Source organism: Pristiophorus japonicus, chromosome 6 (genome assembly GCF_044704955.1).
Source record: "Pristiophorus japonicus isolate sPriJap1 chromosome 6, sPriJap1.hap1, whole genome shotgun sequence".
In the NCBI taxonomy this organism is placed as follows: Eukaryota; Metazoa; Chordata; class Chondrichthyes; family Pristiophoridae; genus Pristiophorus; species Pristiophorus japonicus.
In genome coordinates this window covers 249,728,208-249,800,296 of record NC_091982.1, presented here as the reverse complement: position 1 = coordinate 249,800,296, position 72,089 = coordinate 249,728,208, and the positions used below count along the sequence as shown (strand labels likewise).

At 42.5% G+C, this 72,089-nt stretch overlaps 1 pseudogene; it reads left to right on the top strand.

Moving 5' to 3' along the window:
• Positions 1-39,694: 39,694 nt before the first annotated feature.
• On the top strand, positions 39,695-52,679 carry LOC139266292 (extracellular calcium-sensing receptor-like; annotated as a pseudogene).
• The last annotated feature ends 19,410 nt before the right edge of the window (positions 52,680-72,089 follow it).

The window sequence follows — 72,089 nt, the reverse complement described above, 5'->3', positions numbered from 1 at the left end:
TCTTGAATTTGTTTTGTTTGAGTATCTATTTCTTTATTGTATCAGGCAAGTATTATTACATAGGCTAGTTCTACTTTATTTTTATCCTGACTATCCCACCATTTCCTCTATCTGTCAGGTGAATCTTTATTCTATTAAGAAATCCAAATTAATAATGTCCAGTATAAAACAGCTGTCAATGGAAAGGGTTAACTCCTTTACAGGTTTGTAAGAAGGCCTGATGTCATTACGTGACTTCCTCATAATCAGCTGAAATTTTTTGGAGTCTTTGTGCCTTCAAAACTTGCTTAGAAATTAGGAATCCGTTAAAACTGCAGAAATTATTAGTAAAGCCGTCATAATAAAAATCTTCTCATCAGGAAAGACAGCATTTTAGATTAAACTCCAATCTTTCCTAAACTTCTAATTCAAGTACTTGCCAAAGATTTAAAAAAAATTGATTTAAAACGAGACCACACATTTTTAATAGCTATTTTGTTTACTGAAATCCAATTTTCACACAAGCTGTATACATTCCAACATTTCGGGTTTTTTTACGGTCCCATTCACTGGGCAAATCTTGTGTTTTATTTCTCTCTCAGCACGAAATCTAAACTTCCGTGCCAGTTCCATTTTCTATAAGAATTTTAAAATTCAGTAAGATTTTCTAATTCCCAGTTTTTTTCTTTCTGTGCTGAGTTTGCATAGCTTAGATCTTTTCTCCTCGTTATTTTCAAAACTCTCCTGCTTGTTTAGACTGTTCGGGACTTTTCTTGATAAACAACGTCCATTTTAGAAATCTTTTCAAACTGCAGTGAAACTTTCTCGTAATTTAAAATCATTGTCAATGGAGAATGTCTTTTACCTCTTCCAAAAAATTTTTTTTCCAATTAAACCAATATCTTTTTCACAACCAATATCAACTAGTATTTAGTAAGTTATGCCTTTCTCCATCGCAAACACTCTTTTTTTTCAGCACCGTTCTTTTTCAGATCTCCTTTCTTCAAATTAGGCTTTGTATTTTACACAGACGGCTGGTGTCTCAGTAAATTTGTTAATATAAAATCATCAGACAATCGAAGACACTTTTTCTTTCAAATTCGTTCAATTTGTTTTCTTTCAAGGTTGTGTCTTTATATTTTTTTCGTCTTTTCCATGACTAGAACGGAGTCTAGCACATAAGCTTTGAGAGCTGCTTTTCGTTATCTCAAATGTTCCAGTTTCAAGGCCGTTACAATGTCCTTTTTTCTAAACTGTTAAAGCGTGCCGTTTTAACTTCCTTTTTTCAAAAGTCCCTTTTACACCTTCGCAGATAGCTCACCACTCGCCCAGGAATTTGACCTGATCCCTGAAGGTATTTCTAGATTGTTTCCAAACCTTTTAGTTTTATTTCTCTTTTTTTAAAAAAGAGATCAGATTTAATTTAATTGTTTTTTAGTTTGAATCTATCTTAGTATTTTGCTGTGTCTTCTCTTAATATCTCAAAGTCCCAATTCAAATTTTGTAATGCCAATCTTTTATTTAAAACTCTTTTTACTGAGCTAGAAGCATTTGCATCAAGGTTTTACACAAAGAAAAATGGAGCAACCTCGAGAGACCCACACAGGCTTCTTTTTTAAAGGCATTCTTTATCTCATTCCCAGACTAGATTTATGTGTTTCAACCCAATGTAATCAATGATTGTGGGTGTTCTTTCCAAAGTAAGGGAGCGTGTCAAGTAAATTTCTTTTTTAAAACCACCGGGACCATATATTTTTTATCTTTTGCTCAACAAACCTATATCCTTTGTGCATTTCCTAGCTCTGTAACTTATCATCCGAATAAATCCGCACCTGCGTTTCTAACTTAAAACTTCCTACATACAGGACAACACTACAAAGGGTTAAAACAACTTTCACTCTGTCTGAAAAAGTGGGTGGAGCTAAAACAAATAGACAGCTCCACCATTTTTCCAAGCAGGTTTTCAGACACATGAAAAATTCATTCCGCAGTCAAATAATCACACAAGCACTCTCACTCAAAGACAGACATTCACAAAAGTCTCTCTTCATTCAACAAAGCTTATTGTTTGGCCGGCTCTATTTTTTTTGATCAATACATCAATTAAGATAGTTACTATCAGGGTTTTTAAAAATAAATTAATAAATGATGATAGATTAATACATGATTGATTTACTTTTTCTGTTAATTTTACCTGGGCACGAAGAATCAGAACCCAGGCCTTTTCTATTACAATCTTTTGTTTCTCCGCCAGGTGGTGGTTAAGGGACCTTCCTGGCCCCCACTCGAGTTTTGTTGTTATACTGGCCATATTTGGTATTTAGCATTGGGGATGGTTAGAGATGTAACTCTCAGAGGTCCGCCTCCACCAGTGTGACTTGGAGTAGACCACCTCACTCTCAGCGGTCTGCCTTCAGCAACGTGACTTGTAGTAGGCTGTTTCTAACTTGCAGATATTGAGTTTGCGTAGCTCGTTAAAGATCAAACTCTCCGAGGTCTGCCATCACCAGCGTGACTTGTAGTAGAACACCTAACTCTCAGCGGTCCGCCTTCACCAGCGTGACTTGTAGTAGGCCGTTTCTAGCTACTGTCAGGTTACAAATCTGTTTTTACACAAACTCGTACAATTCTTAAAACACGTTTAAGCAATTCCTGCAATGCTCTACGCCTCCTTAATGACTATCTACCACCAGTTTGCCTGCTGGTCCGCCCCTTCCTACAGGTTGGATATTGCGTCAGCCTCTGGACACCACTTGGTCCCTTACCCCCTGGGATCTATTGCCAATACTCACCCAGATTCTCTAAGGTTGTCCCAATGGCCTCTGCAATATCCTGTTCGTGACGCCATTGTTAGCGTGAATGTACCCTCCAAGAATCACTCGTCACTCAGAGTTGGTCCATACATCAAAATGGTTTATTACGTCAGTGGGTAGATGATGCCACTGGTGCATCCAGGTACCTCCCTCCGCTGAACAAAGCGTTTTTTATTTGTTTTACAACAGTTTACCACAGTTACATCAGCCCATTTCGGCAGGACACCATCCAATCATATTGATTATAGATTACATATAGATTCAAATAGAGCAATAGAAGTGGTCTCTAAACATTAGGTGGCTTCGTGATTGTCTCATGTGTTGCTTAGAGTTATTCATGGTCTTGTGATATGGTCCAGCCCCCCCATCCCCTTATCTTACTGTCCTTGGGTGCTGTCTTTGGGCAATCTCCTTATCTTAATCCTGCTAAAGATTCTTATTGTTCCAGCATGAATCTGGACATCTTGTCTGAGGTCCGAAAGCCAGTTGATTAGGGACATCTGCAGAAACTCGTTCTTTTCATGTGTATTCCTGTGTGAGAAACAGCAGTTATCAGTAACCAGGAATGTAGTCTCTTTCGTCTAGCTGAAATCCCTTGAGGTTTTGCTAAATCACGGGCAGCCATCTTCATACATTTTACACACACATTTAATTCTAACATTATGCATATTTAGTTGTAACTATATGCTACAGGTGCCTTTGCTCTATTGAAAAATCTCTCGCTATAACATCTAGCATGCAGGTATACCAATCAATAAGTCAGTCAAATGGCATGTTCCCATTTATTATAAGGGGATTGGAGTAGAAGGGTAAGGACGTCTTGCTACCATTGTGCAGGGCCTTTTTGAGACCACACCTTGGGAATTGTGCACAATTTGTTACCCTTATTTAAGGCAGGATCTACTTGCCTTGGAGGCATTGCAACCAATGTTCATTAGATTGATTCCTGTGATGAGAGGGATTTCGTATGAAGAGAGATTGTGTAGAATGGACCTAAACCCTCTGGAGTTTAATGAGCGGTGGTCTCATTGAAACTTGCAAGCTTCTGAAGAGGATTGAGAGTGTAGATGCTTTTTCCATTGGCTGGAGTATTTAGTACTAGGGGGCACAAACTCAGGAAAATGTGTAGGCCATTTAAGACTGAGATGAGGATTAATCTCTTCATTTAGAGGGTTGCGAATCTTTGGAATACTGTGACACAGAAGGCTGTGGATGTTGAGTCTCTGAGTATATTCAAAGCTGAGATAGATAAAGATAGATAAAGATTTTTGAACTCTAGGCGATATGGGATATGGAGAACAGGCAGGAAAGTGGAGTTGAGGTCGATGATCAGCCATGATAGTATTGAATGGCAGATCAGGCTCGAGGGGCCGTATGGCCTACCCCTTATGTTCTTATGTTTTTAAACTTTAAAAATGTTTTTAATTAAAAACAATGATGTATTTTTTATCATAATGGAGAAATTTGATATTTCACCAATATAAAATTAGTTTTTCGGGACTAAAACGTTTCTTTATAGGAACGTAGGAAGATTGGAATAGGGGCTATTCAGCCCCTCGAGCCTGTGATCCCATTCAATGACTGAACTGTGACCGAGCTCCATATTCTTGGCCCATATCCTTTAATAACATTGGTTAACAAAAATGTATAAATCTAAGATTTAAAATTAACAATTGATCTAGCATCAATTGCAATGTGTGGGAGAGTTCCAAACTTCTATTATCCTTTGTGTGTAGTAGTGTTTCCTAATTTCACTCTTGAAAGGGCGGACTCTAATTTTTAGAATACGCCCCTTAATCCTAGACTCCAGATCCAGTGGAAATAGTTCTTCTCTACCTTCCCAACTCTTGTTATCAAACAATATACTATTACAACCACAGTGCCACCTATTCCAACAAGGCTCAACATTAAACGGGGAAGTTAACAGCGATATTAGCTTAATTTTAGTCAGATCAAGCAAAGTCACTGATTACCGGCTCTAGGGGTGCCCAAGCGCAGCCTTTGGTGGAACAAGGAATGACTGACCAGGGCTTAAGGATTTCCTCGATAAGCTACACATGTGCTAAATCCTGAAGTTATTCAGTTTCGGAGGGGTTATCACCCAGACGCTGCAAAGTCCGCTCCAGAAAATCAGGACCCTCCAAAGTGCTTCACAGCCATTGAATTACTTTTGAATTACTGTTATTATTGTTAAGTAGGAAAATGCGGCAGCTTATTACAGCGGGATATGTGGATTTCTTCCCTCCCCGTGGAAGTTCTACTCTAAAGAATTATTATTCAAAAGGAGAGGCATTGTGCCCCATCGTTGAGAATAAAGACGTAAAAGATGCCATATAAATTCAAATCGCTCTTTCTTTCTTTCTTTCTTTCTTTCCTTCTTTCCTTCTTTCAAATTCTGATATGGGGAACTTTTCCACGACGAGCCCATTAATTATCCCCTGTAACTTCCTTGGGAAAGCTGCAGAAGCCCTGGAAACATGGCGTAAACGCTGTTTACCTGGCTTTTCTGGATTTCCGTGGTTCTTTCGCCGAATTTACGTGGACTAGTCGGGGAATCTCCATGACAATGCATTTCCATGATCTTGGTATCAATCACTAGCTCTAGTAGTGTACTCCAAAGCCACACATAACCCCTCTTCTCAGACACACGATTCTAATGCACGCCACCACAACCTACACACTCGACTGGTGATGTCCACAACAGTCCACAACGAATAGAAATATTCTCCTCAAAAATGGACATCAAAAATGGACATCTCCTCTGGGCTGGACAGGAACTTAGAATGGTAGGGGGAAGACCCAGTTGTCGTGGTCCACGTTGGTACCAACGACATAGTTAGGACAAATAAAGAGATTCTGCTGAGGGATTATGGGCAGCTAGGGGCCAAATTGAAAAAGCAGAACCACAAAGGTAATAATCTCTGGATTACTAACCGAGCAATAAGTAAGTTTGCACAGGGTAAATACGATCAGTGAGTTAAACACATGGCTCAAACACTGTTGTAGGAGAAATGGGTTTTGTTTCGTGGGACACTGGCACCAGTACTGTGGTGAGAAGAAGCTGTTCCATTCAGATGAGCGGCACTTAGACCATGCTGGGACTAGAGTCCTGGTGAATCAATTAACTAGGGGAGGGTTCAGGTGAGCAAAAATGTAAAAAGTCAAAGAATAAGGAGAAGGCAATAGAGCAGGATAATACCGGGGTAATGAAAAGCAGATCGTGCCAGGAAAGGACAGCATGTACAAACATAAACGTGAATGAGAAAGTGGGCCAAAGCAGGAAAAAGTGGTTCAAACAATTAAAAGCTCTTTATCTGAATGCACGCAGCATTTGAAACGAAATAGATGAGTTGACAGCACAAATCAATACAAATAGGTACGCTCTAATAGCCATTATGGAGACGTGGTTGCAAGGTGACTCGGAGAGGGAACTAAATATTCAGGGATATTTGACAATTTGGAAGGACAGAATGACAGGAAGGGAGGTGGGGTAGCCCTGTTAATAATGGATGAGATCAGTGCATTAGTGAGAAACCATATTGGCTCAGAAGATCAGGATGTTGAATCATGTTGGGTGGAGATAAGGAATAATAAGGGGAAAAGTCGCTGGTGGGCATAGTCCATAGGCCCCCTAATAGTAGTTGCATTCTTGGACTTGAGGTCCTGGTCTTCAAACACTCTCTTCCTCAGGCAACTGAAGGCTGCACTGTCACACTGGAGGCAGTGTTAGATCTTGTCATCGATGTCTGCCCTTATTTATGGTAGACTCCCGAGGTATGGAAAAAGGTCTACGTTGTCCATGACCGAGCCATGGATTTTAATGACCGGAGGGCAGTGTTATGTCGTGCTGTCAGGTTGGTGGAGGACCTTTGTCTTATGGATGTTTAGCGTAAGGCTCATGCTTTCGTATGCCTCAGTGAAGGTGTTGACGGTGGCTTAGATTTCAGCCTCGCTGAGTGTGCGCAGATGCAAGCCTCATCCGCCTGCTATAGTTTGATGACAGGATGGGATGAGCTTGGATCTAGCCTGGAGGCGACGTAGGTTGAACAGGTTCCTATTGGTTGTAAAGTTTATTTCCACTCGGGCATGCAGCCGATGTGGCCCGCCCAATGGAGCTGCTCCAGTGTAGTCAATGCATCGAAGCTGGGGATGTTGGCATGAGGGAGAACAATGACGTTGGGCGTTTATCCTCCAAGTAGATTTTCAGAATCTGTGAATGTGGTCGTCGTGCTTTATCCCTTTTCATCCTTCACAGTGTTCGATATGATCGATTACCCCGTGCTTGCAGAATATCACCGAGGGGAAGCATGTAGGTGAGGAATAGGAGGGGTCCAAGGATACAAAATTGAGCGACTCTGGAGATAACAAACGGAGAGTGGAAGAGAAGGTATTACCTGAGATGCTTAGGCTAGAATTGTATATGGTTGATTGGAGGGGCAATTTCATGCAGCTGCATAATAGAGGAGAGGCATTGGAGGAGGGTGGCATTATAGATCATATCGAACACTGTGGAGGGTGAAAAGGGATAAAGCACGACGACCACATTCAAAGAGGTTGTTGCTGATGAATTTGGTTAGGGCTGTTTCAGATCTCTGCCAGCAAGCTCAACTGAATGATGCAAATAGGGAATTACAGAAGGATGATCTGACCACCAATCACATCATCCCCTCCCCTCCGCTCAAAGCATTCTGAAGGGACTGCGCCCTCCATGACACCTGGTCCATTCCGAGGTCACCCCCAGCACCCCCTCCCCTTCCCACGGCATCTTCCCATGCAAGCGCAGGAGATGCAACACATGCCCTTTTACCATCTCCCTTCCCTCTATCCAGGACCCCAAATAATGCTTCCAGGTGAAACAACGATTTACTTGTACTTCTTTCAATTTAGTATACTGTATTCGTTGCTCATGATGTGGCCTCTCTACATTGGGGAGATCAAGCATAGATTGGGTGATCACTTTACGGAACACCTCCATTCCGTCTGTAAGTGCAACCCTGAGCTTCCAGTCGCCTGTCACTTTAACTCTCCACTCCATGTGCACTCTGATATCTCTGTCCTCAGACTCGAGCATTGTTCTAATGAAGCTCAATGTAAGCTCGAGGAACAGCACCTCATCTTTAGTTTAATCACTTTACAGTCTTCTGGACTCAACATCGAGTTCAACAATTTCAGAGAATAACCTCTGGCCCTCTTTGGCTCTCTTCCACCTCATCATGCTTTTTTTCTCTTTCTCTCCAAATGGCAGCTGGTCATTATTTCGCCATTCACATCCTATCCCGATTAACCCTTTTCTAGCTTCTGTTATTACTATTGCAAGTCGCAGCATCTCTCTAATTTCTCCTGCTTTCCATCCTATCACAGACCTTCCCTTTTCTTCGTTTTTCTCCTCCCCCTTTCAGTGCTTATTAAGAATGTGCTCTTTTCAAACATTCGCCAGTTCTGATGAAGGGTCATCGACGCAAAACGTTAACTCTGTTTTTCTCTCCACAGTTGCTGCCTGACCCACTGAGATATCCAACATTTTCTATTTCAGATTCCAGCATCCGCAGTATTTTGCTTTTGAATTACAGAAGAGATTGTCATAGAATTGGGAAGCAATGTGCCCAATCGCACAACAGTTGTAGAACCCGGCCGAACTTCATTCCATTGATCCATGGATGGAAATCAGGCCAGTTCTATAAAGTGCAGGTGATCGGCTCCATCAGAATACTGGCCAAATGGCAAAGTTGATTATTACATACTATGCAAGCAGTCTTTCTTCTCTCTGTAAGGTACATTATTTTATGTATTTCTAACCACTTTCAGATTTAGTACCTTTGCCACTGTCGTGAATTATAATATAAAGTACGTTGCTATTCAGAGCGATGTACTCCTCTCAAACGATTATGGAATTAATGGCCCAGGTTTCTGCTTCCCACGTGTGTTCGACTGGGAGTGCACGTCGGAGCGCGTGCATCTCGGGACATGCGCAGGCCTGGAGCTGGAGTGACATGGCTCTGGGCAGCCAATCAGGTATAGTATATTCTCCTTCATAATAATGGGAACTCAGTAAGTTGGAGTTCCCATTATTATGAACGAGAAACAGCCCTCAAAACACACATAACCAAAAATAAAAGATATAAAAAATTCACCACATATTTTTATTAATTTAAATTAAAGTTATTTATATATTTAAAAAATATATATTTTTCCGATTTTTAAAAAAGTTTTAAAAATTATTGGCCCTGAAATTCCAGTCTGAGGCTTCCTCCGACAGGAGAAATTTTCTGAAAATACCTGGTGGTCCCAGAGGAGTGTGGAATTCTGTTGGGGAGGCCTTCTCTTCCCGCGCTGCAAAGTGCGCTCCCGTCCTCCAGGTTCCTACACAGAAGATGCAGTCATGTGTGACTGCTCAACCAATCAGGTAAAGTATTCTCAATTAATAGCAATGGGAACTCTGTATCTACGAGTTCTCATTGCTATTAATTGAGCAAAAAAACAAACACAATAGCACCAATTAAAAAATAAAAACTACACTTGACATAATTAAAATTAATTGAAATTAACCTTAATCAATATCTTAGAGAAAAAAAATTCCGTGTTTGAAAAAAGTTTTTTACTTACAGTTTAAAATATATTTAACGTAATGAGCAAGGTTTTTAAAAATAAAATGTGTATTTTTAATTTTATTTTTTTATGTTTTAAGTGTGTTTTAAGAAGCTTACACCTCTAAAAGTAGGCTATGCGCCTGCTTTTATCAGCAGATGAGTTTCGAGGACATGTGTAAATACCGCAATCTTGCCCTTGCAAATGTTCTCGCTCCAGAGATGCGGATGATCTGTCAAGCTGGAGCTTGACAGATCGGAAAAGCCGTTTTTCAGCGCATGCTCATTGTGCGTTGAATACCAGCTTTACCGATGCCTTCCTGGGTCTGCAGCAACTCCGTACGGACCCAGGGAGGCTGGAATTTCTGGGCCATTGTTTGGCACTGAGCCACATAAGGACACATGAGCAAAAGCTTGTTTAAAGAGGTAGCTTTTAATGAGCGCTGGTGGAGAGGTTTATGTAGGGAATTGCAGTGTTCTGGGCCCAGGCAGCTGAAGGCACGGTCACCAATAGCACAGCGATTAAAATCGGGAATGCTCAAGTGGCCACAATGGGAGGAACGTTTTTCTAGGGCTGGAGGACGTAACTGAGATAGGGAGGGACGAGGCAATGGAGGGATTTGAAAACAAAGTCTGAAACTCAACAGTTTCTCTGCTTTCTATGCCTTAGCCAATTTTGTATCCATACTGCCACTGTTCCTTTAATTGCATGTGCTTTATTTTTGCTAACAGTTCTATAATGTGAGTCTTTGTCAAACGCCTTTCGAAAGTCCAGATACACAAACTCAACTGCATTACCCTGATAAACTCTGTCCATTACTTCATTAAAGAACTCGAACAAGTTAGTCAAAGAATATTTGTCTTTAACAATTTTGTGCTGACTTTCAGTTATTCGACCATATTATCTGGTCACTATCACATTGCTGTTTGTGGGAGCTTGCTGTGCGCAAATTGGCTGCCGCATTTCCTACATTTCCACAGTGACTACACTCCTAAAGTGCTTCAATAGCTGTAAAGCTCTTTGAGAAGGCCGGTAGTCATGAACGGCGCTATGTAAATGCAAGTCTTTATTTCATTTTCTATTTGTCTTTTTCTATCTTTGTCACTTTTATTCCCCTTTTTAGATTTCTTCTGTATTTTCTATATTCAGCTTGGTTCTCTATGGTATTATTCACCTTACAATTGTTATCGGCCTTCTATTTACGTCTTATTTTAATCTGTATGAGGCCGAATTTGGTCAAGGTCTCCGTCCACCCAAGAGCCGCTCAAAGTGCTGCCAATGGCCGCCGAGGTACCTGACGGTAATTTCGGCAGAATAATCATGAAGAATGTCCCTCGAAGGTCGGCGGGTGGCAAATGAGGGACTTACGTTGCCAAACTGTGCAGCAGCCAGTGAGAGCTCCCATTGTCGGCAGCAGAAGCACTTGCCTCCCAAATGCCGCCGAGGATGGAGTCAGGCCCATGGAGGGTCGAACACCTAAAAATAAAAATCAATAACAAAAAAGAAAAAAGCTATCGTAATACCTTCAGGGGGCCCCATCAAGGTAAGTCGCTGTGGAAAAAACAATTAAAAAATGTTCACTAATCTTTTTTCAACGATCTTCATACTTACCATCAGAGACAGACCAGCCTCCTTGCAGTGGTCGATCCCTGTTTTGGCGCCGACTCCCGTCCGCACCAATCTGGGAGCTCAGCGGGCGGGAGCACAGTTGCGTCACTCGGCCGTCCGCTGATGTGAGCGGGAGGTTCCCATTACTCACCCCTCCCATCTGCTCCAGGCGATCTCGAAAGTGGCACTGGTTGGATCTGCAAGAGCAATGTCGGTGGCAGTCAGTGGCAGTGGGCAGTGAGTTGATGAATATTGGACCCTATATCTTTAGTCTTCCAGGGAGCTACAACTTTGGATACCCTTACTTTTTCCCTCATAGGAACGTGCCTACTTGTAACTGAACCATTTCCTGTTTCAAGGCTTCCCATTGTTCAAATGCTGTTTTGCCTACCAACTATTATTCGAAAAATAATTGACTTAAGAAAGGAATACTCTGGGCAGCCAATCACGTATAGTGTAATGGGAAGTTGGAGTTCCCATTATTGTGAACGAGAAACAGCCTTCAAAACACACATAACCAATAATAAAAGATAGAAAAAATGCACAACATATTTTTATTAATTTAAATTAAAGTTATTGATATATTTAAAAAATATATATATTTCCGATTTTTAAAAAAGTTAAAAAAATTATTGGCCCTGAAATTCAGGTCAGAGGCTTCCGGCGGGCAATTGCTTCAGACCGGAGAATTTTTCCAAAAATACCTGGTGGTCCCGGAGGAGCATGGAATTCCATTGGGGAGGCCTTCTCTTCCCACACTGCAAGCACTCTCCCGTCCTCCAGGTTCCCAAGCAGAAGATGCAGTCACGTGTGATTGCTCAACCAATCAGGTAACGTATTCTCAATTAATAGCAATGGGAACTCTGTATCTACAAGTTCTCATTGCTATTAATTGAGATAAAAAATCAAACACAATAACACCAATTAAAAAATAAAAAACACACCTGACATAATTAAAATTAATTGAAATTACAGTTAATAAATATCTTAAAGAAAAAAAATTTCCGAGTTTTCAAAAAGTTCTTTAAATTATGGTTTAACATATATTTACCGCAATGAGCAGGGTTTTAAAAAATAAAATGTATATTGTAATTTTATTTTTTTAATGTTTTAAGTGTGTCTTAAGACTCTTACACCTGTAAAAGTAGGCTATGCACCTCCTTTTATCAGGCACAAGAGTTTAGAGGACATGTGTAAATACCGCAATCTTGCCTTTGCAAATGTCCTCACTCCTGAGATGCGCATGCTTATTGTACATTGAAAAATGGCTTTTCTGATGCCTTCCTGGGTCTGGAGAAATTCCGTACGCACCCAGGGAGGCCGGAATCTCTGGGACATTGCTTGACACTGAGCCATATAAGGACATATTAGGGCACATGACCAAAAGCTTGTTTAAAGAGGTAGATTTTAATGAGCGCTGGTGGAGAGGTTTATGGAGGGAATTCCAGAGCTCTGGGCCCAGGCAGCTGAAGGCTCGGTCACCAATAGTGCAGCGATTAAAATCGGGGATGCTCAAGTGGCTACAATTGGAGGAACACTGATATTTCGGTGGACTCTAGGGCTGGAAGAGGTAACTGAGATAGGGAGGGACGAGGCAATGGAGGGATTTGAAAACAGAGACACCAGTCTGAAACACAACAGTTTCTCTGCTTTCTATGCCTTAGCAAATTTTGTATCCATAATGCCACTGTTCCTTTAATTCCATGTGCCTTAATTTTGCTAACAGGCCTATAATGTCAGACTTTGTAAAACGCCTTTCGAAAGTCCATTTCACAAACTCAACTACAATACCCTGATTACTTCATCAAAGAACTCGAACAAGTTAGTCGAAGAATATTTGTCTTTAACAATTCCTTGCTGACTTTCACATTTGGCCATATTTTTTCAAATTCCAATTAACCTTGTCCCAGAATATTATCTCTTAATATTTCCCCACCACCAACATTAGGTTGACTGGCCAGGATTTGCCAGTATTATACACCCCCCCTTTTGAACAGGGATGTAACATTTGCAATCTTCCAATTCTCTGGTACCTCCCATGCGTAGAAAGTGAATTGGAAGGTTGTGGCCAGAACGCCAGCAATTTCCACCTTAGTTCACTCAGCATCTCATCCGGCCGAGTGTCCTTTCTATTTTTATCCCATCCTACATCACAACTGGATCCCCCTTTACTGCTGCATTGGCAGCATCCTCTTCTCTGGTTTAGATAGATGCAAAATATTCATTTATTATCTCAGCCATGCCCTCTGCCTCCACAAGAAGATCTACTTTTTGTCTCTAATCGGCCCCACCCTCCCACTGACTACCCTTTTAATATTTATTTGTTAATAAAAAGATTTTGGGGCTCCCTTTCATGTTAGCCACAAATTTAATACATAAATGTACATGAGTGCAGTGCGGAGGTGCCGTCTTTCAGATGAGACATCAAACCCAGTCCCGTTCAGCTCTCTCAGGTGAACGTTAAAGATCCCATGCCACTATTTCAATGAAGAGCAGGGGCGATATACCCGGTGTTTTGGCCAATATTTATCCCTCAATCAACATAAGAAAAACAGAATATCTGGTCATTATCACATTGCTGTTTGTGGGAGTTTGCTGTGCGCAAATTGGCTGCCGCATTTCCTACATTTCAACAGTGATTACACTCCCAAAGTCTTTTAATAGCTGTAAAGCTGTTTGAGAAGGCCGGTGGTCATGAAGGGCACTATATAAATGCAAGTCTTTATTTCATTTTCTATTTGTCTTATTCTATCTTTATCCTTCTTCTTCCCCTTTTTAGATTTCCTCTGTATTTTCTATATTTACCTTGATTCTCTATGGTATTATACACCTTACAACTGTCAAAGGCCTTCTATTTCTGTCTTATTTTAATATCTATGGGATCGAATTTGGTCAAGGCCTCTGTGCACCAAAGTGCCGCCCAAAGTGCTGCCAATGGCCGCCGAGGTACCTGACGGTACTTTCGGCAGGATATTCATGAAGAATGTCGAGGAGGTGGGAGGACAGGGAGCAGCATTGGAGGAGGCCAAAAAAAGGCCAGCGAGGCCAGGAATTCGGGCAGTCGAGGAGACGGGAGCCCGGGGAGCAGCATCGGAGGACGGCTACAATAGGCCAGCGAGACCAGGAGTTTGGGCAGTCGAGGAGGCGGGAGTTCGGGGAGCAGTGTCGGAGGAGGCCTATAAAATGCCAGTGAGACCAGGAGTCTGGGGAATCGGAATGTGGAATTCTGGGGAGCAGCGTCGGAGGAGGCTTATAAAAGGCCAGCGAGACCAGGAGTCCGGGCAGTCAAGGAGACGGGAGAATGGAGCAGCATCGGAGGAAGCCTATAAGAGGCCAGCGAGACCAGGAGTCTGGGGAGTCGGGAGGCAGGAGTCCGGGGAGTTGGCAGAGGCTAGCTGGTGCAGCTACAGGGGCAGAAGCTAAACAAAGAAGGAGAAAGAAATCGAAAGTGATATTACAGACAAGGGGGTAAGTGATTGGCTGGTGATTGGTGAGTAGTTTTTCTTTTTCTTTTCCTTATCGGTAGGTAACCTTTATCATTATTGTTGCCAAATTAAGTTAATCTAAGGATTAAGTCATAGCAGGAGACCTCGGACATGTGTCATGCTCCTCCTGTGCTATGTGGGAACTCAGGGATGGTTCCAGTGTCCATGACGACTACATGTGCGGGAAGTGTATTCTGCTGCAGATTCTGACAGACCACATTGGAGCTATGGGTGGATTCACTCTGGAGCATCCGCAATGCTGAGGATGCCGTGAATAGCACGTTGAGTGAGTTGGTGTTACCGCAGGTAAAAGTTACACAGACAGATAGGGAATGGATGACCAACAGGAAGAGCAGTGGAAGGAAGGTAGTGCAGAGGTCCCCTGCGGTCATCCTCCTCCAAAACAGATACACCACTTTGGGTACTGTTAGGGGGGATCACTCATCGGGGGAGGGCAGCATCAGCCAAGTTCATGGCACCGTGGATGGCTCTGCTGCACAGGAGAGCAGGAAAAAAGAGTGGGAGAGCTATATTGGTAAGGGATTCTATTGTAAGGGGAATAGATAGACGTTTCTGCAGCCACAATTGAGATTCCAGGATGGTATGTTGCCTCCCTGGTACAAGGGTGAAGAATGTCTCAGACATGTCACAGGACATTTTGGAGGGTGAGGGTGAACAGCCAGTTGTCGTGATGCATATAGGTACCAACGATATAGGTAAAAAACGGCATGAGGTCCTACAAGCTGAATTTAGTGAGCCAGGAGCTAAATTAAAAAGTAGGACATCAAAGGTAGTAACCTCAGAATTGCTACCTGTGCCACGTGCTAGTCTTGGTAGGAATCGCATGAGAGCTCAGATCAATACGTGGCTTGAGGAATGGTGCAGAAGGGAGGATTCAAATTCCTGGGACATTGGAACCGGTTCTGATGGAGTGGGACCAGTACAAACTGGATGGTCTGCACCTCGGCATGACCGGAACCAATGTCAAAGGGGGAGTGTTTGCTAGTGCTGTTGGGGAGGGGTTAAACTAATATGGTAGCGGGATGGGAACCTATACAGGGAGACAGAGGGAAGTAGAATGGGGGCAGAAGCAAAAGATAGAAAGAAGAAAAGTAAAAGTGGAGGGCAGAGAAATCCAAGGCAAAAATCAAAAAGGGCCACATTACAGCCAAATTCTAAAAGGGAAAAGTGTGTTAAAAAGACAAGCCTGAAGGTTCTGTGCCTCATTGCGAGGAGTATTTGGAATAAGGTGGACAAATTAACTGCACAGGCAGCAATTAATGAATATGATATAATTAGCATCACAGAGACATGGCTCCAGGGTGACCAAGGCTGGGAACTCAACATAAAGGGGTATCCAACATTCAGGAAGGATAGACAGAAAGGAAAAGTGGGTGGGGGTAGAGTTGCTGGTTAAAGAGGAAATTAACGCAATAGTATGGAAGGACATTAGCTTGGATGATGTGGAATCTATATGGGTGGAGCTGCGGAATACCAAAGGGCAGAAAACACTAGTGGGAGTTGTGTACAGACCACCAAGCAGCAGTAGTGAGGTTGGGGACAGCATCAAACAAGAAATTAGGAATACGTGCAATAAAAGTACAGCAGTTATCATGGGCGACTTTAATCTACATATAGATTGGGCTTACCAAACTGGTAGCAATACAATGGAGGAGGATTTCCTGGAGTGTATTAGGGATGGTTTTCCAAACCAATATGTTGAGGAACCAACTAGAGGGCTGGCCATCCTAGACTGGGTGAAGTGTAATGAGAAAGCCTAATTATGAATCTTGTTATGCGAGGCCCCTTTGGGAAGAGTGACTATAATATGGTAGAATTCTTTGTTAAGATGGAGAGTGACACAGTTAATTCAGAGACTAGGGTCCTGAACTTAAGGAAAGTTAACTTCTATGGTATGAGAGGTGAATTGGCTAGAATAGACTGGTGAATGACACTTAAAGGGTTGACGGTGGATAGGCAATGGCAAACATTTAAAGATCACATGGGCGAACTTCAACAATTGTACATCCCTGTCTGGAGTAAAAATAAAACGGGGAAGGTGGCTCAACCGTGGCAAACAAAGGAAATTAAGGATAGTGTTAAATCCAAGGAAGAGGCATCTAAATTGACCAGAAAAAGCAGCAAACCTGAGGACCGGGAGAAATTTAGAATTCAGCAGAGGAGGACAAAGGGTTTAATTAGGAGGGTGAAAATAGGGTACTAGAAGAAGCTTGCCAGGAATATAAAAACTGACTGCAAAAGCTTCTATACATATGTGAAGTGAAAAGGATTAGTGAAGACAAACGTAGGTCCCTTGCAGTCAGCTTCAGCTGAATTTATAATGGAGAACAAAGAAATGGCAGACCAGTTGAACAAATACTTTGCTGCTGTCTTTACGATGGAAGACACAAATAACCTTCCAGAGATACTAGGGGGCCGAGGATCTAGTGAGAAGGAGGAACTGAAGGAAATCCTTATTAAGCATGAAACTGTGTTATGGAAATTGATGGGATTGAAGGTCAATAAATCCCCGGGGCCTGATCATCTGCATCCCAGAGTCCTTAAGGAAGTGGCCCAGAAATAGTGGATGCATTGTTGATCATTTTCCAATGGTCTATCGATTCTGGATCAGTTGCTATGGACTGGAGGATAGCTAATGCAATACCACTTTTTAAAAAAGGAGGGAGAGAGAAACGGCTAATTATAGACCGGTTAGCCTGACATCAGTAGTGGAGAAAATGTTGGAATCAATTATTAAAGATGAAATATTTGCACATTTGGAAAGCAGTGACAGGATCGGCCCAAGTCAGCATGGATTTATGAAAGGGAAATCATGCTTGGCAAATCTTCTGGAATTTTTTGAGGATCTAGTAGCGTGGACAAGGGAGAACCAGTGGATGTGGTGTATTTGGACTTTCACAAGGCTTTTGACAAGGTCCCACCCAAGAGATTGATGTGCAAAATTAAAGCACATGGAATTGGGGGTAATGTACTGACATGGATAGAGAACTGGTTGGCAGACAAGAAGCAGAGAGTCGGGGTAAATGGGTCCTTTTCAGAATGGCAGGCAGTGGCTAGTGGGGTGCCGCAGGGCTCAGTGCTGTGACCTCAGCTCTTTACAATATACATGAATAATTTAGATGAAGGAATTAAGTGTAATATCTCCAAGTTTGCAGATGACACTAAACTGGGTAGCGGTGTGAGCTGTGAGGAGGACGCTAAGAGGCTGCAGGGTGACTTTGACAGGTTAGGTGAGTGGCAGATGCAGTATAATGTGCATAAATGTGACGTTATCCACTTTGGGGGCAAAAACACGAAGGCAGAATATTATCTGAATGGCGGCAGATTAGGAAAAGGGGAGGTGCAATGAGACCTGGGTGTTATGGTACATCAGTCATTGAAAGTTGACATGCAGGTGGTGAAGAAGGCAAATGGTATGTTGACCTTCATAGCTAAGGGATTTGAGTATAGGAGCAGGGAGGTCTTACTGCAGTTGTACAGGACATTCATGAGGCCTCATCTGGATTATTGTGTTCAGTTTTGTTCTCCTATTCTGAGGAAGGACGTTTCTGCTATTGAAGGAGTGCAGCGAAGGTTCACCAGACTGATTCCTGGGATGGCAGGACTGGCATATAATGAGAGACTGGATCGACTGGGTCTGTATTCACTGGAGTTTAGAAGAAAGAGAGGTGATCTCATAGAATCATATAAAATACTGACGGGTCATGATAGGTTAGGTGCAGGAAGAATGTTCCCGATGTTGGGGAAGTTCAGCACCAGGGGACACTGTCTAAGGATAAGCGGTAAGCCATTTAGGACTGAGATGAGGAGAAACTTCTTCACTCAGAGAGTTCTTAACCTGTGGAACTCCCTACCGCAGAGAGTTGTTGATGCCAGTTCATTGGATATATTGAAGAGGGAGTTAGATATGGCCCTTACGGCTAAAGGGATCAAGGGGTATGGAGAGAAAGCAGGAAAGAGGTACTGAGGTGAATGATCAGCCATGATCGTATTGAATGGTGGTGCAGGCTCGAAGGGCCGAAAGGCCTTCTCCTGTGCCTAATTTCTATGTTTCTAATCTAAGGAAGGCCATTCTTGCTATTGAGGGAGTGCAGCAAAGGTTCACCAGACTGATTCATGGGATGACAGGACTGATATATGAAGAAAAGATGGATCGACTAGGCTTGTATTCAAGGGAATCAGATGAATGAGAGGGGATCTGATAGAAACATATAAAATTCTGACGGGATTGGACATGTTAGATGCAGGAAGAAAGTTCCCGATGTTGGGGAAGTCCAGAACCAGGGCGCTCAGTCTAAGGATAAGAGGTAAACCATTTAGGACCGAGATATGGAGAAACTTCTTCACTCAGAGTTGTGGGCATGTGGAATTCTCGACCACAGAAAGTTGTTGGGGCCAGTTCGTTAGATATATTCAAAAGGGAGTTAGATGTGACCCTCACGGCTAAAGTGATCAAGGTGTATGGAGAGAAAGCAGGAATGGGGTACTGAAATGCATAATCAGCCATGACCATATTGAATCGTGGTGCAGGTTCGAAGGGCCGAATGGCCTTCTCCTGCCCCTATTTTCTATGTAATGTCTGTCGAAAGTTAGTGTGTGGCAAATGAGGGACTTACACAAACTTTGCGGCAGCTGGCGGGAGCTCCCATTCTCAGCAGCAGAGGCGCTTTCCGCCCAAGTGCCACCGAGGATGGAGTCAGGCCCATGGAGGATCGAACACCTAAAAATAAAAATCAAGAACAAAAAAAAACTACGGGAAAAACTTCGGGCGACCCCATCAAGGTAAGTTGCTGTGGAAAAAACAATTAAAAATGTCCATGAATCTTTTTTGAACGATCTTCATACATACCATCAGGGACAGATCAACCTCCTCACAGTGGTCCAGCCCCATTCTGGTGCTGACTCCCACCTGCGCCCATCTGGGAGCTCATCTGGCGGGAGCGCAGTTGCACATCTCGGACATCCGTTGATGTAAGTGGGCGGTTCCTGGTGGCTCCCACCTCCCACCTGCTCCAGGTAACCTCGAAAGTGGCATTGGACAGATCTGCAAGAGCAATGTTGGCGGCAGTGGGTGACAGTCGGTGGCAGTGGGCGGTGAGTTGATGAATTTTGGAACCTATATCTTTCCTCGTCCAGCGAGCTACAGATTTGGATACCCTTACTTTTCCCCTCATAGGAACTTGTCTACTTTTACCTGAATGATTTCCTGTTTCAAAGCTTCCCATTGTTCAATATTGTTTTGCCTACCAGCTATTATTCGAAAAATAATTCACTTAAAAAAGGAATACTCATATAATCCTGAGACATGTTTCAATGGTGCTGATATATCAACTTGAAGAAATTAATAATGGAGCTGCCAACCTTGTGATGAGACATCAAACTGAGGCCTTGCTCCGGTGCTTAGTAAAGATCGGATCGCACGATTCAAAGAAAAGTTGGACAGTTTCCTTGGTGTGCTAAACTAACACCACCAAAAAAAAATTTACTGGTCATTATCTGAGTGTTGTTTGTGCGAACTTGCTGTGTGCAAATCGTCTTCATAGTTTCGCTACATTTGTAACAGTGACTACATTTGAAAATACTTAACTGGCTGTTAAGTGCTTTTGGATGTCCTGTCGTTATTAAAGTTATTATATAAATGCAGGTTTTGATTTATAGTAGTGAAACAGTTGGATTTTTTTTATCGACAATCGACAGCTTCATGGTCATTTTTACTGCTGCCTGCTTTTTTATTCCCAGATTATATTCGTAAGTTGATTTCAAACTTTCAAACTGTGATAGATTTGAATTCATGTTCTTTAGATTATTAGTGCAGTAACGCAATCAGGATACTTCCTTGGCTGTACACCGAAGCTGAAAATATAAATGTGTCCGCAAGGCAAGTACATTTTTCTCTGGCATGAGAAAGCTTTGTGGGATATGATAAGCATATGGGTAGATGGAATTGAAATCAATCAAAAATGGGATAGGCTTTTGGGCCTCATCGGCTTTTCAGAAAAATGTACACGTTCTTATATTCTCTAACAGTGGCAGTGAAATTTAGAACAGTTTTTCAGGTTAACTTCTAGTGATGATATATAATGCACAATGAGTGCTTGAAGAAAATGTGAATGTCAAAAAGACACGAAGGATTGAAACACTACTTTAAAATTACAATCAAATAACAGTCTTTGTATATATTGTCTAATATTTATATTAAAATCATATTATTCAGATTTTATGCTTGTCCGATGATCCTATTAAGATTTCGCCGACTTATTCGTGGGATGTGTGCATCGCTGGCAAGACTGACATTTATTGCTCATCCAATGTTGCCCTGAAAATCTTGTGGTGGGCCTTATTCTCAAAGGCCTGGGAGTAGTTTGATACAACTGAGTGGCTTGCTAGGCCTTTTCAGAGGGTATTTAAGAGTCAATCACGTTGGTGTGGAACAGGAGTCACATATAGGCCAGACGATACAAGAATGGCAGGTTCCCTTTCCTAAAGGAACTAATGTACCAGTTGGATTGTTAAAACAATCTGATAGCTCCATGGTCACTATTTACCGATGCTGACTTTTATTCCATTCTTTTAAAATCAAATTCAGAACAAATTCTCAAATTGCTATAGTGGGATTAGAACAAACATTGTCTTGAGTATTAGGCAAATGGAGTACTAGTCCAGTAGCATAACCTATGATGCCATACACATTTTTGTGTCGTCACCATTTGTGTCACTTTACCGTTGTTTTGCTGTACATTTATATGCATTAGAAATATAGAGATTCAAATACTCACCCTTGGAAGATCTAGAGTTTAAATTATGAGGACTAGCTATATATTCGTTTGAATACAGAAGATTCAGTTGTGATTTAATTGAAGTGGTGAAAATGATTGAAGAATTTGATGGAGTAGATATAGAGAAACTATTTCCTATGGTTAGTAGAAGTTGGTAGAAATCTGTAACTGCAGCCCTTAAAAGGCAGTTGAGGGTTCGGGGTCAATTGAAATTTTGAAAACTGAGATTGATAGATTTTTGTTAGGGAGTAGTTGTGGAACCAGGCCGGGTAGATGGAGTTAAAGTACAAATCAGCTGTCTAATTGAATGGAAGTACAGGCTGAAGGGACTGATTGCCTTCCTCCTGTTCCTATGTTTCAATGATTTCAATCAACTCCTATTACAATCTTTCCGTATGAAATGAACATCCGGCATATTCTATAAAGGGCATGATTGCGACTCAGGCAGTGGAGTCGAAACTCTACCTCTATATTTGTTCATTTGTGATTCTATCTTTGTGGCATCTTCACACTTCCTCGGAGATTCTTCAATGTTGATATCCACTGCCCAGAAAGTTAACGTACTGATTTGCTTCGCCACTTTAGGTTCTATGCCATCCACGTCAGCCAAACTTCTCGTCTGTACAAGAAACGGAGCAACCGCAGTAATTAGCGTTTTCATAACAGGTTGTTAGCGTTAGTGTTTTCTCAGAAGAATCACTCAACACTCAGAGTCGGTTCCAATGCCGTCGCGGTCTTTATTACGCTTAGCGGGGAGGAAATCTCAGGACTGTATCCAGGTTTCTCTCCACAGAACAAAGGGTTACATGCACCTTTACATGTTTCACAACAGTTACAAACAGTTTATTACAGCTACACAGCCCATCACGGCTGGACACAAGCCAATCACAACGATTATAGATTACATATAGGTTCTTTTAACCCAATAGAATTCCCCTAGTGTCTCGGGAACCATATGTTCGGTTATTGTCAGCTTGGGCTGATTGATGACTTTACTATAGGAGATAGGTTCTCTCCCTAGTTCTTTCATCTGGGAGAAATAATTGGTTTATAACCTTATTTACAGGAGATGGTTTCCCTCTTATCTTTCTTCCTGGGGAATTAATTGGTTTATGGCCTTGTTCACAGGGGATGGTTTTCCTCTTATCTCTTTCTTCCTGCATCCAAGGCATTCCTATAGTGGGCCTCACAGGGTTATTGCTCGGTCATTGAACATTCAACAGTTCACAGCTTGACTACCTGATTTCCCATCATGCCTGGGCAGCCATTTTATGTGTGGCCACTTTAAACTTATATGCGTTTAGATATATCTAGCAGGTGCCTAATGCCTAGTGTTCTGGTATATTCTAAAGGTGCCTACCTCCTACAACAACTCCCCCTTTCGGTAAAGGGACTAGTCCTAGTCCCCTTTTAACCGACCATTCGACCTTTATTAGATTTTGCTGGCCAGTCACGCGGTTTCAGGAGTCCCGGTTGCTTTATTCAAATTAACAAAGGCTAAATCCTCCTGCCCCCTTATCAAACAGGCTTGTTTAGCATCCGGGGAACGGTGATTTGTCCGTCTTCATTGTGCGTGGTGTCTGCATGCCTGGCAGGCCATTACGCCCCATGTTATTGCTAAGATCAATTGTATCCCGACCAGTATATGTGAAATTATTCGAATCCATTGGTGGATGTTCACATTTATTCCCCAGTCCCAGACCTTTCTCCACCAACTCTGACTTTGTAAGTCTACCTCGGTATCTTCTTCCAGTACTTTGATTTTAGTTTGTAGTTGGTGGTAGAGCTTTACGGATTGACCCACTCTGAGCCTCAACTCTCGTAATACTTCAGTTAGATGTGGGATAGGGACCTGATCTGGTTCGTCATAATCCTGTAAATGATCATGGAGCTGATCGGTTACCTCAATAACTTCGGACTTCCGGCGCCTAACCTGGGTGATATGCGCTTGCCCGATCGCGACAGGTCGTAGTGGTGTAAAGAAAAAGTTTGGCTGTGGTATAGGGCACTGCAGGTCATTATACTGGAATGAACGCTCTGTGGTAGAAACGCAGTATCTTCCCTTCCCTCCGTAGCCTGCTCTCGCGAAGTGCATGTGTGCGGGCACTATTTCTAGGACACACCCATCGGTTCAGTTAAACCCGCACTCGTCTAGCTCCCCTCGGCCCACCGGGTGAGGGCATACTGTGATTTCCCCCTTTTGCTTGCAATCTGCTAGGGAAATCCCGGTAAGTATGTTGTTTCGACGAACGGCAGAGGTGGTGGTCAGGTAGTAGCATATGGAGACATTTTCCCGTATTACTCCGATATTCTCTAGTTGGTATAGGGAGAACGGCCCTGAGTCCGGCGTGGCTATAGGGATCATCAGGACTATCCCTATCCCGGTAGTCCTACCCATCTGGCAATCTGGAATTGCTGGGTATACTCGGGTCAGTCCCTTCAGAGTACAATTATCCAGTGTCCGCCTTTTGTTAGCTAACTGAGCTAAATGTGAACTGTCTATCCAATCGGGTACTTCCCCGCATTGGATCTGGTCGAGATTGTGGCGGATCTGTCCCACCATCCACAGACCAGAAGCGTGACAGAGTTGCCCCTGTCTTTGCTTTCTGGTATCTTCTTTTTCTCTATCAATGAGGTGATTAATGGTTTTGGCGTGAGCTTCCAGGACTGAGATGCCATCCAACTGGATTTCGGCACCCTCCTTTCCTAGGTTGGCTTGGTCTTCCTGGTTTTGCTCCACCCTCTCTAATAACCCCTTCATCACCCCTCTAAGCTGTTCCACCCTCTCATTTAACCCTTGTATGTCTATCGAGTTCACTACGGAGGTCCCTGTATTGAAAACGGTAGCAACATCATTAACTATTTCCCTCTTCATCCTGGGGGCTGACCCCTGTCCCCGGAACCTACTGGCATCCATTGCATCAGCAGCCTGCTGCATTACAACTTTACTTAATACATTGTACCTTTTCCTTGACTGTTCGGTACAGTATTCCGGCATCTGGATGCCTGAAATATTGATCAGAACAGGCAGAATTTCATGTTTAACATTATCATACAACAGTTCCCCTTCGTTGTACATTACAATCCCATTCTCTGGTCCCTTATTAGTTATGGGACAAGGCAGTTCCTCGGGCAATGTAATGGTTCTTATGGGGTGCGGTGTTGGAGGGGGTGAGAAACATACATACAATGATATTGCAGCCGCCCCCGCCTCCTCGTAATACCCACACAGCCCCATTCCCTTCTTGCGGATGACCGATTGCTGGGATTGTCCTGGAGGCGCGCAAATTATGCCGAAAGTACATTCATCGGGCCCTTTGACATCCCTCCGTTTAATGCATCTGCTCCTTATACCCGTGGAGCACTGTACACATACTCTTATTCTTATTAGGATTCTTATTAGGATTCACTTGTAACCATGCATTAAAATAAGTCCTGTCCTTGCTCCAGTCCTTGGCTGCTGGGATGCACATTCCGTCCTTTAAATTAAACAAGACTCCATAGCTCATGTAGTTGTTTATTTCCAGCGTGCTCTGCTGTCCGTTGGTGTTGCCCAGGGTACGTGCATGTCGCAGGGCTATCCATATTACGAGTAGCGCCGTTCGTATTCCCATTCCGGTAAGTATTATCTGTAATTTTAAACAGACGGCCTGGTCGTCACCAGGGGTTAAGTTATTTGCTCTACGAGTGTCTCAGTCACCCTGCAAAATCATAAGCACAAGGTTATAATCGAACCATTTAGAGCTGAATCTGTAGGGCGTGCGCCCGTGTCTTTACCCACTTAAATATTACCCAAATTCAATGAACAAGGCCAAAGCTATTCCTCCAAACATCGCTGTCTGCTTTACCGTTAGGTTGGGTTTGTGGACTACACCTACCCACCGTGGGGTACATTGGCTCTATTACCGTAGGTGATGGTGCTATGGCTGCGCACTGCACTATCTGTCTAGTCCCGTTATCTCTTCCAGCCTGTTTATCTTAGCTTTTAACTCTTCAATTTGTTTTATTGAGTAGCTATTTCTTTATTGTATCAGGCAAGTATTATTACATAAGCTAGTTCTGTTTTTATTTTTGTTTCCTCTGTTAGGTGAGTCTTTTTTTTTCTATTAAGAAATCCAAATTAATAATGTTCAGTATAAAACGGCTGTCAATGGAAAGGTTTAACTCCTTTCCAGGTTTGTAAGAAGACCTGATATCATCACGTGACTTCTGAAAAAAAAAGTCTTTGTGCCTTCAAAACTGGCTTCGAAATTAGGAATCCGTTAAACAGCATAAATCATTAGAGTAAACTCCAATGTTTTCTTAACTTCTAATTCAAGTACTTGCCAAATAATTTTTTTTTAAATTGTTTTAAAACGAGACCACACATACAATAGCAATTTTGTTTACTGAAATTCAATTCTGTTTTTTTTTTATTTCTCTCTTTCTCCTCGTTATCTTCAAAACCCTCCTGCTTGTTTAGACTGTTCGGGACATTTTTGATAAACATTGTCCATTTTGGAAATCTTTTCAAACTGCATTGATACTTTTTCATAATTTAAAATTCGAATCCATGTAGAGTGTTTTTTACCTATTCCAATTTTTTTTCCCTTCTAATTAAACCAATATCTTTTTCACAGCAAACATCAACTAGTATTTAGTAAGTTATGTCTTTTTCCCTTTAGTCCGTTACATCTTTTTTTTCTTTCTTCAAATTAGGTTTTGTATTTTACACGGAGGGTTCGTAACTCCATAAAGTTGTTAATTTAAAATCATTTGTTTACTTTCAAAGTGGCGTCTTTATCTTTTTCTTTTTTTTTTCATAACTGGAATGGAGTCCAGCTTTGAGAGTTTGAGGGCTGCCTTTCGTTATCTCAAAATGCTCCAGTTTCAAAGTCGTTACTAAAGCTTGCTGTTTTTAACATTTTCCAAAAGTTCCTTTTACACCTTCGCAGATAGCTCGCCACTCGCCCAGAAGTTTGACCTGATCAGATTTAATTTAATCTTTTTCTTTTTTGAATCCACCTCAGTATTTTCTGTGCCTTCTCTGAATATCTCAAAATCCCAATTCAAACTTTGTAATTTCAATCTTTATTTAAAACTTTTTTTTTGGCTAGAAGCTCTTTTTTTTAAAGCATTCTTTATCTCATTCCGAGACTAAATTTATGTCTTTCAACCCAATCAATCATTGCATGTTTTCTTTCGGCAAGTAAGTGAGCGTGTCAAATAAATCTTTTGCTCAACAAACCTATCTTTTATACATTTGTTTACTTTCCTAGCTCCGTAACTTATCATCCGAATAAATCCACACCTGCGTTTCTAACTTAAATGTCTTAAAACTTCCCACATACAGGACAACACTACAAAGGGTTAAAAAAGACTTTCACTCTGTTTCTAAAATAAACAGACACTTGCATTCCTCTTCCAACCAGGCTTTCGGAACATGAAAACATAAAAAATTCATTCCGCAGTCAAAAATCATACAGGCACTTCTCATTTAATACAAAAGTCTCTTCTTTCCTATTAATCTTTTTTTTTTTGGCCGGCTCTATTCCTCTTCCATACTTCACTTAAGACAATCACCGTCAGTTTTTTTTTAAATCTTATTTTCCTATGTTAATTTACATGGGCTCGCAGTATCAAGACCACAGCCTTTTTTCTTTTCTTTTTGACTTTCCGTTCCTTCTCCCACCATTCCCTTTGCTTTGCTGATAGTTCCTGAGGATTCCACCCTGAGCTAATCATTTTTTTTTTCGATTAGCTTCTTTTGTTTTTTTTTCCCGCCAGATGGCGGGTAATGGACTCTTCTGGTCCCCACTCGAGTTTACTTGCTTTCATGGCCATTTCTGGGTAGGACCAGTACCGTTAGGAATCTACTCTCAGAGGTCCGCTTTCTACCTAGCGTAACTTGTAGTAAACCGTCTCCTAGCTACTGTCAGGTCACAAGTTCTGCTGTTACACAAACTTATACAATTCTTAAAACGCGTTTAAGCAATTCCCGCAGTGCTTACATTAACCTTAACGACTACCTACCACCGCTCGGCCCGTTGGTCCGACCCTGTTCACAGGTTTGGATTCCGTTAGCCGCTGTACACTGCTTGGTTCTACCCCGGAGTATTTCAAATTACACTACTGGGTCCGGAAGATGTCTCTCGGTATCACGATCCCACGGTCGAAGTGTGTTCCCTACGCCTACTTGGTTCCTGGCCATCACGTGGGACAAAAGTCCTCTTAATTCAGGCTCAGGCTAGGCGTTTGAGATATTAGACCATCTCCTCGTGTCGATCAACCAGATTCCACCTTCCGCACCCTTTATAATTAAACATTGTTTTTTATACTCACCCGGGTTTTTCCAAGGGCGTCCAGTGACTCCGGGAAATCCTGCCGACTACGCCACTGTTAGCGTTAGTGTTTTCTCAGAAAAATCACTCAACACTCAGAGTCGGTTCCAATGCTGTCGCGGTCTTTATTACACTTAGCGGGGAGGAAATCTCAGGACTGTATCCAGGTTTCTCTCCACAGAACAAAGGGTTACATGCACCTTTATATGTTTCACAACAGTTACAAACAGTTTACTACAGCTACACAGCCCATCACGGCTGGACACAATCCAATCACAACGATTATAGATTACATATAGGTTCTTTTAACCCAATAGAATTCCCCTAGTGTCTCGGGAACCATATGTTCGGTTATTGTCAGCTTGGGCTGATTGATGACTTTACTATAGGAGATAGGTTCTCTCCCTAGTTCTTTCATCTGGGAGAAATAATTGGTTTATAACCTTGTTTACAGGAGAAGGTTTCCCTCTTATCTTTCTTCCTGGGGAATTAATTGGTTTATGGCCTTGTTCACAGGGGATGTCTATTTCTTTCTTAAATTTATTCAATGTCCCAGCTTCCACTGATCTCTGAGGCAGTGAATTCCACAGATTCACAATCCTCTGAGAGAACAAATTTCTCCTCATATCTGTTTAAAATAGGCGGCCTTTATTCTAAGATCACGCCCTCTAGTTCAAGTCTCCCCCACCAGTGGAAACATCCTCTCTGTATCCACCTTGTCAAGCCCCCTCATAATCTTATACGTTTCGATAAGATCACCTCACATTCTTCTGACTTCCAATGAGTAACTGCCCAACCTACTCAACCTTTCCTCATAAGTCAACCCCCTCATCCCTGGAATCAACCAAGTGAACCTTCTCTGAACTACGTCCAAAGCAAGTATATCCTTTCGTAAATATGGAAACCGAAATTGCTCACAGTATTCCTGGTGTGGCCTCACCAGTACCTTATATAGTTGTAGCAAGACAACTATACTCCATCCCCTTTGCAATAAAGGCCAAAATTCCATTGGCTTTCCTGATCTCTTGCTGTACCTGCATACTCTCCTTTTGTGTTTCATGCACAAGTACCCCCAGGTCCCGCTGTACTGCAGCACTTTGCAATCTTTCTCCATTTAAATAATAACTCACTCTTTGATTTTTTTTCTGCCAAAGTGCATGACCTCACACTTTCCAACAATATACTCCATCTGCCAAATTTTTGCCCAATCACTTCGCCTGTCTATGTCCTTTTGCAGATTTTTGTATCCTCCTCACACATTGCTTTTCCTCCAATCTTTGTATCATCAGCAGACGTGGCTATGTTACACTCTATCCATTCTTCCAAGTCATTATTATAGATTGTAAATTGTTGGGGTCCCAGCACCGATCCCAGTGGCACCCCACTACTTACTGATTGCCAATTCTAGAATAAACCATTTATTCAAACTCTGTTTTCCGTCTGTTAGCCAAACCTCTATCCTTGCTAATATATTACCCCAACCCCGTGAACTTTGATCTGTGGAATTCTTCTTGTACTTCATGTTTTAGAAAGTCCTGGAATTCTTCCATTATTGCTGTAATCATTGTACAATTCTTTCATAATCCCATTTGAAAAAGTGACGCAGCTATCAGCAAGAAAACATTAGAATCCATGTCGATAGAGATAAAAGATAATAAAAAATCAAACGCATTAATAGGGGTAGTCTATACAACCCCGAATAGTGAAAGGGAGGTGGAGGAAGAAATGGGGAAATTAATTAGAGAAATGCTTAAAAAACATAGAATAGTAATCACGGGGGAGTTCAACTACCTCGCCATTCATTGGACAGAAGAGGTAGTTAAAGGAGAAAAGGGAGTGGAGTTCGTACATGTGTACAGGATTCTTTTCTAACCCAGTATGTGAAAAGCCCAACAACGGGGAATTCGCTATTTTTCAATCAATTGGGAATGAAGCAGAACAGGCAAAAGAAGCAAAAATAGGGGAGAATCTAAGCAAAAGCGCATTTTAAATTCATAATCCAGGAGGACATAAGGTATGACGGAAGCCAGGTTAATAGATTGCAGAAAAGCCGATTTTGCGGGCCTGAGAAAAGAACTTGCGAGAATAAAATGGACAACAATTTTGGCAAACAATGCTGCAAACAATTGGGAAATATTTAAAACTGTGTTCAATGAAAAAATATATTCTGCCAAAAGCAAGAACAAACACAAGGGAAAAATTGAGGATAAGGAAAGAGGCATACACTAAATGCATGGTCAGCAGGGGAGACCACGACAAAAGAGAATATGAAGAGATTAGGAGAGAAGTAAAATAAAACACAATTAGAAAGGCAAAAAGCAACTGTGAAATTAAATAATCAAGGAACATAAAGCAAAACAGTAAAATATTTTATAGGCACACAAAAAATGGAAATTCAGGATGGGACTACTGAGGGATGGACATGATAGTTTTACAGGCAACGATAGATAGATGGCAGAAATATTAAATAATTACTTTGCTCTAGTATTTACCAGGGAGACAAAATAATTGTACATAACATCTATTGATGAGATTAGCAATGAGATAACGGCATTTAAAGTAAAAAGAGAAGAAATATTAAATAAATTAATCAAGCGCAAAGAGGACAAACCTCTGGTCCGGATGGATTGCTTCCACGCATTTTAAATGAATCTAGGGAAGAAATAGTAAAGGCATTACTACAGATGTTTACTAATTCGTTAGAAGAAGGTATAGTGCTGGAGGACTAGCGGATCGCTAACATAGTACCAATATTTCAAAAGGGGATAGAACATATCCAGGGAACTATAGACCAGTCAGCTTGACATAGGAGGGAGGAAAAATAATGGAATCCGGAATAAAGGAGAAAATAGAGGAACATGTAGAAACCAAAAATATAGCATGGATTTCAAAAGTGAACGTCTTGCTTGATCAATCTCATTGAATGTTTTGAACAGCTAACGAAGAGATTAGACAAGGGTTATTCAGTAGATATAATGTGTCTAGATTTTTGAAAGGCCTTTGATAAGGTATCACATAATTGACTAATGAATAAGGTGAGATCATGCAGGGTCACGGGCAAGAAGCAGAATGGATAACTAGATGCTTTAAACCAGAAAACAGGGAGTAGGGATAAAAGGTAGTTATCCAGAGTGGCAGAAGTTGGGAAATAGTGTTCCACAAGTATATGCGCTGGGACCACTGTTGTTCACAATTTATATTAATGATTTACACGTTGAAATCAAAACACCAATTCTAAATTAGCAGATGACACCGAATTGTCGTGGAAAGTTAATATAGAGGAGGACTGCAACAAATTATGAGAAGACATTAGTAAACATCAAGAATGAGCATTTAATTGGCAAGTGAAATTCAACACAGATCAAAGTTAGGCATTACATTTGGTAAAACATTAAGGAGGCCGATATTAATTGGAAAATACGAAGCTAAGAGGGATAGAAGAGAGCAGCGATCTTGAAGTACAAATACACAAATCACTGAAAGTACAGGCACAGGTTACCAAGGCCTTAAAAAACAAACCAAGCATTAAGTTTAATTTCGAGAGCGATTGAATTGAAAAGTAGATAAGTCAAGTTAAACTTGTAGCAAACCTTAGTTTCACCACACTTGGGGCAGTTTTGGTTGCCGTATTATAAAATGGATATAGAGGCACTGGAACAATGCAAAATAGATTTACAAAGATGATATCAGAATTGGGAGGTTATACCTATCAGGAAAGGATGAACAGTCTGTGACTCTGTTCTCTTTAAAAGGGAACGCTGAGGGGCGACCTAATAGAGGTCTTTAAAAATATGAATGGTTTAGATAGAGTTTCCACGTGTGGGGAAGAGCAAAACTCCACGTCATTAATATAAAATATTCACCAAGAAATCAAATAGTGAATTCAGAAGGAACTCCTTAAACCAGAGAATCGTGAGAATGTGGAACTCGCTACCACAGGGTATGGTTGAAGCGCATTGTATAGACACATTTAAGGGTAGGGTAGATAGGAATATGAGTTTGAAGGGAATAGTGGGTTATGCTCACAGAGTTAGATGAAGAAAAATGGGAGGAGGCGCGAGTGGAGCATAAACACTAGCACGGATTGGTTGGGCCGGATTGCCTGTTCCTGTGGTGTATATCCTATGTAATCTTATATTGCCCTGTTGTATGAGATTTGGCTACATTCAATTTTCGCATGTAAACACTTTGTTGCACATTGAACATTTTAACTGTCATCTATTTCAGCATCACGGCTCAATTAATTTATTTAGTTCTTCCGCCGTTCCTTTGGAATTTTCCTGTCTACAATAACATACTTAAAAACATTGATTGATAGAGCGCGTTTCATGTCACCAGGAGGTCACAAAAAACTTCACTTCAAAATTGCTTTCTCTTGTAGTGTAGACATCGCTGCTCTTTAGACAAGTACAGCATCTTATTTGGGCACGTTCCAATGAAATGAATGAGCAAGTTACCTGTTTTGGTAGTGTTCACTGAGGGGGTCGACTTCATCAACCATGAGGGATTATGGAGTGGCCTTCTCAAACTCGACTGTCCTCAAAAATTTATCATCATCCTCTGCCTACTTCACAATGACCTGCAAGCCATGATTCTAATCAATGGATCCACCACAGAACCAATACAAGTACAGACCGGGGTCAAGCAAGGCTGTGTCATTGCCCGAATGCTCTTCTCAATCGTTCTCACTGCAATCCTTCATCTCACCTTTAACAAGCTCTATGCTGGAGTGGACTTAATCTACAGGACAAGAGGGAAATTGTTCAACCTCTTCCAGTCCAGAGCCAAAGTTGTTCCAACCTCTGTCACTGAATTACAATAGGAAGATAATGCTTGCGGTTGTGCACACTCGGAGTCTGAGCTCCAAACCATCATTGACACTTTCACAGAAGGATACGGGAGTCTGGGCATACATTAAACATCAGTGTGACGAAGATTCTCGATCAACCAGCCGCCGTCACACAGTACTGCCCCTCGATTATCAAGATCAACGTCGAGACCTTGGACATACCATGGGGGCCTATTATCACAAAGGACAGACATCGATGACGAAGTCCAACACCGCCTTCAGCGTGCCAGTGCAGCCTTCGGCCGCCTGAGGAAATGAGTGTTCGAAGACCAGGATCTCAAATCCGGCACCAAGCTCATGGTATACAGAACAGTAGTGATACCGCCCTCCTATATGCTTTAGATTCATGGACTATGTACAGTACGCACCTCAAACACTGGAGACACACCTCCAATGCTGCCACTGCAAAATCCTTCAAAGTCATTGATAGGATAGGCGCACCAATGTCAGCGTTCTCTCTCAGGCCAACATCTACAGCATTGAGGCATTGACCACGCTTGATCAGTTCCAATGAATGGGCCACATTGTCCGCATGCCTGATACTAGACTCCCGAAACAAGCACTGTACTCCGAGCTACATCGTGGCATGCGAGCCCCAGGATGACAGCGAAAAAACTTTAAAGAAATCCTCAATGCCTCCTTGAAAAAATGTAACATCCCCACTGACTCTTGGGAATCGCTGGCCCAAGACCACAGAAACTGGAGGAGAAGCATCCGAAAAGGCGCCGAACATTTCGAGACTCTTCAACAGGAGCATGCAGAAGCCAAGTACTAACAGCGGAAGGAGTGTATGACAAATCAAGCACCCCACCCACCCATCCCTCCAAACACCACTTGCCCCAGCTGCGACAGAGACTGTAGATACTGCATTGGTCTCATCAATCACCTTAGAACTCATTTATTGTGGAAACAAGTCATCCTCGACCCCGAGGGACTGTGTAAGGAGAAGAGAAGGTTGAGGGTTGAACTTTGGCCTAGGACACTTCAGGTCTTTATCTTTTCCGGATCTAATTTCATACTCAAAAACAATAGTGTTTGCAATAAGGTATTATTGGGTATGTACATATGTAAATCAACAGATAGTAAACTGATATTATGCAGCTCTATGCGTAAGTTGCGCATGGCTGAACATATTCATCATGCTCCCCGAATCAGTCTATCAGAGGGACTTTTAAAAATTAATTACTGGGATGTGGGAGTCGTTAGCACGACCAGTATTTATTGTCCATCCCTAATTCCCCTTGAGAAGGTAGTGGTGAGCCACCTTCTTAAACCGCTGCAGTCTGTGTGGTGAAGCATGCTCCCACAGTACTGTTATGGAGGGAATTTTAGGATTTTGACACAGTGACGACGAAGGAACGGCAATATATTTCCAAGTCAGGATGGTGTGCAACCTGAAGGGAAATTTGTAAGTGGCGGTTTTCCCATGTGCCTGATGTCCTTGTCCTTCTAGGTGGTAGAATTTGCGGGTTTGGGAGGTGCTGCCGAAGAAGCCTTGGCGAGTTGCTGCAGAGCATCTTGCAGATAATACACACTGCAGCTACCTTGTGCCGGTGGTGGAGGGAGTAAATGTTAAAGGTGGTAGATGGGGTGCCAATCAAGCAGGCAGCTTTGCCCTGCATAGTGTCAAGATTCTTGAGTGTTGTTAGAGCTGCACTCATGAAAGCAAGTGGAGAGTATTCCATCAAACTCCTGACTTGTACCTTGTAGATTGTGGAAAAACCTTGGGGAGTCAGAAGGTGAGACACTCACCGCGGAATACAGCCTCTGATCTGCTCTTGTAGTCATACTATTTATTTGGGTGGTCCAGTTATTTTCAGGATGGTGATGGTGAGGGGTTCAGCAATGGCAATACCGTTAAATGTCAAGTGGCAGCGATTAGTCTCTCGTTTGTTGGAGATCGTCATTGCCGTACACTTTTGTGACCAGAATGTTACTTGCCACTTATCAGCCCAATCCTGAAAGTCACCCAGGTCTTGGTCCATTCGGACATGGACTTCCTCCTTATCCTTGTCTGAGGAGTTGCGATGGAACTGAATACTGTGCAATCATGAGCGAACATTCTCACATCTGACCTCATAATGGTGGGAAGGTCATTGATAAAGCAGCTGAGGATGTTTGGGTCTAGGGCACTGCCCTGAGGAACACCTGCAGCGATGTCCTGGGGTTGTGATTATTGATCTCGAAAAACTACAAACATCTTCTTTTGTGCTGGGTACGAGTCCAACCAGTGGAAAGTTCCCCTCTGATCCCCATTGACTTAAATTTAGCTAGGGCTCTTTCATTACACACTCGGTGAAATGCTGCCTTGATGTAAGCGTTTCACTTGGGAGCCATTGATCAAATGTTTCACTTCCTGAAAGTGCTTTAATCCGCAGTGTTCGTGCTTTACAGGGCCAGTTATAATTTCAGTATTGAAGAATGCTTCGCTGTGCTCGCTGTATGTGCAGATATCCCCAAGGTTTTTACAATGACTTGATCTGGCCTCTAAACGGCAAAGGGATTTTATTAATTTACTATCTGCTAGAAATATCAACCGACCAGTGCAAGCTGCCCCTCAGTGCGACTTAAAGATAACAAAACTGTTCCTTCACAGGCAGAATCTGACACGGATCAGTTCTAACACAAGGTAAGTAATCTGGACGAGCTCTTTTTGAAAGGGCCGTCACTGATCCATTATTTTCTATGTTTCATGGTTCATCAGTCACTGAAAGTGGGCATGCTGCTACAGCAGGTGGTAAAGAAGGCAAATGGTATGTTGGCTTTCATAGCTAGGGGATTTGAATATAGGAGTAGGGAGGTCTTACTGCAGTTGTACAGGGCCTTGGTGAGGCCTCACGTGGAATATTGTGTTCAGTTTTGGTCTTCTAGTCTGAGGAAGGACGTTCTTGCTATTGAGGGAGTGCAGCGAAGGTTCACCAGACTGATTCCAGGGATGGCTGGTCTGTCATATGAGGAGAGACTGGATCAACTGGGCCTTTATTCACTGGCGTTTAGAAGGATGAGAGGGGATTTCATGGAAACATACAGGATTCTGACGGGACTGGACAGGTTAGATGCGGGAAGAATATTCTCGTTGTTGGGGAAGTCCAGAACCAGGGACATAGTCTTAGGATAAGGGGTAGGCCATTTAGGACTAAGATGAGGAGAAACTTCTTCACTCAGAGAGTTGGTGACCTGTGGAATTCCCTGCCGCAGAGAGTTGTTGATGCCAGTTCATTGGATATATTCAAGAGGGTGTTAGATATGGCCCTTACGGTTAAGGGGATCAAGGGGAATGGAGAGACAGCAGGAAAGGGGTACTGAAGGAATGATCAGCCATGATCTTATTGAATGGCGGTGCAGGCTCGAAGGGCTGAATGGCCTACTCCTGCACCTATTTTCTATGTTTCTATGTTTCTATGTTACCTCGTAGCGAATCATTTAGCTTTAAGTGGCATGAAAAAATGACGTCGTAACCTTTAAAGGGACCTTCACCGAATCGCTCAGTGGTTCTCTCACTGCCTGTGAAATGATCTTCAGCATCAAATACTGGACTGGTTCCCCGAGCCGCGGAATAGCTTCTCAATAAGTGTCCTGGCACTAAAAATTCGGCCCTTCTCCGTACTGAAGCTTTGACAGATTTCCGAATATGGGAACGGTTCTGTGGGATCCGTATTTAATCTAACGAATCCGTCAGTTTCACAACAATCTCGAACGTCGGAAAACATGACGTCAGCCTTTCTGATCAGGCAACAGTAATGCGCAGTAGCGAGGTTTGAGTTTGACTTTCAAAAGCCTCTTGGGACTGGGTTTTGAAAGTTAAATATCACCGTATAGCGGGCCGCTTGCACCAGAGTGCTGAAGGGCAGATTAAAACCTTTCTTCCCAGTGACTCATGATAAAATCTTTCACTGTTCCTGATGCCACTTCATTCCTTTTGGAGCCAACTCTTTCTGATTCCAGTCGAGATTCTGGGCTCCGTAGCCGAACCGACATGCAAGCTTCGGAAAAAAGTTCGACCCGGAATGTTTCAGGATGGAGATGTTATTCTGGGCAATTTATTCCCAATACATTTACGAGCAGCGCCGGACTCTAACTCATTCCAATCTAACCCTCAACCGGTGCGCTTTGTGAAGTGAGTGACAGTCATCATTAATTTGTAAATTTGAAAATACTCCGGTCTGGATTGGATTTTTTCTGAACATCATTTCATTTTTTTTTTCCTTTTTCGCGTTTTTTTGTCGTGCTTTCGTTGTTTGTCCATCTTTGTTTCCCTTCTAAGTGTCCCTTTTTAAACTGGTTTAGTTATTCCGTCGTTCTATCTGGGGAAATGCGAAGAGACTGGAAAAACCGGGCTAGTTCTTAGGGAATAAAATGTTAAAGGGAAATATGATAGAGATGCTCAATACTGTGAAGTTTTTTATAAAGCTAATAAGTAAATAAATGTCCATAATATGTGTGAGTTGGAGGATGATCGCAATGTATCGCAGTGTAGAGTGCGGTGGCCGCCTTCGGCTTTGTTGTAGTAAGATGTGCCAGTTGTTTCGCGATAAACGCATAAATACAACTCGATGCATGACTTAAACTTTTTCCACTGACGGCTGAGTCGAAAAGCAGAGTTCACAGCTTTAACACAGAGATGATGAGAATTGTTTCCCCCAAACATATTTTTATGTTCCTAAAGGCACTGTCTGAAAGGGTGTGGGAAGCAGATTAGATATACAGGATTAGGCCATTCAGCCCCTCGAGCCTGGTCCGCCATTCACTGCGATCCTGGCTGATCTGCGATCTAACTCCATATACCCGCCTTTGGCCCAAACCCCTTAGTAGCATTAGTTAACAAAGAACAATCAATCTCAGATTTAAAATTAACAACTGATATAACATTAATTGCTGTTTGATGAAGAGAGTTCCAAACTGCTACCAATCTTTTTGTGCAGAATTGTTTCCTAGTTTCACTCTTGAACCGTCTGGCTCTAATTTTTAGACTATGTCCCCTAGTCCGAGAATCCCAAAACAGAGGAAATAGTTTCTCTCTATCTACCCTATTGTTTCCCTTAATATCTTGAAAACTTAGATCAGATCACCGCTTATCATTCTAAATTCTAGGGAATACAACCATAATTTGTGTAACCACTTCTCGTAATTTAACCCTAGATGTCCAGGTATCATTCTGGTAAACCTACGCTGTACACCCTCCAAGGCCAATATATACTTCCTAAGGTGTGGTGTCCAGAACTGCTCACAGTACTCCAGGTGTGGTCTGACAAGGGTCCTAAACAGCTGCAGGGCTATGGTGGAGTGGAACTATTTGGATAAGTTTTTGAAAGTGCCCGTACAGGCATGATGGACCATATAGTTTCCGTTTGAGTATGTTTCTATGATTCTATGTGCTATGACAGAAAACCAGTGTGGAGATCAGTAGAAGAGGTATAAAATCGCAAATCTCCAGTTGTCACGTTAGCAGCAAGGGCACAGTTTCATGGTTATAAATACTAATGGTGGAGAAGATGCCAGGAAGCATCTCGTTATTCAAGGGGGTGAACTACAGCTGGATTACCCAAATGGGTGGCTGGGGTCAATTCAGTGAAGCTATTCATCAGTCAACTGGATGTTATAAAGAGAAGCCCATAAGGATGGATGAGATCCAATGGCCTACAACGGACCACCTGGATATATAAGCACAGCAGAAAACAATGTAAGGCTATCTGAAAAGAGTGTAAAAATAAAACACAAATCTTGACTTTATAGAACCAGAAAAGCTCCTCATTTGTCCAGACAACTTCTTATTGGCAGCAAACACACATAGGTACAGCACCACGAAATAGATCACGATTAACAATCCAGTACTTTGCGCCCACCTGATTCCATCAACACAAACCACTTTTTGCAGCAATTGTATTTAATTTGTTCCCGAAATTGTGACATTTTAGACTTCTACTAAACGAACGATTATAGACTGTACATTGCTGCTGATGTCCAATGCAATTGTGTAAATGAGTGACAGGATAAACAAAGCAAACGCGGCGTGACACCTTGATTCCCAAACAATAGATGCTGAGAGCAGGGTTCTACTTGTATAAATACAACTCGCTCTTGGGAGCTAGACTACGAGTTGTAACAAGTGTATAACTCTCAGTAAACCAGTTTGTGTCAATGTGTAGCCTCCACTCCAGCAAATAGTTATGATCATAGTTCCCGCCCTGTTCCCGTATCTCTTTGGACCCATTTTCTTTCATCCATCTAACTCTGGAAGCGAATTTAAGCCTCACAGCTCTCTGTGTGATGAAGTTTCTTTCTCCTCTGTGATAAACCTCTTATTGTTAATCTTAAGAACATAAGAACATAAGACATATGAGCTTATGAGCAGGAATAGCATCTACGGACCATCAACCCTCCTCCAACATTCAATAAGATCATGGCGGATCATTTACCTCAACTCCACTTTCCCACCCTATCTCCATATCCCTTGATTCCCCTAGACTCCAAAAATCTGTCTATCTCAGTCTTGAATATATTCAGAGATTCAGCATACACAGCCTTGTGGGTTAGAGAATTCCAAAGATTCACAACCCTCTGAGTGAAGAAATTCCTCCTTATCTCGGTCTTAAATGACATTCTCCTTATTCTGAAACCGTGACCCCTAGCTCTGGACATTCCAGCCAAAGGAAACAACCTCTCAGCATCTACCGTGTCAATCCACTTTGAAATCTTTTATGTTTCAATGAGATCACCTCTCATTCTTCTAAATTCCAGGGAGTATAGCCCCATTCTACACAATCTCTCATAATAAAACAGCCCTCTCAGCCCACGACTCAATCTAGCAAACCTCTGTTGTACTGCATCGAAGGCATATATATCCTTCCTTAGATAGGGAGTCCAAAATTAGTCGATGCGTAAGTTCCGCCCATTTCTCGGCAGTACGCAGGTGGTCGACTGTGTTATGTCGGCCAATTTCGGCCCACAGGTGTGGTCTCACCAAGGCCCTGTACAATTATAGCAAGACAAAGCAATCTTGTACCTATGCTTTTCATTCTACAGCCCTCAGATACTGGAAACGTACTGCTTCTATGTACCATGTTCCATTCCCCTCCAATTTTAAACGTTTCTTTTATATTGCCCTGTAATATGCATTGTTCTAATGAAGAAAAAAATCCTTAAATTATTCTTAATTTTGCAATGATTAATCATCTGGAAGGAATGATACTGTCTGGAAGTCAAATTTCCCCGTGTGTGTGACAGGTTCAGCCAACGTGGTCTGCATTAGACCGTAACCATGGCGTTTGCAATAGAAGAAATAAACAGGAACCCAGAGCTGCTTCCTAACATAACTCTGGGTTATAAGATTTTAGACAGTTGTGACTCGCCCTCTGAAGGGCTGAAAGGAGCCTTCAAATTACTGAAGGGGAAAGAGGGAAGAGGTTCCAATTACACGTGTGCAGGAGTTCCATCAGTGCCCCTGCTTGTGGGAGATCAAGGATCATCGCAATCTATCGCAGTGTCGAGAGTCGTGGCCCTGGTATGGTAAGATCTGTATGGACGAAGTACATGTCCATGTCTAAAATTACTATTAACTGTTTACAGTGGCAGGAAGGTCGGTAACCAGAGATCACAGATTTAAGGTATTTGGCAAAAGAACCAGAGGGGAGATGAGGAGAAATGTTGATCTCGAGTAGCTATGACCAGAAATGTGCTTCCTGAAAGGGTGGTGGAAGCAGATTGGACAGTAACTTTCAAAATTTAATTGGCTGAATACTTGAAAAGGAAAACAGTTACCGGGCTATGAGAAAGAGCAGGGCTGTGAAACGAAATGGACAGCTCAGGAACGATGGGCCTTCTGTGTTGTACGATTCTTTGTTTCCAAGATTCAAATATCTTTTGCAATTTCTTCCCCACAGGTCAGCTACTTTGCTTTATGTGCATGCCTCAGTGACAAGCGTGAGTTCCCAAATTTTTTCAGAACAATTACCAGTGACAATGTTCAGATGAAAGCTTTAGTCAGGGTCATACAGTATTTTAAATGGACTTGGATCGGCGCTGTGGCTGAAGATAACGATTATGGCCGATTTGGGATGAGATCGTTAATTGAAGAGGTTGCAAAATTTAAATTTGCATCGCCTACATCGAATTCCTTTCACCTGATCGTACGAGGGAAAGAATGCGACAGGTTGCACAGACCATTCAAAAGTCCTCTGCTAAGGTGATCATAATATTCTGTGGAGAGTGACACGATGTCTTTGGTGAAGGAGATCAGACGGCAGAATATTACTGATATCCAGCTGCTAGCGAGTGAAGCTTGGGTCACAGCATTCCAACTGTGGACTGAGGAAACTCGGGAAATACTGTCTGAAACAATCGGTTTTGGAATCAGGAGAGCGGAAATTCCCGGACTGAGAGAGTTTCTGGTAAAACTTCACCTTTCCACAGCGCCACACAATCCGTTTGTCGAAAAACTCTGGCAGGAGGTTTTCGGCTGTAGCGTCAAAACCTCAAATCAGACTCTGGGAAAAACTCATCACCGACTCCATACAAACCGTGCACTGGTTCAGAGAGCTTGGAGACGATTGAGACTACATGCACCGATGTGTCACAGTTAAGAGTTTCCTACAATGTGTATAAAGCGGTATATGCGGCAGCTCACGCCCTTCATAATTTACAATTGTGTGAAAATGGAAATGGCTCATTTATCAACAGTACATGTGGCCAAAAGTCAAACATTGTACCCTGGCAGGTGAGGAATTGTCGCAAGTTGCACTATATCCTAAAAAGCAAAATTATTTATTATTTATCGGGAAACATAGCAGTTCAGGGCTGCGGTTCCAACATCTTTGTATTGGTAATTCATTTAATGCTATATTTTTCTTTTGCAAACAATGTGAAATATAATTGAAGCTGCAGAAGATGTATCTTTTTTGCTTTTTCCATAGCTTTTACACTACCTGAAGGAGGTACGTTTCACCAACCAGTTTGGAGAGGAAGTAAGCTTTGATAAGAATGGAGATCCCATCGCTTTCTATGACCTAGTAAATTGGCAGAAGCGTGCTGATGGGTGGGTTCAATTTTTTAAAGTTGGCTATTACGATGTAGCGCTGCCTACAGGAAAGGAATTCGCGTTGGTTGAAAGTCGAATCGTTTGGCATAGAACAGCTCTGGAAAAGAAACTACGGCCATTTTATATCTACGTAAAAGAGAAAGGATGACGTTGGAGTCTGTCTGAAGTGACACCGTAAATGCGTCAATTTGAACTATTACTGTTATAAAAAGAGAAAGATTGATGAGAAGCAAGATTTTACACGATTGCTGCGTGCAGCAACCGTAGCAAATCTTTTGTTCAGTCACTCCTTCCGAGGAGTGGTTTTGAATATGTGATAATTAGAACCTTACCAATTGTAGAAAAAAAAACTAATCTGGGGAAGCAAGTCATCCATGGGCATCTGGTGAAACTATGGAGCAGGTTCCCCTGGAATATGTTGGAAGCGTATACTATTCATTCAATTGCACATTAGATGGCTTTATTTTAGGTAGTAACATTTTGGGATACACTATATGAGTGATTTGCGGCATGACATTTGATAAGTGTAGTATTGTGGAGGAACAGGGAACTTTGGACCGAAGCTTCTCCAAATCTCTCCACCAGTCAGGATTTCCTTACGCCACGCCCGACTCTGCTTTTGATTAATTGATAGAGATCGTTTGCTATGAGTTGTCAGCAACTCCATTCTTGCTGTATGATGGGACTATCAGGATGGTGGAAGGTGAACTAGATGAACCTTGGTCTTTTTTCGTCTAGCAATTCCTATATTCCAATTCTGTTTTTAAACCTGCTGTCTTTTTGTTATGGGGCTAGATTTTACACTTTTGCACTTGTCGCCCAAAAGCGGCCGTTATTTTCGGCGTGGGTAAAAAAAAGGGTTTTCAGATTGCCGGCTTCTCACCATTCTCAAAGCACCTAGTGTCCATTTTTGAAAATGGGCGTTACCGCGAGCGATATAACATGGACGGTAGCATGAACTCTTTTTGACCTTCTGCCGTAAAGTGTTGCCGTCCTTAGCAACAGCATTGCGATGCTCGATTCCCGCAATTCAGGATGTCAAGGGTCATCATAACAGGCGCAGAAGAGGAGACAGAGAGAGAGAGGGAGCTCAGACGGACTGAAGGCGTATTTGGATGTGGTGTGGCAGCTTTGGGAGGAAGAAGGGAGAATTTAGAGCTTCACAGCAAATAGGGAAAGAAAAATTAGCTGTTACCAGCCACATATTTGCCCGAATTTGGCCACTAATGGAGAGAGAGGAGGAGGCATAACAGCACGCTCTGGAGATTGACGTTGGAGAGAGCAGTGAGGTGGGAGAGGAGCGCATTGGAGGGTGCAAAAGAGCCAGGAGATTCTTGGATGATGCAAATATCTCCCTCCTGCAGGAGGTCGAGTTACACTTGGGTGACTTGACACAGGGGGACGTGGGAAGCCTACCCCAAAGGCCTACCAGAGGATATGGACCGAGATAGCAGAGATGGTCTCGTCGGTGACCAATGAGGTTCCTGAGGGCAATGAATGCTGCAAACGATGGAATGACTTTGTGGGATCCACAAGAGTAAGTATTACATTGATTTACATCTACTTATGTATTTATATAATTTGATTTATAAAAGTAATGAATGACTATCAGCAGATGTGAGGTGTTTCACTTTTTGCGGGATTGTTTACTCAAAGCCTGCGGTCACGGTGCACGTCTTTAGGTAAAGAATGATAATTTTCATAATAATCATGATTACATCTGTCGGTTCTGTGTTGTATCAGTTTCTGTGACAGTACCTAGCAATGATATCACACAATGATCTCACGCCATGCTGTCCTGTCATCTTTTACAGAAGAAGCTATCGACAATGAGGTCTGTGCAGAGGTGAACGGTTTGGGGGACCACCATTCCCCAGCGACATCACTGAGATGGAGGAGCTGGTGCTCGTACTCGTGGGGAAGCACACCCAGGCAGCCACAGATGCTTCTGCAGATCCTGAAGTGGTGCCATGTGAGTAAAGCTTACACCATTGCGTGATGTAAATTCAATAGATGCCACACCAACTCATATGTGAACAATCATATATGATAGCTGATTTCTAAACTTGTCATAAAAATAATGATGGCTTAATGAAAATTATTGCAATGCAATATGTTGATGGTCATGAAATGTGATGTCTGTGATGATTTTGAGAGTGGTGGTGCTTTTGTCGTGCATATGTTGTCTGTACCGCTGGACTCACCTTGTGACCCTGGCACCCACTTTTCCTGTAATAACCTAATTTGTGTTTTGCAGCTCAGCTAGCAGCGCAGACTAAGACAAGCCCACAGGGGCCAGAAGGTGGTGGCGCGGGGCCCGACTCTCCGGACGATGCTACATCTGCTGCTGAGGAGCTCCGATTCTCGCCCGTCTATCCACTGAGTCTGTTCTCCATGGATGAGAGCGCAGACTTCGAGGAACCTGCATCACCATGCTCCAGAAGCCATTCCACCCCAAGGCCATCTAGTGGTCCTCCGGTCATTCCCGCCTCAACTCTGGAGGTACCGGCCCCAAGCACCTCACCACAGGGCACCCCATTTGTCCCCAGGTTGGCGCCGACCCCGCGGAGGTCTCATGGATGTGGCAGGTCTGTTCCATGAGCGCCACATGAGAGCGGACAGAAGGTACAGTTGTCCAGGAGGACTGTAGACATTGGTGACCAGTTCATCGAAGCATTGGGGGCATATCTCAACAGCTGGCCACCATGACTGAGCACATTCCACTGATGGCGGAGGCCCTGAATGCGATAGCCAGAAACACTGCCTCCCCGTGGTCCCCAAGCGCAGCACTCCACCCCTAGGTTCCGCACCACCACTGTGAATGACATTAGAGCAAGGACCAAGATCCTGCTTCTGTATCAGAGAATGTTGCCGCCTCGGCACCCCCTGCTCCCATACCCATGCAACCACCACATCTGCCTTCATCCCCCTCAATGTGGCACCGCCTGAGGAGATCCTCGGCCAGGCATCATGGAGCAAGGAGGGGAAGGGGTAGAGGTGCGGAGAAGAAGGAGAAGGGGGAATGAAAGTGAGGTGCATGCCCGCAGGTGATGGCTGTGTTATGTCTCCATCTGGGTGTATGTAATTTGTTGTAATGGGGATCACCATCCTGCTTTGTCTTTTATTCTGTGTTGCTGGTCATGTTGAACATTTGATTGATGTCAATGTTGGAAAAAGTGGGGTGTGGGCGGGGGTTGGGTATTATTGCTTGTGATACTTATGATTTCAGACCAATGTTGGTACAACATTTTTTTATTTTTTTATGGAACATAACCTTGTTGCACATTGTCTCAGATAGCTGGACCATTACACACTGATGATTCCTTAACATGAAAGGGTTAAATACAACTTAACTTCAATCAACGTAAACTTTAACTGGCACCAAGGTGATGGGCCCCGTTGAAGTCTGAGCTGCACACACACAGCAGTGTATCAGCGTTGTCACTCAATCAACGCTCTTTCAGGCAAATCATTCAGATATAAGCTCCTCATATAAGAGTCTTGCAGCTATGTAGCCACCACGGGCCCTTTCCTGTGGTCTGGAGAGGATCATGGGCATGGTTTCATAGCCAGCCTTATTGTCTGGCCCTAGCTCAACATCCAGCCCCTCGTTGTTCTCTTCCTCTCTCTCCTGGGGTGGAGCATCAGTGCCTTCTGGCAATTCTTGGCCCCTCCTGATAGCCAGATTGTGCAGCATGGAGCACAAGATCACGAGTTTACCTACTTGCTCAGGGTTGTATTCTGGCTCCCCTCCTGAGTGGTCAATATACCTGAAGCGCTGCTTAAGCACAGTTATTGTTTGCTGGCCCCATTGCATTGAAAGTATAATAGCGATTGATCAGAAGCAATGATTTCCTCATTAAAATATACCTAGAGTAAACCCCCAATAGTCTAGAGTCTGAAAATATGTCTGTTGAGATGTTCACTTCACCTGAGAAGAACTCCAGAGTCAATGCAAACTCCCCCGAAGTTGAAGCAGCCTTTTGAATGAAACGACCTGTGATTTTAAAATTGGCAGCCACACCACTGGCATTCGTTTAGAACAATTGCACTTTTTCTGGGCGGTTTGTTGGGTGAGCGATATTGTGGCGATGTGTGCGTGAGGTGGTGAAAGTGATGGTGGGTGATCTCCTGGGCATTAGTTTTACCAAATATGCTTGTTACAACAAAAAAAGTGGGCGGTATTATTAAATCTTGAGTGGAAAATAAGACTGGGCGATATTATGGGTGTTGATGTCGCCCATTCCGATGATGATGCCCCAAAAAAGTGGCCGGGCGGTAATATTTTTCCCCGGCGTTATGCACATGGGAAAATAATGCACGGTGACAAGTTTCCTAAAAATTCCCGTCAGTTCCAATTTTGTGTCAAAATGGGCGATATATATGCGATATGTGGACATCCAAGGATGTCTCGGAGCGGGTGCAGGACATTTTGAAAAGGGAGGGTGAACAGCCAGTTGCCGTGGTGCATATAGGTAGCAACGATTTAGGTAAGAAACGGGATGAAGTCCTACGAGGCGGATTTAGGGAGCTAGGAGCTAAATTAATATGTAGGACCTCAAAAGTAGTAATCTCAGGATTGCTACCAGTGCCACGTGCTAGTCAGAGTAGGAGTTGCAGGATAGCTCAGGTGAATACGTGGCTTGAGGAGTGGTGCAGAAGGGAGGGATTCACATTCCTGGGACATTAGAACCGGTTCTGAGGAAGGGGGACCAATACAAACTGGACAGTCTGCACCTGGGCAGGACCAGAACCAATGTCCGAGGGGGAGTGTTTGCTAGTGCTGTTGGGGAATAGTTAGACTAATATGGCAGGGGGATGGGAACCTATGAGACAGAGGGAAGTAGAATGGGGGCAGAAGCTAAAGATAGAAAGAAGAAAAGTTAAAGTGGAGGGCAGAGACACCTATGGCAAAAAGCAAAAAGGGCCACATTACAGCAAAATTCTGAAGGGGCAAAGTATGTTAGAAAAACAAGCCTGAAGGCTCTGTGCCTCAAAATGAGGAGTATTCAGAAAATGGTGGATGAATTAACTGCGCAGATAGCAGCTAACAGTTATGATGTAATTGGCATCACGGAGACATGGCTCCAGTGTGACCAAGGCTGGGAACTCAACATCCAGGGGTATTCAACATTTAGGAAGGACAGACAGAAAGGAAAAGGAGGCGGGTTTGCATTGCTGGTTAAAGAGGAAATTAATGCAATAGTCAGGCAGGACATTAGCTTGGATGATGTGGAATCGGTATGGGTGGAGCTGCGGAATACCAAAGGGCAGAAAACGCTAGTGGGAGTTGTGTACAGACCAGCAAACAGTAGTAGTGAGGTTGGGGACAGCATCAAACAGGAAATGAGGGATGCATGCAATAAAGGTACGGAAGTTATCATGGGTGACTTTAATATACATATTGATTGGGCTTACCAAACGGGTAGCAATGCGGTGGAGGAGGATTTCCTGGAGTGTATTAGGGATGGTGATCCAGACCAATATGTCGAGGAACCAACTAGAGAGCTGGCCATCCTAGACTGGGTGATGTGTAATGACATAGGACTAATTATCAATCTTGTTGTGCGAGGCCCCTTGGGGAAGAGTGACGATAATATGGTATAATTCTTTATTAAGATGGAGAGTGACACAGTTCATTCAGAAACTAGGGTCCTGAACTTAAGGGAAGGTAACTTTGATGGTATGAGGTGTGAATTGGCCAGAATTGACTGGCAAATGATAATTAAAGGGTTGATGGTGGATAGGCAATGGCAAACATTTAAAGATCACATGGATGAACTTCAGCAATTGTACATTCCAGTCTGGAGTAAAAATAAAATGGGGAAGGTGGCCAACCGTGGCTAACAAGGGAAATTAAGGCTAGTGTTAAATCCAAGGAAGAGGCATATAAATTGGCCAGAAAAAGCAGCAAACCTGATAACTGGGAGAAATTTACAATTTAGCATAGGAGGAAAAAGGGTTTAGTTAGGAGGGGGAAAATAGAGTACGAAAGAAAGCTTGCTGGGAACATAAAAACTGACTGCAAAAGATTTTATAGATATGTGAAGAGAAAAAGATTAGTGAAGACGAACGTAGGTCCCTTGCAGTCGGATTCAGGTGATTTTATATTGGGGAACAAAGAAATGGCAGAAGAATTGAACAAATACTTTGTTTCTGTCTTCACGAAGGAAGACACAAATAACCTTCCAGAGATACTAGGGGACCGAGGGTCGAGTGAGAAGGAGGAACTGAAGGATATCCTTATTAGGCAGGAAATTGTGCTAGGGAAATTGATGCGATTGAAGGCCAATGAATCCTCAGGGCCTGATAGTCTGCATCCCAGAATACTTAAGGAAGTGGCCCTAGAAATAGTGGTGCATTAGTGATCATTTTCCAACAGTCTATCGACTCTGGATCAGTTCCTATGGACTGGAGGTTAGCTAATGTAACACCACTTTTTAAAAATGGAGGGAGAGAGAAAACGGGTAATTATAGACCAGTTAGCCTGACATCAGTAGTGGGAAAATGTTCGAATCAATTATTAAGGATGAAATAGCAGCGCATCTGGAAAGCAGTGACAGGATCGGTCCAAGTCAGCATGGATTTATGAAAGGCAAATCTTGCTTGACAAATCTTCTGGAATTTTTTGAGGATATAACTAGTAGAGTGGACAATGGAGAGCCAGTGGATGTGGTGTATTTTGACTTTCAAACGGCTTTTGACAAGATCCGACACAGAGATTGTTGTGCAAAATCAAAACACATAGTATTGGGGGCAATGTACTGATGTGCATAGAGAACTGGTTGGCAGGCAGGAAGCAGAGGGTCAGGATAAATGGCTCCTTTTCAGAATGGCAGACAGTGACTAGTGGAGTGTCGCAGGGCTCAGTGCTGGGACCCCAGCTCTTTACAATATACATTAATGATTTAGATGAAGGAATTGAGTGTAATATCTCCAAGTTTGCAGATGACACTAAACTGGTTGGCGGCGTGAGCTATGAGGAGGACGCTAAGAGGCTGCAGGGTGACTTGGGCAGGTTAGGTGTGTGGGCAAATGCATGGCAGATGCAGTATAATGTGGATAAATGTGACGTTATCCACTTTGTGGGCAAAAACATGAAGGCAGATTATTATCTTAATGGCGGCAGATTAGGAAAAGGGGAGGTGCACGAGACCTGGGTGTCATGGTTTATCAATCATTGAAAGTTGGCATGCAGGTACAGCAGGCGGTGAAGAAGGCAAATGGTATGTTGGCCTTCATAGCTAGGGGATTTGAATATAGGAGCAGGGAAGTCTTATTGCAGTTGTACAGGGCCTTAGTGAGGCCTCACCTGGAATATTGTGTTCAGTTTTGGTCTCCTAATCTGAGCAAGGACGTTCTTGCTATTGAGGGAGTGCAGCGAAGATTCACAGACTGATTCCCGGGATGGCTGGACTGACATATGAGGAGAGACTGGATCAACTGGGCCTTTATACAATGGAGTTTAGAAGGATGAGAGGGGATCTCATAGCAACATTTAAGATTCTGACGGGACTGGAAAAGTTAGATGTGGGACGAATGTTCCCGTTGTTGGGGAAGTCCAGAACCAGGGGACACAGTCTTAGGATAAGGGGTAGGTCATTTAGGACTGAGATGAGGAGAAACTTCTTCACTCAAAGTGTTGTTAATCTGTGGAATTCCCTGCCACAGAGCGTTGTTGATGTCAGTTCATTGGATATATTCAAGGGGGAGTTAGATATGGCTCTTACGGCTAAGGGGATCAAGGATTATGGAGGGAAAGCAGGAAAGGGGTACTGAGGGAATGATCAGCCATGATCGTATTGAATGCTGGTGCAGGCTCGAATGGCCGAATGGTCTACTCCTGCACCTATTGTCTATGTTTCTATGTTTCTTTGGGCGTTAGATGTCATTGCAGCGGTAAAATGGGCGTTAAGTGGGTCTTAAGCATACAAAAAAAGTGGGTGTTCTAGCCCATGGTCTGTTCAATGCAGATTTGACCATTCAATGCTTTGGTTACAATCAGGTTCACTATCTTTGATGGGCATTCATCTAAACTTTATTATCGTATGTGTCAACCTAACATTTCATTTCACATCAAAAATATGGTACCGTAGTGCAGTTGTTATGACATCGGGCTAGTAACCCAGTGGTGGCGAGTTCAAGTCATTCATTAAGGCAAGTTAAGGTGCTGAATTCAATCAGTGGCCTGGTACTGGAATAAATGTTGCTGAACTATTGTAAAAATCCAAACTGGAATGTTTATGCCTTTCAGCGATTGGATTCTCCTTACCTACACTGGTGAGACCTACAAATGATCTACAAATGAGCCAGTCCCACGCTGTCGGTTATCTTTGAATGTTCTCAAGGTATTTGAGTATGGACAAACAAGGCTGGCTTGTCAGTTCATCCACATCTTCAGAAAAAATGCAAAAACCCTTTGTAGAAAGCTATGTTAAATCAAAGTTCAAAGCGAAATTTTGTTTACTAGTGTAATAATTACAAACAGCTATCCAACTTATAACTATTTGTTATGTTCTTCGAAAGAAGGAGGAATGAGTGAAGGTGTAACAAATACAAATAGTATGGATAATGTAAACCCCAATCTTTATTTCAAAGTGCATCAGGAAAATAGGTTCAGAGGAGATTAATGGAATTTATTGAAATGTAAACGTGAAACAGAAAGATTTATTTAGCCAACGAATGAGGAATATTCAGTTTAATTGACAACGCGAAATAGGGGAGGAATAATGATAGGAATCATTCAAAAATAAATTCGATTCCACGACGGGAGAGTTAATGCGCGAGTGATTGAGCTTCAAAGGCCTTTCCTTATCCTTCGCTTTCCTCTGTTCTAGTAACGAATATTAATTTGATGGGGCCGAAATGCAGGGTCTCAAAGAGACCCGTTAATGCACGTTTGTGGTGGCCATTCCTAAATATAGAATGGCCGCTGCTTTGGGGTCAACAGGCCGGGAATTTTTTGGACTGGACCCCATTTTGTCCGAGTGGTTGCAACACCAATTAAAACAATAAAAATACTTGCCCATCATTTTTCACCTGACTCCCTCGATCCCCCGCCACGCGGTGCCCCCGGCAGGTTTTTTTTTGCCGTTTGACCATGTCTGCACTGAGTGCGGCCCGGCAACACGGCCGCCCTTACAGGGGAGGGCCCACTGCCATGGCCACAATGGACAATACTGCCCTCGGGTTCGGCCGGGCCGCCAATGGGCAGCGTGGCGCCCCCTCTTGGATGCCAGGCCGCTGGCCCAGCTGAAACGCTTCCTGGTGGCTCAATGGCCAAAGCAAAAACATGATGGAATCTCTCCTCTTGGAGTGGAGAGAGCGTGGCAGCACATGTGACTGACCGGAGCAGAGGCCCCGACCGACACATTTTTAGCCAGTCAGCCTGACTTTGAATCTAAGACCCCTCCCCATTATGACCCATTTCCTGTAGAGCTTTGAAAAAATGTCAAATTGCTAAAAATGGATATCCTTACCATACCAAGAGTTCCAGCGGTAAGTAAAAACTCATAGTTGCGCCAATGAGCATTGAGAACTGAGCCGACAAAATCGATTAATCAGTTGGTTTGCAAAATGTAAGGTGAAAATTCAATAACACTTTTCTACTTTACACGTCATTTTATTCTCTCTGTTGATTTTCTGGAATAACTTACAATGAACGACGTTCGCGCCTACTCTGTGCCACTGTTGTCTGATTCATTGCTACGTTTTCACACAAGTCCTGTTCTCCTATTAAGTATAGCGTGTGTTTATCGCAACTCATTTCTGCTAATTTTCCAACGATCGCTACAAAGGAAACATTTTTAAATATGAGTTCGTAGTTAGCAGTATGTTGTTGATGTTTATAATATCAGAGTTCAAATAGTTTGTGTCTCAGTTCCCTTCAGAAAATCTATTTACAGTGAACTCTAATAGTTACACAGGGTGAAGGAAGTGATGAAAGTACTCTGTAGAGCAAAGCCTCAATTATCAGTGAGATCAACGAGCTACAATTCCACAACGCATTGAAGTTTAACGAGATTCCTGTCTCCACGTGCCATTCTCAACGTGTAGCGACAGTTGTCTTGCAGGTACAAGAAGAGCGGTTCGTAACGGCCAGCCTGTTTGATGCTTTGATTGTTTACCCTGTGCTGATGGGGAGATCAGTAACCAAACAGGTGGGCAAGAATGAGCACCTCTGCTAATATTTCAGCAGTAAATTGGGCAAGATATAATACCAACTCATGTACTTAATTTACCAAGATAGCAGTTTGGGTCATTTTCAAAAAATAATTTAAAAATCAGTATTTGAAGGATCAGTTCCTTTGTTTCTCTACAGATTCTAAATAATGTATCAAGGGCCCTACAGACTATTGGTCCAATGACCAAAAAGATCAATGCATTCGGAAAGAAATTGAGTTCCTCTCCTTTCAAGACGGCGATTTCACTGTTTGGAGCTTGTATCACAGGAGCTGTTGCAGCTATTTTCTTACATTTCATAAACACTCCCATTGTACGGGCCATCAATTCGGAACTAAGTTTCCATCTACTAATCTCATTAATACTGTGCTTTCTGTGCTCCATTGCATTCATTGGACAGCCATCACCATGGTCATGTATGGTTTGTCACACTGTGTTCGGAGTTAGCTTTGTTCTGTGCATTTCTTGTATTCTTAGTAAAACTCTGGTCGTCCTCATGGCATTAAAAGTAACCCTGCCGGCCAGTAATGTGATGAAATGGTTTGGGCCCACACAACAAAGATCAATTGTCTTTCTCTGTACATTGATCCAAATTATAAGATGTGTGATCTGGTTGGTGACTTCTCCCCCACTCCCAGCAAAAAACACCAAGTATCGAAATGCAAAGATTATCCTTGAGTTTGATTTGGGTTCCGCAGTTGCTTTATGCTGCGAGTTAGGTTACATTGGGCTCCTAGCTTGTATGTGTTTTATTTTAGCTTTTTTGGCCCGAGCCTTACCGGACAAGTTCAATGAAGCTAAACTGATAACCTTCAGCATACTCATATTTTTTGCAGTTTGGGTAATGTTTATCCCCGCTTATGTGAGTACTCCCGGAAAATATACGGTCACTGTGGAAATATTTGCAATTTTAGCATCGAGCTTTGGGCTGTTGAACTGCATCTTTGCTCCAAAATGTTACATTATCTTGTTAAAGCCTGAAGAGAACACCAAAAAATTATTGATGAGAAAAAATATTCAAACTTAACAAGCTAGAATTAATACTTAAACTCATAAACCTCAACTTATCTTAGGAGAAATGACTAGACATATTGAAGTATTTTCGTAGTTGTACCCTTCACAGAAACAGCGTTGACTGTTCATTGTGTACAGACCTCCAAACAGTAGTAGTGATGTTGGGGAGGGCATCAAACAGGAAATTATGGGTGCATGCAATAAGGGTGCAGCAGTTATAATGGGTGACTTTAATATGCACATAGATTGGGCTAACCAAACTGGAAGCAATACGGTGGAAGAGGATTTCCTGGAGTGCATAAGGGATGGTTTTCTAGACCAATATGTCGAGGAACCAACTAGGGGAGAGGCCATCTTAGACTGGGTGTTGTGTAATGAGAGAGGATTAATTAGCAATCTCGTTGTGCGAGGCCCCTTGGGGAAGAGTGACCATAATATGGTGGAATTCTGCATTAGGATGGAGAATGAAACAGTTAATTCAGAGACCATGGTCCAGAACTTAAAGAAGGGTAACTTTGAAGGTATGAGGCGTGAATTGGCTAGGATTGATTGGTGAATGATACTTGAGGGGTTGACTGTGGATGGGCAATGGCAGACATTTAGAGACTGCATGGATGAAGTACAACAATTGTACATTCCTGTCTGGCATAAAAATAAAAAAGCGAAGGTGTCTCAACCGTGGCTATCAAGGGAAATCAGGGATAGTATTAAAGCCAAGGAAGTGGCATACAAATTGGCCAGAAATAGCAGCGAACCCGGAGACTGGGAGAAATTTAGAACTCAGCAGAGGAGGATGAAGGGTTTGATTAGGGCAGGGAAAATAGAGTACGAGAGGAAGCTTGCAGGGAACATTAAGGCGGATTGCAAAAGTTTCTATAGATATGTAAAGAGAAAAAGGTTAGTGAAGACAAACGTAGGTCCCCTGCAGTCAGAATCAGGGGAAGTCGTAACGGGGAACAAAGAAATGGCGGACCAATTGAACAAGTACTTTGGTTCGGTATTCACTAAGGAGGACACTAACAACATTCCGGATATAAGAAGGGTCAGAGGGTCTAGTAAGGAGGAGGAACTGAGGGAAATCCTTATTAGTCGGGAAATTGTGTTGGGGAAATTGATGGGATTGAGGGCCGATAAATCTCCAGGGCCTGATGGACTGCATCCCAGAATACTTAAGGTGGTGGCCTTGGAAATAGCGGATGCATTGACAGTCATTTTCCAGAATTCCATTGTCTCTGGATCAGTTCCTATCGAGTGGAGGGTAGCCAATGTAACCCCACTTTTTGAAAAAAAAGAGGGAGAGAGAAAACAGGGAATTATAGACTGGTCAGCCTGACATCGGTAGTGGGTAACATGATGGAATCAATTATTAAGGATGTCATAGCAGCGCATTTGGAAAGAGGTGACATGATAGGTCCAAGTCAGCATGGATTTGTGAAAGGAAAATCATGCTTGACAAATCTTCTGGAATTTTTTGAAGATGTTTCCAGTAGAGTGGACAAGGGAGAACCATTTGATGTGGTATATTTGGACTTTCAGAAGGCTTGTGACAAGGTTCCACACAAGAGATTAATGTGCAAAGTCAAAGCACATGGGATTGGAGGTAATGTGCTGACATGGATTGAGAACTGGTTGTCAGACAGGAAGCAAAGAGTAGGAGTAAATGGGTACTTTTCAGAATGGCAGGCGATGACTAGTGGGGTACCACAAGGTTCTGTGCTGGGGCCCCAGCTGTTAACACTGTATATTAATGATTTAGACGAGGGGATTAAATGTAGTATCTCCAAATTTGCGGATGACACAAAGTTAGGTGGCAGTGTGAGCTGCGAGGAGGATGCTATGAGGCTGCAGAGCGACTTGGATAGGTTAGGTGAGTGGGCAAATGCATGGCAGATGAAGTATAATGTGGAGAAATGTGAGGTTGTCCACTTTGGTGGTAAAAACAGAGAGACAGACTATTATCTGAATGGTAACAGATTAGGAAAAGGGGAGGTGCAACGAGACCTGGGTGTCATGGTACATCAGTCATTGAAGGTTGGCATGCAGGTACAGCATGCGGTTAAGAAAGCAAATGGCATGTTGGCCTTCATAGCGAGGGGATTTGAGTACAGGGGCAGGGAGGTGTTGCTACAGTTGTACAGGGCCTTGGTGAGGCCACACCTGGAGTATTGTGTACAGTTTTGGTCTCCTAACCTGAGGAAGGACAGTTTTGTTATTGAGGGAGTGCAGTGAAGGTTCACCAGACTGATTCCCGGGATGGCGGGACTGACCTATCAAGAAAGACTGAATCAACTGGGCTTGAATTCACTGGAGTTCAGAAGAATGAGAGGGGACCTTATAGAAACGTTTAAAATTCTGATGGGTTTAGACAGGTTAGATGCAGGAAAAATGTTCACAATGTTGGGAAGTCCAGAACCAGGGGTCACAGTCTAAAGCTAAGGAGTAAGCCATTTAGGACCGAGATGAGGAGAAACTTCTTCACCCAGAGAGTGGTGAACCTGTGGAATTCTCTACCACAGAAAGTTGTTGAGGCCAATTCACTAAATATATTCAAAAAGGAGTTAGATGTAGTCCTTACTACTAAGGGGATCAAGGGGTATGGCAAGAAAGCATGAATGGGGTACTGTAGTTGCATGTTCAGCCATGAACTCATTGAATGGCGGTGCAGGCTAGAAGGGCTGAATGGCCTACTCCTGCAACTATTTTCTATGTTTCTATGTTTCATTTCCGCAGCAATCTTTTCGGAGAAAATTGTTTACAAGTTCGTTTAATATGTAGACGTGTTTTTAATTTGTATAACTGCGAAAGGAGACCACCATAATTTTATAGTAGGTTTTGAATGTTCGTTTGTTAGCAATGTTTGGATAGTTTGGATTAATGTTAATAAACGCAGCGAAGAACATAAGAGCATAAGAATTAGGAAGAGGAGTAGGCCATGCCGCCCTTCGACCTGCTCTGCTATTCTGAACAATCATGGCTGATCTTCGACCTCAAGTCCATTTTCCCACCCGGTACCCATATCCCTTGATTCTCCTGGAGTCCAAAATCTATTGACCTCAGCCTCGAATGTACTCAAAGACTGAGCATCCACAGCCCTTTGGGGCAGATAATTCGAAAGATTCACAACACTCAGAGTGAAGAAATTCCTCCTCATCTTAAATGGCCGACCCCTTATCCTGAGACCATATCCACTAATTCTAAACTCTGCAGCAAGTGGAGACAACCGCTCAGCATCTACTCTCTCAAATTTTTCTCAGAATCTTACCTGTTTCAATGAGATCACCTATCATTATTCTATTTTACAGAGAATATAAGGCCCAATCTCCTCAATCTGTCCTCTCATTCCAGCGATGCATCTAGTGAACCTTCGTTGCATCGCCTCTAAGGCATGTATGTCCTTTCTCATATAAGGAGACCTAAACTGTGCACAGTACTCCAGATGTGGCCGCAACAAAGCTCCATCATAAGACTGCCATTCACTTCTGCACATTTTACTACATCTGCCGCCTTAATTCCCACTCACTTAACCTATCTATATCCCTTTGCTGGCTGATTGTGTCCTCCTCACATTTTACTTTCCCACCTAGCTTTGTATAATCAGCAATTCTGGATACTATACATTCGGTCCCTTTATTTAAGTTATTAATATAGAGTTTAAATAGATGAGGCCCTAGCACTGATCCTTGTGGCACCTCCCTTGTTACAGCCTGCCAACTGGAAAATGACCCGTTAATTCTTACTATCTGCTTTCTGACTGTTAACCAATCCTTTATCCATGTTAACCTTTTACCCCTAACCTCATGAGCCTTCATCTTGTGTAGCAACCTGTTATGTGTACCAAATATACCACATGCATTGGTTCCCTTTTATCTACTCTGGTAGTTACATCCTCAAAAATCTCTAATAAATTTGTTAAACATGAATTCCATTTCATAAAACCATGTTGAAGCTGCCTAACCATATTATGATTTTCTAAGTGCCCTATTACCACTTCCTTAATAATGAATTACAGCATTTTCCCAATGACTGATGTCAGGCTAACTGGTCTATTCTTCCCTGTTTTCTCTTTCCCTCCTTTTTTGAATAGTGGTGTTAAATTTGCTTCCTTTCAATCCGTTGGGACCATTCTAGAATCTAGGGAATTTTGGAAGATCACCAACCAATGCATCCACTATCTCTGTAGCCACCTTTTTTAGAACCCTAGGATATAGGCCATGAGATCCAGGGGATTTGTCGGCTTTTATGCACGCGAGTTTCTCAAGTGCCTTTTCTCTATTGATATTAATTACTTTAAGTTCCTGACTCTTATTTGCTCATTGGCTCCCCACTATTTTTTTATACTTCTTGTGTCTTCTACTGTGAAGACCGATGCACAATATTTGTTTAGAATCTCTGCCATTTCCTTATTCCCCAATATAATTTCACGTCTCTCAGCCTTTAAGAGACCAATGCTTACTTTTGCTACTCGTTCCTTTTTACATACTTGTAGAAGTTCTGACAATTCATTTTTTTATTTTGTGCTACTTTACTCTCATATTCGACTTTCTACCTTTTTAATCATTTTTTGTCATCCTTTGCTATTTTCTAAAGCTCTCCCAATCCTCAGGCTTACTACTATTCTTCGCAACATTATAAGCCTTTTCTTTTAATCTAATACTATGCTTAGCTTCTTTATTTACTCACGGATGGATCACTTTTCCCGTGGAGTTTATATTTTTTTTACATATAATTACATAGGATATTCAGCACAGAAACAGATTATTTGGCCCAACCAGTCGATGCCAAGGTTTATGCTCCACTCAAGTCTCCTCCCGTCTTTTCTCATCTAACTGTATCGGCATAATCCTTTATTCTCTCCTCCCCCTTCTGCTTACTGAGCCATCCCTTAAATAGATCTATACCATTCACTTCAACCATTCACTGTGGTAGTCAGTTCCACATTCTCACCATTCTATGGGTAAATAAATTTCTTTTGAATTCCTTTTTTGATTTCTTGCTGACTATCTTATATTGATAGCCTCTAGTTTTATACTTCCCCACAAGTGGAAACATTCTCTCTCTATCTACTCTATCAAACCGTTCATTATTTTAAACACCTCAATTAGATCACCCCTTAGCCATTTCATAAGAGACCCAGCCTGTTCATCCTTTCCTGATGGGTATACGCTCGCATTTCTGATGTTATCCTTGTAAAACTTCTCTGCACCCTCTAAAGTGCATCTATATATTTGCAATTTCTCAATGGTATATTCATTAAGAATTTTTAAATATTTCTGTCAGTGTTTGCCCCTGATTATCTACCATCATACCTTTTCATCTAGTTTCCCAATCTATTTTAGCGAACTCGCCCCTCATTCCTCTATAATTGCTTTATTTAAGTTTATGACTCGTTTCTGACTGAAGTTTTTCACTCTCAAACTCAATGTAAAATGTTATCACATTATGATGACTCTTCCATATAGGATCCTTTATTATGATATTACTAATTAACCCGTTCTCATTATACAATACAAGATCTAAAATAGCCTGTTACCTGGTTGGTTCCATAAGGTATTGAACCAATAAACTATCTCAAATGCATTCCATGAACTCTTCCTCCAGATTACCTTTGTCAGTTTGATTTGCCCAGTTTGTATGAAGATTAAAGTCCCCAAATGGTTCCAGTTATCAATAAAACCGAACTCTATAAAAGCCAAGTGTGTAGGAAGAAATGAAGGAAATGTCAGCATACCACATTCCTAACTTCCCTGGATTGCATTGTTCCTAGCCCTCTTCTATTCCCATACACCATCTCCATCTTTGTTTGCTGCACTTCTGCATCAGCAGTTAGAGTGTTGTTCATTACTACTCCTACTCCCTTCAATGCTTTATTTTGGTTGCTCCAGTTTACTGAGTTTACCTGGTATATCAATGCCATTTCTGATGAAAGGGCACACTTTGCTGTCCGAGAAACATAAGCTTACCAATGTTGTTTGATGCATTTTCTCCCGTTATATTATTACTGAGAAATTGTTTGAGTGGAACGCTTGAAAACATAGCAACATCAAAGAGCTGACGCCTGATGAATTAAAATAGACCAAATAAAACTGAATATTGATTCTTTCTCTTGATTTGTGGAGCTACATCAATGATCAGAGAGCAAACCAGAATGTGGATAATTCTATTGTTGTGATCGGGAATTAGGCCAACAAACATGTCAGCTATTTGCTGTGTATTCTGGGCCTGACATTCTCTTTTAACATTTGATTACTTTCCATATTTCCAATGCGTCAGTTGCTTTCTATTGCTTCTTTGGAAACAATTTAAACCGTTGCCAGTGAATGGTGCTGTGGCTTGTTAAAATTAATTTAATGCTTGGGTTACATGCCAACAATAAACTTACAATGTTAATTTTCTGTTCCTAACTATTCCCACTTGTTGCCTATGACCTCTGTAAAATCTTCTGCAGCTTATTAGGCAGGGCTACAGTATTCACTGCTAAAACATATTGGTTCTGTAATTCCTTAAAGTTCATAATGTGATAAACACTCATCCTTCCTTATATCGGTTTAATCCTTTCCAACCGTTTGTTTAATCTGTGAAAACTTGGAGTTTAAAGGAGCATTCTTTGAAATTTCGAATGCTGGCCCGATTGCTCCAGCCTGACACTGGCCTGAATCCTTTACACTCTTACTTCTTAAATCGAATCATCAATTATGGTTTCAGAGGCAGATTTCAGATAAACATAGAAACATAGAAAATAGGAGCAGTAGTAGGCCATTCGGCCCTTCGAGCCTGCAACGTCATTCAATATGATCATGGCTGATCGTATATCTCAACACCTTATTCCCGCTTTTCCCCCATAGCCTTTGATGCCTTTTGTTTCTAGAAATCTATCTCCATCTTAAATATATTCAGTGACTTGGCCTCCACAGCCTTCTGTGGTATAGAATTCCAGAGGTTCACCTCTCTCTGAGTGAAAACATTTCTCCTCATCTCGGTCCTAAATTTCCTACCCCGTATCCTGCGACTGTGACCCCTTGTTCTTGACTTCCCAGCCAGGGGAAACCTCCTCCTCGCATCCAGTCTATCCAATCCAGTCAGAATTGTATACGTTTCAATGAGATCCCCTCTCATTCTTCTAAAAACTAGTGAATACAGGCCTAGTTGACCCAATCTCTCCTCATACGACAGTCCTGCCATCCCAGGAATCAGTCTAGCGAACCTTTGCTGCACTCCCTCTATGGCAAGTATATCTTTTCTTGGGTAAGGAGACCAAAACTGCACACAATACTTCAGGTGTGGTCTCACCAAGGCCCTGTATAACTGTAGTAAGATATCCTTGCTCCTGTACTCAAATCCTCTTGCAATGAAGGCCAACATACAATTTGCCATCCTAACTGCTTGCTGCACCTGCATGTTTGCTTTCAATGACTGGTGTACAAGGACACCAAGGTCCCTCTGTACATCGACACTTCCCAAGCCATCACAATTTAAATAATACTTTGTCCTTATGTTTTTCCTACCAAAGTGGATACCTTCACATTTATCCACGTTATACTGCAACTGTCATGTGTTTGCCCACTCACTCAACCTAAATCGCCTTGCAGCATCTTTGCATCCTCCTCACAACTCACAATCCCACCAAGTTTTGTATTGTCAGCAAACTTGGAAATATTACATTTGGTTCCCTCATCCAAATTATTTATATATATTGTGAATAGCTGGGGCCCAAGCACTGATCCCTGTGGTATCCCACTAGTCACTGCCCGCCATCGTGGAAAAGACTCGTTTATTCCTACTCTCTGTTTCCTGTTAACCAATTTTTAATCCATGCTAATACATTACCCCCAATCCTATGTGCTTTAATTGTGCACTCTAACCTCTTATGTGGAACTTTATCAAAGGCCTTCTGAAAATCCAAATACACTACATCCACTGGTTCTCCCTCATCTATGTTATCAGTTACAACTTCAAAAAACTGCAGTAGATTTGTCAAACATGATTTTCCTTTCATAAATCCATGTTGGCCTTGTTTAATCACGTTGATATTATCTAAGTGCGCCATTATCACATCCTTTATAATAGACTGCAGCATTTTCCCTACTACTGATGTCAGGCTCACCGGTCTGTAGTTTCCCGTTTTCTCTCTCCCTCCTTTTTTAGATAGTGGGGTTACATTTGCCACTGTCCAATCTGCAGGAACTGATCCATAATCTATAGAATTTTGGAAGATTACAACGAATGCATCTACTATTTCAATGGCTATCTCTTTTAGTACTCTGGGATGCAGACCATCAGGCGCTGGGGATTTACCTGCCTTCAATCCCATTCGTTTCTCGAGCACTCTTTTCTTACTAATTCTCATTTCCTTTAATTCCTCTTGCTCACTAGACCCTTGGTTCTCTAGCATTTCTGGGAGGTTATTTGTGTCCTCTTCTGTGAAGACAGAACCGAAGTATTTATTTAGTGGTGCTGCCATTTCCTTGTTCCCCCTTTACAAATTCTCCTGTTTCTGAATGTAAAGGACCTACATTTGTCTTCACTAATCTTTTTCTTTTTACCTACTTGTAGAAACTTTTTATGTTCCTTGCAAGTTTTCTCTCATACATTATTTTTTCCCTCTTAATCAATCTTTTGGTCCTTTTTTGCTGATTGCTAAACTGCTCCCAATCATCAGGCTTGCTACTTTTTCTGGCAGCTTTGTATAATTCCTCTTTGGATCTAATACTATCCTTAATTTATTTTGTTAGCCATGGTTGGACCACTTTTTCTTTTGTGTTTTTATGCCAGAAAGGAATGTGTAATTGTTGCAATTCATGCACTCGTTCCTTAAGTATGAACCATTGCCTATCCACTATCATGTCTTTTAATGAATCTTCCCAATCTATCATAGCCAATTCATTACTCATACCTTCGTAGGTTCCTTTGTTCAGATTTAGGACCCTAGTTTCAGATTAGACTACTTCGCTTGCCATCTTAATAAGAAAGTCAATCATGTTATGGTCACTTTTTCCTAAAGGAACCCGCACAACAAGACTTTTAATTAACCCCTTCTCATTGCACAATACCCAATCTAGGATAGCCTGTTCCCTTGTAGGCTCCTCAACATACTGGTCTAAAACACCATCTCGTACTCCACAGTATTATTACTACCACAGTATTATTACTAATTTGGTTTGGCCAGTCTATATATAGATTAAAGTCACCTACGATTACCGTAGTACCCTTGCTACATGCATCTCTAATTTCTTGTTTGATGCCATCCCATTCACAACCACTACTGTTTGGAGGCCGATAGACAACTCCCACCAAAGTTTTCTGCCCCTTGGTGCTCCTTAGCTCCACCCAGACTGACTCTACATCTTGAGTTTCTGAGTCAATATCCTTTCTCACTATTCCTCTGATTTCATCCTTTACTAACAACGCCACAGCACCCCTTCTTCCTTTTTGTCCATCCTTCCTAAATATCGAATATCCTTGGATATTCAGTTGCCAACCCTGGTCACCCTGCAACCATGTATCCGTAATAGCAACTATATCGTATCTGTTTACATCTATTTGCGCTGTTAATTCATCTACCTTATTAACGATGCTTCGTGCATTCAGATACAATGCTTTTAAATTTGTATTTTTAACATTATTCGGCATCTTAACATTATTTTGTACTATTGCCTATTTGTCTTATCGCTATTTTTTCTTACATGGGCCATAATTGCTAGTGCACTCTTTTGTTTGTATGCTCTGCTCCTTCCTGACATAATCTGGTTATCCTTACCACAATCACTTCGTTGCATTGCTTCCTTTTATTTTCTCTTTAGCATTCTAAATTGCTCTCTACTGCGACAGTCTTCCCCCACCCATCCCCACCCTTATTTAGTTTAAAGCCCTAGCTACCTCTCTAGTTAGTCGGTTCACTAGAACTCTGGTCCCAGCATAATTCAGGTGTAGTCTGTCCCCATGGAACAGCTCTCTTTCCCGGGTATTGGTGCCAGTGCCCCACAAATCGAAACCCACTTCTCCCACACCAACCTCTGAGCCACGCATTCATCTCCCTGATTGTACTGACCTGATGCCAATTTCCTTGTGGCTCAAGTAATAATGCAGAGATTATTACGTTTGTGGTTCTGATAATATTGTATCACTTTCTTCCTAACTGAATTAAGTTCGACACATCTTATTTTAATAGCGTAGAAGATGATAACACACGACAGAGCAAAATCCCCTGCACAGTACATAAACTCTGTCTTATATTTCTGTTGGTCTGTAATGATTTCTTCTGAATAGCTGTGTCCTGTAAACAAAATTTTTATTTTTATTGTATTGACCTTTGCATGACCTGACCCGTGTGCCTATTAATCTGATTAACTCTGGTAGTGCACCATTCTGATAGTTATAAAATCTTCTGCAGCTTAATGATCAGGGAGACAGTATTCACTGCTAACACATCCTGGTGTGGAAATCTAATCTAATGTAATGTGATAAACGTTCATCCTTCCTTATATTAGTTTAATCTTTTCCAAGTTTCGAATTAATGTATCATAATTCGCGTTTAAAGGAGCAATGTTTGAAATTTAATAATTTTAATATTATATCCGAAAATCATTTCAAGAAAGCAGATCAAACCAATCATTTTTTTTACATTTAACGCAGCAACAACTTTCATTTATATGGCGCCTCTAATGGAGGAAAACTTTCCAATGCGCGCCATAAAGGTGTAAATAGGCAATAATTCGGATACACCGCCAGACCTAGCAATTGCAACATGAAAGTAACTTTTTCGACTCGAACTCCCCACCATACAGTTTCAGATATTAAAATATTAGCTGCATTGAATTTTGTTATCAATCATATTATATCAAGCAATTTTAATACACGGCGGTTTCAACCTCAGGACTAACCATATAGGGTTATAAACAGTAAAAGAAAGGAGAAATCAAGGAGTCTGAATAAAATAGTAAAGTAAGTGCTGCATAGAAAAAGTGATATAATGGGAGTGGATGACATCTTGAGGTTTGTTAAGAGTTCAGTTTGTGCAAGGATAAAACAAAAATGGTCATAATCTGTTTCATTAGTACAAATTGGGAGATCTTATGGACTACTAGAAGATTCAGAAACGATTGTCTATGAGGGATACCTTAGATTTTCTGGGGTTTCCATTGTCTTTCCGCTGAAGTTACAGTGAACGAGCTGGAGAATCCCCATGGAAATGCAATCTGATGGTGTCGGAATCAATCACTAACTCGAGTAGTGTGTTCCAAAGCCATACATACCCCTTCTTCCTCCACCCACGATTTGCATGCATGGTTCCACGATCTACACACTCTAAACTAGTGCTAATCAGAGTTGTCCTGCGCTCGAATAACATTTTAAAAAAACCTACAATTGGGTCTTCTTCTCAGTCTCTGGATGATGCGTAAAGGGTTGATGGTGGATAGGCAATAGAAGATATTTAAAGATCACACGGATGAACTTCAACAATTGTACATCCCTGTCTGGCATTAAAAAAAACGGGGAAGGTGGCTCAACTGTGGCTAACAAGGGAAATTAGGGATAGTGTTAAATCCAAGGAAGAGGCATATACATTGGCCAGAAAAAACAGCAAACCTGAGGACTGTGAGAAATTTAGAATTCAGCAGAGGAGGACAAAGGGTTCAAATAGAAGGGGGGAAATAGAGTATGAGAGTAAGCTTGCAGGGAACATAAAAACTGACTGCAAAAGCTTCTTTAGATATGTGAAGAGAAAAAGATTAGTGAAGACAAATGTAGGTCCCTTGCAGTCATTATCAGGTGAATTTATAATGGGGAACAAAGAAATGGTAGACCAATTGAACAAATACTTTGGTTCTGTCTTCACTAAGGAAGGCACAAATAACCTGCCGGAAATACTCGGGGACCAAGGGGCTAGCGAGAAGGAGGAACTGAAGGAAATCCTTATTAGTAAGGAAATTGCATTCGGGAAATCCATGGGATTGAAGGCTGATAAATCCCAGGGCCTGATAGTCTGCATCCCAGAGTACTTAAGGAAGTGGCCCTAGAAATAGTGGATGCATTGGTAGTCATTTTCCAACAGTCTATAGACTCTGGATCAGTTCTTATGGATTGGAGGGTAGCTAATGTAACCTACTTTTTAAAAAAGGAGGGAGAGAAAATGGGGAATTATAGACTGGTTAGCCTGACTTTGGTGGTAGGGAAAATGTTGTAATCAATTATTAAAGATGTAATAGGAGCACATTTGGAAAGCAGTAACAGGATAGGTCCAAGTCAGCATGGATTTATGAAATGGAAATCATGCTTGACCAATCTTCTAGGATATTTTGAGGATGTAACTAGTAGAGTGGACAAGGGAGAACCAGTGGATGTGGTGTATTTGGACTTTCAAAAGGCTTTTGACAAGATCCCACACAAGAGATTAGTGTGCAAAATTAAAGCACATGGTTTTGGGGGTAATGTATTGACGTGGATAGAGAACTGGTTGGCAAACAGGAAGCAAAGAGTAGGAATAAATAGATTCTTTTTAGAATGGCAGGCAGTGACTAGTGGGGTACCTCAAGGTTCAGTGCTAGGACCTCAGCTATTTACAATATACATTAATGATTCAGACGAAGGAATTGAATATAATATCTCCAAGTTTGCAGATGACACTAAGCTGGGTGGCAGTGTGAACTGTGAGGAGGATGCTAAGAGGCTGCACGGTGAATTGGACAGGTTAGGTGAGTAGCCAAATGCATGGCAGTTGCAGTTTAATGTAAATAAATGTGAGCTTATTCACTTTGGTGGCAAAAACAGGAATGCAGAATATTATCTGAATGGTGACAGATTAGGAAAAGGTGGGGGGTGCAATGAGACCTGGGTGTAATGGTACATCAGTCATTGAAAGTTGGCATGCAGGTTCAGCAGGCAGTGAAGAAGGCAAATGGCATGTTGGCCTTCATAGCGAGAGGATTTGAGTATAGCAGCAGGGAGCTCTTACTGCAGTTGTACAGGGCCTTGGTGAGGCCATATCTTGAATATTGTTTACAGTTTTGGTCTCCGAATCTGAGGAAGGACATTTTTGCTATTGAGGGAGTGCAGCGAAGATTCACCAGACTGATTCCCGGGATGGCAGGACTGACATATGAAGAAAGACTGGATCGACTAGGCTTATATTCACTGGAATTTAGAAGAATGAGAGGGGATCTCATAGAAACATATGACGGGATGGGACATGTTAGATGCAGGAAGAATGTTCCCGATGTTGGGGAAGTCCAGAACCAGGGGTCACAGTGTAAGGATAAGGGGTAAGTCATTTAGGACCGAGATGAGGAGAAACTTCTTCACTCAGAGAATTGTGAACCTGTGGAATTCTCTACCACAGAAAGTTGTTGAAGCCAGTTCGTTAGATATATTCAAAAGGGAGTTAGATGTGGCCTTTATGACTAAAGGAATCAAGAGCTATGGAGAGAAAGCAGGAATGGCGTACTGAAATTGCATGATCAGTCATGATCATATTGAATGGTGGTGCAGGCTCAAAGGGCCGAATGGCCTAGTCCTGCACCTATTTTCTATGTTTCTATGTTTCTATGTCCTGCCCTCAACAGATGTTCCCCACATACCTTACACACAGCACGGATTCTTCTTGTATCTAATCTGATGCAACAGTGCTTACATCTCTTTTCTGATGACCCCCCACCCTCCAATGCCTTCGCTAAGTGGTCTATTTCCTGGAGAGGATATAGCGCTAGAACCTCCACTTTTTTGCATGCTTAACCCGACTTAACACCCATTTCGCCGCTGAAATTACGTATAATGCCCATATATCACCCATTTTCGCATTTTTCGGAAACTTATCGCCGAGTATTTCTTTCCCCATGTGCTTAATGCCGACAAAAAATATTACCGTCAACCCACTTTTTCTGGGCGGAATCAGCAGAATGGGCGAATTCAATGTCTTTCATATTACCCAGCATTACTTTCTGCACGGATTTAACACCAAGATTCAATATTAACGCCCGCCCACTTTTTTTTTGTCATAAGGAGCAGATTTACTGAAACTAGCGGTCATGAGATCGGCCAGTTTCAATTTCACCACCCTGCGCACATATTGCCCACAATATCGCTTACCCAAAAAAACGGAACTAATCACAGCATTATGGATGCCATGTTCTAGATCACATGTCGCGTCCTTTAAAAGGCAGCTGTGATTCGACCTCGGCAGAGTTCGGATGTACTCTGCAGGTCGTTGCAGTTGATGTGAACATCTGTAAAAACATCTTGACCATACTGTGACTGATTGGAATTGAAGAGGTGTCTTCATCGGGGCATTCCTTGTTTGTGACCAATCGCTGCAAAACAGAGAGCTACTGCAATGGGGCCTGTCCTTTCTCACTCTCTCTTGGAGGCCAAATACATGCAACAGACTCGACAAACGCTGCACTGCATTATGTGCCCAACGAACGAAGTGAGACAGATGAGTAGGACCAGACGCTACACCCAACGCAAGTACAAGGAGAAGCATTCTTATCTCGACTTGCCTGCCACCACCTGCTTTCAGAGACTGTGCTTCCACAAAGACGTTATCACTGAGGTATGCCAACTGATAAGGGCAGATCTTCAGCCTGTCAGCAGCATATGCACGTAATGCACTGTCCACCAAGGTCAAAGCCACCGCGGCAATGTCGTTCTATGCCTCGGGTCCTTTTCAGGCACAGCTGGCGACATTTGCAGAATTTCTCAGCATGCCACACATCACTGCATTAGACAGGTCAGTGAAGCCCTGTACGCATACAGGAGGGACTTGATCAGCTTTCCTATGACCAGGGAGGCGCAGAGTGAGAGAATGCTAGGATTCTCCAGAATTGCAAACTTCCCCAAGGAGTAGGGAACAATAGACTGTACGCACATCACAATGCGGGCACATTTTCAGGATGCAGACGTTTTCAGTAACCGCAAGGGATTCCACTCCCTGAATGTCCAGCTGGTTGTCGACCACCAGCAAATTATATTGGTAATGAATGCTCAATTTCTAGGCAGCATTCATGATGCTCACATCCTGTGTGAGAGCATTGCATCTGACTTGTTTAACAATCAGCCATATGGTCAATGCTGAATGCTTGGTGACAAAGGATGTGGCATCGCCACCTGGCTGATGATCTCCCTGCATGACACCCACACCAAAGCCGAAAGGCGATACGAGAGCCACAGAGAAACTCACAATATCATGGAGAAAACCGTTGGAGTCCTGAAGCATCGCTTTAGATGCCTGGACCATTCAGAAGGTGAGCTGCAATACCACCCTAAGCTGGTAGAGAGTTGTTGATGCCAGTTCGTCAGATGTATTCAAGAGGGAGTTAGATATGGCCCTTATTGCTAAAGGGACCAAGGGGTATGGAGAGAAAGCAGGAAAATGGTACTGAGGTGAATGATCAGCCATGATCTTATTGAATGGTGGTGCAGGCTCGAAGGGCCGAATGGCCTACTCCTGCACCTACTTTCTATGGTTCTCTGTTCCTATGTTTCTATGTAGTTCAATTCGTGGTGGTGTGCTCCAGGCTACACAACATGGCTATCAGGAGGGGACAAGAATTACCTGATGAATCTGACAGTCCACCTCACCAGAGAGAGAAAGAGGAGGACAAGGAGGTGGAAGCTGACATCAGCCCAGACAATCAGGCTGACACTGATGCCATGCCCACGCCCCCCTATAGGCCGCATGAAAGGGCCCATGGTGGCATGATAGCTGCAAGAGCCATATGTCAGGAGCTCATCAATGATCACTTTGCCTGAAAGAACGTTGGTGTTATTTACAAGACTCTAACACTGCTGGGTGTGCAGGTCCTACATGAATGGTGCGCATCACCTTGGTGACAGTTAAAGTTTAAGTTGTTTGAAGTTAAGTGTGATTATATGCTTTGATGTTAAGGAATCACCAGTGTGTAATGGTGCAGCTATCTGAGCCAATGTGCTACAAGGTTTTGTTAAATAAAAAACATTTAAACTGCACATTAGTCTGAAATCATTGTATTTCTGTACAAACCAACCCTTCACCATCCCCCCCCCCCCCCCGCTTCTCATCCCCACCTCTACCCCCTCTCCTTCACCTCCTGACTCCAAGCCACTTGCTTCATTGGGTGGGGGCTGGGGGTTTCGAGGCACTGCTTGAATGGCTCCGGATGAGGACGGCCCCGAGGTGGGAATGTGCTGCGAGGCAGGAGCATCCCTTCCATGTTATATCTTATTTGTTGGACAAATCTCGGTACCAACTATGTTCTTGGTGCTTAATAGGCTTTTTGCTACTGGTGAATGTCCGTCGTGCCTCCCACAACAACCAGACAAGCACACAACACAGCCACACCCGCTTTCATTGCCTCTGAGCTCCCTTCCTCTCTGTCTCCTCTTCTGCGCATGTCATGATGACCCTTCACCTCCTGAATCATGGGGATCGTGCGTTGCCCTGCCATTGCTTAGGGCGGCCACATTTTATGGCAGAAGGTAGAAAAAATTTAACGTTAGATTCTATTTCATATCACTCGTGGTAACGCCCAGTTTCAAGAATGGGTGAGAAGCCGGCGATCTGAAAATCCTTTTTTAATGCCCACACCGGAACTAACGCCCAGTTTTGCACGATAAGCATAAAAGTGGAAGTTTTAGCCCATATTCAGCTCAGAGTTGAACGGATAGGCTAGGTTTTGAGCAGTCTGATTCAGACTGAATGTGTGGGCAGGGAGAGGGGTTAAATCAAAGGAAAAGATAGGTGTTTGTCATGTGATATGGGAGTGGACTTCTTTACCTAATGTTGAGTTAGTGGAAGCTGGGGCTGATCTAAGTGTTGGATGATTCAATCTGATAGCACAGGATAAATACAGGGATCAAAATAGGTAGTGAAGAGGTAGGGCTGGGTACCATCAGTTTAAATTGTACTTCTGTTCATGGTGTTTATCGAGATTTGGATGTAGGCCTGGAATGAATTCTGCTAAAATTTGAAGATGCGACTAAAATAAGATGGATAGTTAATTATACAGAAGGTTGACGAAAGCCAGAGAGGGTTATTGATAAAATGGGAAAATGGGCTAAAACAAGGCAAAAGTAATTCAATGTCAATGTGTGAGGTGATACATTTTTCTAAATAAAATAACAGCAGCATTTTATATTGAATGGAATTAGGTTCAGTGCTCTGGTAGCGCAGACGGATTTGGTGCAAAAGGCATTAATAGGAGCACCGAATGCTGATAATATATTCAAAAAGGAGTTAGATGTAGTCCTTACTACTAGGGGGATCAAGGGGTATGGCGAGAAAGCAGGAATGGGGTACTGAAGTTGCATGTTGAGCCATGAACTCATTGAATGGCGGTGCAGGCTCGAAGGGTCAAATGGCCTACTCCTGCACCTATTTTCTATGTTTCTATGTTTCTATGATGCAGCTAATGGAATTCTAGATTTTATCACAAGCAATTAAAAGGCGCTGAAGGGTTATGTGAACAGGGTGGTCAGATATGATGAGGACTATTTGTCATGTTACTGACCTGGACTAGTAGGGCTGAACGGTCAGTTTCTGTTTGTAACTTCTAAACCTTTCTATGTATGTCGGGACCCTGACCTCGTATTTGCAGATGATGTAATTGAGTAGAAGCATGTAGCCGAGGAATAGAATGGTTCCATTATTGAGGGTTTTGGAGGTAACTGCGAGAGAGTGGGAAGAGAAGCCATTGCTAGAGATGCTAAGGCTACGAGTGTATAGGCATGACTGGAAGAGCAGATCTATGCATCTGGTCAATCGTGAAGAAAAATGAAGGATGGTGGCAAGATCGACCAGACCAAACACCGTAGAATAGTCAAGGAGGATGAAAAGAGATAACACACCACGGCCACATTCACAGCAATTATTGGTCATGAATTCGGTTAGGGCTATTGCAGTTAGAAACATAGAAACATAGAAAATAGGTGCAGGAGTAGACCATTCGGCCCTTCTAGCCTGCACCGCCATTCAAATGAGTTCATGGCTGAACATGCAACTTCAGTACCCCATTCCTGCTTTCTCACCATACCCCTTGATTCCCCTAGTAGTAAGGACTTCATCTAACTCCTTTTTGAATATATTTAGTGAATTGGCCTCAACAACTTTCTGTGGTAGAGAATTCCACAGGTTCACCACTCTCTGGGTGAAGAAATTCCTCCTCATCTCGGTCCTAAATGGCTTCCTCCTTATCGTTAGACTGTGTCCCCTGGTTCTGGACTTCCCCAACATTGGGAACATTCTTCCTGCATCTAACCTGTCTAACCCCGTCAGAATTTTAAACGTTTCTATGAGGTCCCCTCTCATTCTTCTGAACTCCAGTGAATACAAGCCCAGTTGATCCAGTCTTTCTTGATAGGTCAGTCCCGCCATCCCAGGAATCAGTGAACCTTCGCTGCACTCCCTCAATAGCAAGAATGTCCTTCCTCAGGTTAGGAGACCAAAACTGTACACAATACGCCAGGTGTGGCCTCACCAAGGCCCTGTACAATTGTAGCAACACCTCCCTGCCCCTGTACTCAAATCCCCTCGCTATGAAGGCCAACATGCCATTTGCTTTCTTAACCGCCTGCTGTACCTGCATGCCAACCTTCAATGACTGATGTACCATGACACCCAGGTCTCTTTGCACCTCCCCTTTTCCTAATCTGTCACCATTCAGATAATAGTCTGTCTCTCTGTTTTTACCACCAAAGTGGATAACCTCACATTTATCCACATTATACTTCATCTGCCATGCATTTGCCCACTCACCTAACCTATCCAAGTCGCTCTGCAGCCTCATAGCATGCTCCTCGCAGCTCACACTGCCACCCAACCTAGTGTCATCCGCAAATTTGGAGATACTACATTTAATCCCCTCATCTAAATCATTAATGTTATCTGGGAGCAAGCTGAACTGGACCGTTTCAAGCATGGAAACACAGAAGAGGTGGGAAAAAAGGATCGAAAATTGGAGGAGGGGATGAACTTGGGCGGGAGAGCAGAATAGGCAACATCGAATTAGCAGCCTTCCATGAAGTCAGTGGGCAAGAAAAACAGGCGGCTTTTATAGTGGACTGCCGATTCGCTATCGCCTGTTTTTGGAGGTGAGGGTGATAATTATATTTTTAAAAGGGAGGGGACAGTGCCCGCAGAAAAAAACATTTGAAAATATCAATTGGCACGGGGAATAGCGTGATAAAAGGTTGAGGGGTTATATGGCCGACTCCTATTCCTATGTTTCTAAGTTGAGTGTGAAGTTGATCGAAGAAGCAGCTGGGAAAACTCAAAGACTAGATGAGCTCTTGAAGAGGGCAAGAGGAAATGGTGGAGAAGCTGCAGAGCGATCGATGTTAGAATGATAGAATGGTTACAACATGGAAGAAGGTCATTCAGCCCTTTTTGAGCCCATGGCAGCTTTTTGCAAGAGCACTTCAACTCGTCCCACTCAACCGCCGTTTCCAGTAGCCCTGC